Source organism: Cryptomeria japonica, chromosome 3, assembly GCF_030272615.1.
Source record: "Cryptomeria japonica chromosome 3, Sugi_1.0, whole genome shotgun sequence".
NCBI classification, from domain to species: Eukaryota; Viridiplantae; Streptophyta; class Pinopsida; order Cupressales; family Cupressaceae; genus Cryptomeria; species Cryptomeria japonica.
The window spans coordinates 800,724,872-800,796,960 of NC_081407.1; positions in this window are offsets into that span (position 1 = coordinate 800,724,872).

Consider the following 72,089-nt stretch of genomic DNA (forward strand, 5'->3'; position numbering starts at 1 on the left):
TCTGCACATGCAGAAAGGCCAACTGCCTAGAGCTCACTGTTCAATCATAAAATGGGAGTCACACTGACTACAATTGGATGTTTAAATCCAATGATAATGTACTGCTTAAAATAACATCTTCATATGCTGGATTCAGTACCGGTTAAGCTTTGATTTGCCTTCTTCAAACCTTCCTTCAATATTGAATGATGTCTGCATGTATGGCTCTGCTTATATTCTCATATACCTTATTACAATCCTTTTCCACACTCTACCATACAATCTCATAAATGAGATCTTACATATATACCAAAACCTAAGACCAAATGAGTAGGTCGGCTCACTAAGATATTACAATAAAATCAATTACAAATGAATCAATATGCAATGCATGATGTCGGCTCAATGCATTTACAATAACAATAAATCATCTTCATGATGTGTCATGCTGATCTGGAATAGATATGCTTGTCGATCCATAGCCTAGACTTATTTGCCAGTAACAACAAATATGCAAAACCGATTTATACCAACAAACAAATCACCAAAACCAAGTGTCCAAACAATGTCTTCGACATAACCAAGTAATCTCCAAGTTATTCCAAGTGTCGGTGAACAATATAACCTACCGGTGAACTAGATACCGGTGATTGTGCATAAGTCACTGAACATGCCGATGAACATAACCAAAGATCTCCAAGTGTTCTCAAGTGTTGACAAGTGTTGACATCAATGACAAAACCATATCAACATATCCAAAATATCAACAATCTCTCCATTTGGCATTGATGGCAACACAAGATGGAAAAACCATCAAAGTGTCAAAAAAGAAATGCCAAAAACCAAAAACCAATAATCTCCCAAAGAGATCATTAACCAGAAATCAAAATACATAATATCTCTCCCCCATGGAATAATCTCTCCCCAAAAGATAAAGTGTTTTTCCATATATATCTCTCCCTCTTTGACATCAAATGCCAAAGCAATAAAACCAAATACAATCATTTTAAAGAACTTATCACAAAATCAACTTATCAATTTATCCAATTACTCCCCCTGAGAAGTAGCTCTCCTCATCAAAGCCGGAAAAAAAGATTTCACTGTTAATTTTGTCGGTTGATGAAAATCATCAATTGCCTAAGTTTCTACTGGTGAGGGTATAACTCCAAGATGCTCTCTTAGATATTCAAAAGTTTCCTTAGGCAAAGGCTTAGTAAAGTTATCTGCAATCTGCTCTTTAGTATTCACATAAACTAATTTTACTTCTTTTGCTTCAACATACTCTTTCAGAAAATTGAATTTGATAGAAACATGTTTATTTTTTGAGTGAAATACCTGATTCTTTGATATATCAATTGTTGCCATATTATCGCAGTAGATTGTTATAGGTTCCTTGCATTTTACCTTTATGTCCTTCAACATTTTCTTAATCCATAATACCTATGTACAGTTAGTTGCTACTGCAACATATTCTGATTCTGCTGTTGATAAAGATGTACAACTTTGTTTCTTCCTCAACCAAGAGATTAATCTACTACTAAGAAAAATTGCTCCATCGGTGGTGCTTTTTCTGTCATCTACATCTCCTGCCCAATTTGCATCTATGTATGCACATAAATCAAAATTTTCATCTCTAGGATACCATAAACCAAGATTTGTAGTCCCTTGTAGATACCGAAAAATCCTTTTCACTACTGATTCATGATTTTCTTTAGGATTACACTGAATTATTGAAACAATACATACTGCATTCATAATATCAAGTCTTGTTTGTGTCAAATACAGTAAACCTCCTATCATAGTGTAGCGTCCTAAAATTGCGACACTTGCAATTTCGACTGCATTTCGGTCTTCACGATGGCGATGCAACATGGAACCTAAATGGAGACCCCGAAACTTGCTCACAACACCAAAAACTGCATTTTCTTGCACCCTGGCCTGATCCTCCTTGCACCCTGCTGTCTCGGGAGGTGGGACCAGAGCGCCCAGCGCCCTGGTCCCCCAGGACCATGGCGCCCAGTGCCCTGGTCCCCCAGGACCATGGCGCCCAGCGCCCTGGTCCCTGACCCTATTTTGGGCCCGGTCTCCTATGGGACTTCGGGTCTTTTTGTTTGCAAAATGGAAAATAACATTTCCTGGTCGGCCTAAGGTCGGGAAAATCAGTCTATTAACCCTAATTGGCAAGTATATAAACTACATTTTCCTCTCTCATTTGGATGGATTAGAAAAAGGTGAAAACGATACGCAAACATTCAAGCATTCAAGCATTCAAGCATTCCTTCAAGCAATTGATCATTCTAAGTCTCCATTCAAGGCTAAGTGTTGCATTCAAGACAAGGATTCAACCATTGAAGAGGAGATCACATACTACAACATACAACATACAACAAATAACATCTATACCTTCGCACATAAGGATACAAACATCCTTACAACAAGGTATTAGTACTTGTTTTACATTACAATCATTTACATTTACAGCATTTCTCATTTCTTGGTTAATTCCAAAACCGGGGTTTGACCTAAAGGCAAACCCCTAATCCCTAACCCCCCAATCGTCTTTGCTTTTCTGTGTGTAGGTTGCAGGTACGCGGCTGAAATTGAAGATCTGGAATCCTTGTGCAGAGACAAACAGATCTCCCTTCGTTTCGCGGATTTTTCGGAGGACCGTGTGCACGCCAGGCACCATCGTCCCGTCAACTTTTGCTCAAATTTGCAGGACAGCGCCGTATCGACATTTTACTGCTAATTCCAGGTCCGCAGCTTCATCCTATATCCCTATCTCAGTTTATAAGCGAATCTTTCTCACTTTCTATGTATTCCTAGCTTAATCATTCTATCTACATTCTTTACAAAAGAGGGTAGCCTTGCTGTCTTAACCCTTGAAACACATTTAGAATCCAATCTTGCATTGTGTGGGATTGGATCTTGTGGGTTTTAACCCCTCTTTTGAATGTAAAGTCTCCCCTAAGTGAAAACCGCCAACCCTAGTGACCTCCCTTCTCTCTCCTCAGAGTTGGAAGAGGGGAGAGCAACTAGGGTTCGATCGATTTTCCGCTTTACATTTTGGTGAACCCGACGTGAACATCCTTTCTGATTATTCATGGTTAGATTTGAAAATTTGATTCCTTGATTACATTTCCATGTTTGATCTTTTGCAAATTTTAGAGGTTGATTGCATAAAAACCCTAAAATTTTCTTTTTAGTAATTGAGCTTGCGAAATGTTTAATTATTAATGCTTGTTTCAGATCTACCCTTCTATTACAAATTATCAATTCATATCTGTGCTTTAATTTTTAAAATTAAGTGGTTAAGTGTCAAAACCCTAATTTTTGAAACCCTCTTGATTCAACCTTTGTCCGACAATTTCACTGATCAAAACATCTCCAAATCAGCTGTAACTTTGGATTCCGCAACAAAATCATAAAATCTTTCATCCCTGAAAATTTGGAAAAAAGTTGCGAGGACCGTGTGCACTCCGAGCGCCATTGTCCCCGACATTTTTTTCAAAATTTCAGGAGCAAGATCTTACTGTATTTTCCTGCTAAAATCCAGAATTTTGGCTGATTTTATCAAATCTAACACTTTCAAAATTACAGTCAAAGTTGGTCTTGTGATTGCTTGGTTTAGGGCTTCTAATCATTCAAAAATTGTTGAAATTGAAATTTTGTGTCAAAATTGTGTTTCCTACTGTCCTAAATCTGAAAAGTGTGTTGATGTTCATTCAAAATTTCAGTGCTCTACTCAAATTCTTGCAATTTGTGACTTTTGAAATTAAGTGCTTAATTACAACAACTTTGATTTCCGCTTTCAAAATTGAATTTTGCATGAAATTGAGTCAAATTTTAAATTTCAAAACTTGCATTGCTTTTTGTATTCCCTCTAAAATCATAAAATTCAAAATTTTAGTTTCCCTCTCTTTTTCAAAATTCAAATTTTGCATGACAATCTGGGTAGGGTTCAATTTTGAGATTGCAACTTTAATTTGGCCTATCTACAGATCATAAAATCACTCAATTTTTTCAGATTAACTCTAAAATCATCATAACTTTCATCCCTGCAAGTTTCAAAAAAAGTTGCGAGGACCGTGTGCACTCCGAGCGCCACGGTCCCTGACATTTTTTTCGAAATTTCGGGAGATTGTCGGGATTGCATTTAACAGCTTAAATCTAGAAGATTGGCTGATTTTACTGAAATTTGCTACCTCTAAATTCAAAATCTTCTCTCCCTCTCTAGTGCATGAGTTTTACAACAATAAGCCCTACTTACACTATTCCCATTAGACGAAGCCTTAGAATTAAGTCTTTCCAAGGTTTAATTACTGAGGAGATGGAACCTAATTTGAATAGCCTTTTTAACGAGGACATGGGTAATTCCTCTAATCCTCCTAATGATGAAGAAGCTCTCCATGAGGTTTCTGTAGAACAACTTTCGAAATTGGATAACCAATTTGATGATTTTCGACAATGGATGTCTCAAGAATACCCCGATAGTCAAGCTCTTCCTTTAATTGAGGGTCTAAAACATATGCTTCAAAGTGATAAGAATGGAATTGATATTTTGTGTGGTATTGCACACATTGTGGATTCGAATGTGATGCCTATAAAGAGTTGTGCTGAAAATTTAGGCTATACACAACCTCCCACTCAAGTCAATCATTCTATTCCTTTGACAACTTCTATTGCTAGCATACCTACCTTTACATCAAACATAATGGCTACTTCTATACAAGACATTCTGCCTATGATTACCAGTCATGGGGGCAATACTTCTTCAATTAACCCTCTTCCTTCATTTAATCCGACTTCTTCATTCATTCCTTCAATGAATGTTCCTATTACATCTCCACAAATGAACATGACGCAAGGGGGCAATTCATTCAACCATTCCATTCCTCCTTGTAGTGTTCCTCCTTTCCAATCCTCTCCTATGACTAACTATCATAGTGTCCCGCCACCTTACTCTTTACCTTCTTTCAATAACATAACACCTCCATCTCAATCTAACACATCTAATATGAACTCTTCGACTGAAGCGACCATTAACAATCTTGCACAAACTGTCTCTTCTTTACAGCAACAAATTGCCTCTATGAATCAATCTAAGTTTAGTGTTCCCACATTTGATGTTGTGAGCCCACTTTCTCTTGACATTGTTCGAGCTATCCCTCCTAAACATGTTGAAATCCCGCATTTGGAACTTTATAATGGTAAAGGTGATCCTCTAACACATGTTAAGACTTTTCAAACAATATGTACTGATTTTGCTTATGACCAAAGGTTGCTTGCAAAACTGTTTACTAGAACATTAAGAGATAAAGCCCTACAATGGTATTGCTCGTTGCCTTCTTATTCTATTACTTCTTTTGAACAACTTGCAAATGCTTTCATTCAACAATTTCAAAACAATATAAGTCCTAAAGTTACTTTGATTGATTTAATGCATTGTAAACAAGGTGTTAAAGAAAAAGTGATTGATTTCATTGGTAGATATAAGCATTTGTATGCTCAAATTTCTTTTCCAGTGCCTGACAATGATATTCAAAGAATCTTTATTTCTAATTTACAAAAAGATATTCGAGACAAACTTCTGTTTTCTGAGTTTACTTCTTTCCAACAGTTGTGTGCAACTCTTCACAATTATCAACTGACTGTGAGTCAAATGGAACAATCACATCCTATGGCTCTGAGTGATAAGAGTGATAGCAGTCAACAACCATTTGGAAAGTTTAAACCGAATAGAGATTCCATCAAATTCAATGAAATGAAAACATCATCAACAATAATGTGAATGCAGCATCAGGTGTGCCTCCTATTTCTAAGTTTTTCAAGAAAGAAAGAAAGTATACTCCTTTGAATGAATCATTGCATAGTATTATGAATAAGTTATTGGAACAAAATGTGCTTACTCTTCCTCCTATAAGGCAAATTGATCCTGCAAAGATTAATTCACCTTATTTTGATAACAAATCTTTTTGTCAATTTCATCGTCAACCTGGGCATGATACTGAAAAATGTTTTTCTTTAAAGGGTAAAATTCAAGATTTGATTGATAATAATACTATCTCTATTTCTGGAGTGAATGATAAAGGCAACACATCTGTAGCTCCTCCTAACCAAAATCTTCAGATTTTTACTGATCCATTACCTTCCCATACCTCTAATGCGATTGAGACTAATGATTCTTCTTTATCATCTGATGGTCTTGTGTCTATGACTCTGAATGTGATTAACTTTGTAGAGCAGCAAGAAAACCCTAAAGAACCTTCCATCACATTTGATTCTAGTGAAACTATCAGGGCACCTGATGGTCCGTTATACATAGTTGCAAAAGTTAAGGATACACCTTGCCGTGGAGTGCTTATTGATCCTTCGTGCATAGTTAATGTTATTACCAAAGAATTTCTTTTTACTTTGCAATTGAATCAAGTGATCTATGACAAAACAGATGTGATTGTGAAATTATTTGATGCATTTTCTTCTCCTGCAATTGGTTCTATTACATTACCTATTGAGGTCCATAACAAATCCCTTGATGTAAACTTTGCTATTATTCCTTCATCCGAACAATTTTGTGTGAAGCTTGGCTATCCTTGGCTATCTTCCATGAAAGCTATTGCTTCTCCTATTCATAAATGTTTGAAATTTCCCCATAATGGTGAAGTTGTTACTGTCAATCATAGTCTCTTTAAACCAGCTGAAAGAACTTCTAGCGTTCCTATTGATTATTTTTGGCCTAAACAATTCCAATCTCTTCCTTCGCGAAGTGATCATCTTTTCAAATCTTATCAAAAGTGGAAAACAGATATGATCTTATCTCTAAGTGAACCTAGAACACCCAAACTTGATATTCCGATCGTTCTTGAGAAGGAAGTTCTTCCTTTGAAAGATAAAACTAATGTCTTTCCTCAAGAAGATTCCCAACCCATCCCTATGGATGTGACTATGTCTATACCTAATAAACCTTCTAAAAGTAGACCTATACCTCCTCGTCATGATGGACTTGGTCTTCTTCCTAAACCAAAAATTCCTCCTTTATATGGAGCAGTTCCTCCTCCATCCTTTTATAGAGAGAGGAGACCTTCCTCTTCTCCTATTATCTAGCCTAAGAGACCACAACCTAAACACCCAAGTGATAAGGATGAGAACATTCCTCCTCCTCAATCTTCTCCACTTCCTACTAATACTAGACGAAATCGTTCTGCACGTGAACGTCGATGAAAGCATCGTCTTAGAGCTCAAGCAGCTGCTTCTCAAACTTTGCAATCTCCAAAAACACCTTCAACAAGAATTATTCCATTTTCTCCAAAATCTCCTAAACATAAGATGCATGATGATCTTGATCCTATGCAAGTTAAAGATCCTATTTTTATAAATCTTGATGATGCTATAGATGAAAATGTTATTCATGATGAACATGTTACTCCTCTTGCTTCTGATAGTGAATATGAACTTGTTGATATTGATAACCATTTATCTAACGAATTTTCTAAAGCACTTATCCTAGCTCCTAGACAAGAACAACGTGGCTCGGAACATGAACATAGCCCTTGTTTGGATTTTGTGATAGCTCCATCTGCTGTGTTGGATGTTCCTCCTCTAGCGTGTTCCCTGCCGTCCTGAAACATTGATCAGCAAGATCAGGGGGTGGATGATGTGCTAGACTAGTTTCATTAGCATAGCAGATTCTCTCCTCCTCTCTTTTGTTACTTCTTCTATATGTTATTCTCATTCTTCTATTTGTTGTCCTTAGTGTTGTCTACTTGAGGACGATGCAAAGCATTGAGATCTCTTTTGGTCTCTCTCATGTTGACTCAAAAGACACATGTGTTCCCTTCTTCTAGGTGACCTTCCTTGATTGGAGAATGAAGAACAATTATGCATACATACATATGATATATATACATGACTTATCATACAGCATACTGACCCCGAGGAAAGCGAAGTCACCTTGTGCTTTGTGTTTTGTGTCTATTATCCTTGGGTTTATCTCACACTTGGGGGCTAAATCTTTGTGATAACGTGCTCCTTTCCCTTCTCATTTCTTATGTGTATCACTATGTTAAAGCAATCACCCCCGTTGAGGCGTGTGCGATCGCTTTAACATAGGGGGTCATACACCCTGTCTATCCCTTCAGGATACTTGAAAATTTCTTGGCGAACTTAGCTTTGCCTTGAAAATTTTTGGTATTTCTCTTGCATGACTCATAGTGAGGGAACCTTACTACTGACAGTCATGGTTCTCCCTCGTGATCTTCCCTTTTACTTTGTCAATCGAAGTCGTAAGATCCTTAGTCCACTGGGGGCTTGGTGTATCTTGCCTCCTTGATGTGGTGAAAGTCTTTCAATGTTGTTTCCTTGTACTTTACCGGAAGTATGAGCGTACGCCTATACTCCCACTAAAGTGGGGGCTAAATGTAGCGTCCTAAAATTGCAACACTTGCAATTTCGACTTCATTTCAGTCTTCACGATGGCGACCAAACACGGAACCTAAATGGAGACCCCGAAACTTGCTCACGACACCAAAAACTGCATTTTCTTGCACCCTGGCCTGATCCTCCTTGCACCCTGCTGTCTCGGGAGGTGGGACAAGAGCGCCCAGCGCCCTGGTCCCTGGCCCTATTTTGGGCCCGGTCTCCTATGGGACTTCGGGTATTTTTGTTTGCAAAATGGAAAATAACATTTCCTGGTCGGCCTAAGGTCGGGAAAATCAGTCTATTAACCCTAATTGGCAAGTATATAAACTACATTTTCCTCTCTCATTTGGATGGATGAGAAAAAGGTGAAAACGATACGCAAACATTCAAGCATTCAAGCATTCAAGCATTCCTTCAAGCAATTGATCATTCTAAGTCTCAATTCAAGGCTAAGTGTTGCATTCAAGACAACGATTCAACCATTGAAGAGGAGATTACATACTACAACATACAACATACAACAAACAACAACATCTATACCTTCGCACATAAGGATACAAACATCCTTACAACAAGGTATTAGTACTTGTTTTACATTACAATCATTTACATTTACAGCATTTCTCATTTCTTGGTTAATTCCAAAACCGGGGTTTGACCTAAAGGCAAACCCCTAATCCCTAACCCCCTAATCGACTTTGCTTTTCTGTGTGTAGGTTGCAGGTACGCGGCTGAAATTGAAGATCTGGAATCCTTGTGCAGAGACGAACAGATCTCCCTTCGTTTCGTGGATTTTTCGGAGGACCGTGTGCACGCCGGGCGCCATCGTCCTGTCAACTTTTGCTCAAATTTGCAGGACAGCGCCATATCGACATTTTACTGCTAATTCCAGGTCCGTAGGTTCATCCTATATCCCTATCTCAGTTTATAAGCAAATCTTTCTCACTTTCTATGTATTCCTAGCTTAATCATTCTATCTACATTCTTTACAAAAGAGGGTAGCCTTGTTGTCTTAACGCTTGAAAAACATTTAGAATCCAATCTTACATTGTGTGGGATTGGATCTTGTGGGTTTCAACCCCTCTTTTGAATGTAAAGTCTCCCCTAAGTGAAAACCGCCAACCCTAGTGACCTCCCTTCTCTCTCCTCAGAGTTGGAAGAGGGGAGAGCAACTAGGGTTCAATCGATTTTCCGCTTTACACATAGACTTGTACCTAGTCAGATTAACAAGCGTTGATTCATCCTTCAAAGATAATTTATCAGTTGTAGTCATAGGTGTGCTTACCGGTTTAGAGTTTTCCATGGAAAATTTCTTTATTAATTCCTTCAAGTAATTTGATTGATTTATGAATATACCTTTATCAGTCTGTGAGATCTGCAATCCTAAAAAGAATTTTATCTCTCCAATCATAGATATTTCAAATTCTTCCTGCATCTTATTAGAAAAGTCTTTACGCAATCCATCTTCTCCTCCAAAGATTATATCATCAACAAAAACTTCAATAACCAAGATGTCATCATTAGTCACTTTGTAATATAGATTATTGTCAGCATTACCTTTAGTAAAACCAATCTTCAAAAGATATTTGTCCAATCTAGCATACCAAGCTCTAGGAGCTTGCTTCAATCCATATAAATCTTTCCTTAACCTGCAAACCATATCTTTGTCATCTGTCAAATAAAATCCATTAGGTTGTTCAATGTAAACTTCTTCTAGATCACCATTCAGAAATGCACATTTAACATCCATTTGATATACTTTATAGTTCTTGTGTGCTGTAAAAGCTAAGAATAATCTGACTACCTCAATTCTAGCTACCGGTGCAAAGGTTTCATTATAATCAATTCCTTCTTTTTGTGAATATCCCTTACACATGCCTCATTAATTGATGTTGCTTCAATTTGAGAAATAAGACATACCTCTTCATTTGCCAGTCTTCCTCTAGTCATAACTCCTTGATATTTGTTCCCAATTATCTGATTTTCAAAGTGATTCAATCTTACATATCGAGGTGTTTTCACTTGTTGTTTTTCTTCAGTCACTATGGAATTCTCAGATGATGCTGGTGTGACTGGTGTTAGGTCCCAGAGACAACTGAGAGGGGGGGTGAATCAGTTGTCCAATAAATTCAAACCAAAATTAACTTAACCAAAACTTAATGCTTAATGTTGGTAAACCAAACTTTATGTCAGTAGACAGTTTTATTAGTTTATTACAGTGTCGGTAAAGATTAATGCATGAAACAGAAAGACAATAACATCCACAACACATAACACAAATATTTGTATGTGGAAACCCTATAAGGGGAAAAACCATAGTGGGAAGCCTTACCCGCAATCAAATGATACAATTAGTTTTAAAACACTGGATTACAAAGATTTAGGGCACCAACCCAAGGAGCACCAACCCCTTCTATTTCTGGGCACCAACCCCTTCTATTTCAGGGCACCAACCCAAGGAGCACCAACCCGTGCACCAAGCTCTAACTTGGCAATGTATATTGAAATACAATTTAGATACAGTTAAGGCTTGTTGTTGCAAATGAATTCTACAACTCTTGATCAAATGTCTTACTGTCGGTTGACAATCTTTTCTCCTCCACTGAATCTCACACTACCGGTTCTGAGATTACTCTCTCTGATTCTTGGCCTCTATTATCTCTCTCTCTCTCTCTCTCTCAGAGTCTCACAACACATTGTGTCACACTTGGATGTTGTCTTTCTCTACCACACCTCACCAGTTTTCTTAATTGTTGTACTACAGTTATACCAGTACTCAATCACTGCCAGTTAAACCCTCTCAATGGTTTTCTTGCTCACTTACTCTACAACTTTCTTGGAATAAATTCTAAGGAAAAATAATCCTCTTTTTCACTTAAGCTCTCTTCTCTCTTTTTCTTCTCTTTAGCATCAGCTTGCTCTGTTTCAAGCTCATCTATTTATCACCATGGTTTCCCACCAAGAATGCATTCAAACACTAAGCTGTTAGGGTTTCCTTTACCCGACACAATCTTCATGAGATCCGATCCAGTCTATCTTGGATCAATCACCTGTACTCCAGGAAAGCATCTATACACGTTTTCCATTATCCAATGCATACTTGCTAAAGATAGCAATCTCGTACATGATTTTCTACCTTGAAATCTGTCAACTCATAAAGCGCTCAATTGTTTCCTTTTCGAGGTCTTCTTGCAATTTGATTTCATTTTCATTGATCGAGGTGCCAACTACTCCCTGATCTTCCTCTGTTGTTCTTTCTTCCTCGAGCGACATAAGTCAGTTACAATCCCGTGGTTTGTGGTTGTTTCAACAACCATATCGATGGAGGCTTCACCGACCTCTGCATGTTTGCCACCTCAGCTCCACATGTCATCACAATGGTCAATCACTTAGCTCACCGACACATAGTCGGTTCATACTTGAACATTCAACAAACTCATACCGGTACATGCCTTTAATGGTGAGACCTACTCCTTCTGCTAACTAGTAGTGTACACTACACCAGCAGCACATCTTCACCTCCAATGGATTGTGATTACTTTAACATTCTACCTCTTCATCATAAACAAGAAGCTAACCTCCAGACCGGTTTATTTCTCTACCGGTTGTCACTCAACATGCTAACACACACGCAACCTTCATCCCGGTTTATGCCTTACTAATAAGCATTCCTTTTCTCTGCTCACTCTCATGTGTATTTCCATCATATCGGTCACCCCTTCTTACTTACTGGTGACCTTGCCAAACTGATTGACATCAATGACAACTTAATGCCAAAATGCAAACACCCAAATAGCCATGTTAACAAAGCGGGTACCCCTTCCACCCCTCCTTTTGGCTCCCCTCCCTTATCACCTATGAATTATTCAAGGAAATGGGATTTCCCTATATTTGCAGATCAAATTGATGAGGTTTGTGATTGCTACAATAAGTAGGAATATCAAATTATAACTTATCAATGGATATATATTTTTGCACAAATTAAGGAGAGGCATAGATATAAATAAAGATAAATCTCTCTCTCTCCACTCTATTGTTCACACTATATCTATCTCTCTATTTTTTCCTCTTTCTATCACTATCTATCCCTCTCTCTCTCTCTCTATATATATATATATCCCTCTCCATCTCTCTATCCCTCCTTATATATTAAGCTCTCTACCTATCTCTCCTTCTCTCAACATCATCTCTCTCTATCTCTCTCTCTCTCTCTCTCTCTCTCTATATATATATATATATATATATATATCTTTTTCTCCCTCCCTCTCTATCTCTCCCTATCCCTCGCTCCCTTATTATTCATCCATCTATATATCTCTATCTCTACCTCTCTCTCTCTCTATTTATTCCTTGATATCTCTATTTCTCTCTTTCTCTTCCCATAAATCTCTCTATTCTACTTTATCTATCCCTCTTTTTATCTCTATTTTTCTATCTCTACTCTATGTTTGTTTGTGTCTCTATCTATCTCTATATCCCACTCTTCTTATCCCCCCTCTCTATATCTCCTTACATCTCTATCTCTCTTTAACTCCATCTAACCATTTATATCTCTTTATATCTAACCCCCCTCTTCCTTCATATCTCTCTATCTCTCAATTTTTATCTCTCCCTATATCTATCTATATCTCTCAATTTATTTCTCTCCCTCTTTCTCTATTTCCTTATTTTCATTTTTACCTCCATATTCTCTTTCCCCCTCCCTCTAGATACATATATCTCTCTCCCTGTCTCCCTCTCCCTCTTTATATATTGAATTATCTCCCCCTCTCTACCTATATCTCTCCCTCTTTCCCTCCTCTTCTTTCTCTCCCTCTACCTATCCTCTTCTACCCATCTCTCTCCCTTTCTCTTCCTCCATCTCTCTATCTCCCCTACATATATCCATACACCATCTCTCCTCCCTTCTCCTTTATCTATCTCTCTATCTCTAATTTTCTCTTCCTTTTCTTCCCAACTCTCTCTCTCTCTCTCTCTCTCTCTCTCTCTCTCTCTCTCTCTCTCTCTCTCTCTCTCTCTCTCTCTCTCTCTCTCTCTCTCTCTCTCCTTTTTCTTCCCATATATATCTCCCTCTCTCTATCACCCTTCTTTCTTTCCATCTCTACTTGTCTACCTTTACTTCTCTCTATTTGTCCCTCTCTTTGTATCTCTTTACCTCTACAACTCTCTCTATATCTCTTTATATCTCTATCTCTTAATCACTCTATCCCATATTCTATCTATCTCTCTCTATCCCTCCCTCTGCCCCCCCTTCTCCCTCTTCCTCTCTATCACTCTTTAATCTATCTATCACTTCTCCATTGAGACTTTTGTTGCCCAAAAACATTATTTGCTAAATGGCCTATCAATTGATCTCATGTATTACACAATTTGTATATTAAAAAATAGACTGAGATTTCCTAGGTATTTGAACTTCCATGTCTCTTGGGCATACAAATATTGACTATCACATCATTCAAGGCCTGCATATCTAACAAATATGTTTAAGTTTGATTTCATTTGTTATTTTTTGAGTTGAGCAGGCTATAAGCTCGATTGAATTAACATATGCATGTGTTTGGAATCCAAAGAATACACTGAAGAAGTCCAATACCTCATCAATATAGAGTGATTCTTCAATAGTATATAGCACACAATATTTTATTAGGGTAACATTTTTCCATTTTCTTCCCCATTCAATAATTCTCAAATAAAATGAAGTATCATTCTCTAGTAGCACTCATATAAAACTAAGTATTATGATGAGTTGTGATATCTTCAAGCTTAGATGCATTTTGTTAATTCTTTTTCTCAATCATTAGTGCTATCCATCTCAAATTAAAAAATTTGCAAGCATGACTTCCCAGATCCTCTATGTTCATGTACCTAGGTTGTTTCATTTTCTCTTGATGATCTACACTTTTAGATTTACTTGTTTGGTATTTGAGAAACATATTTACTCTAGTAATGATCTTCTCTCTCTCTCTCTCTCTCTCTCTCTCTCTCTCTCTCTCTCTCTCTCTCTCTCTCTCTCTCTCTCTCACTCTCTCTCACTCTCTTTCCATCTCTCCTTATTACAAACATAACATGAGCTTGTTGGTAATGGAGTCTAATTGTCTTCCCAATTCAAATGTTTTATTTAATTTATGTTTGAATCTGTATAGGTGGATGCATAATTTATTCCAAGCAATCACTTTTACACAAATGTATGCAAAAATAGACTATTTTTATTTTGTTTTTGTTTTTAAATCAACCTTCCATACTTCTTTGACATACCCATTGCACACCATGATGCCATTGCTAGTTAGTTTTAAATTTGAATTTTATACTAATATCATTTAGTGTTTTTATCATGTTTTCAGACATACAAATAAAAAAACATGTGGCGGTTGCTTCAACCAGGCTATTAAACCCGCACGTCAACCAGGCAAAAAGTGGCTGAATTTAATTGTGAATTGCAACGCAGACCAAGTCAAATCACCGTCATGAATTGAAACAGTTTCCACAAATACAAAAATAATAATATGTTTGAATTATCGTACACAGCTGGCATTTTATGATTATGTTGAATGAGAATTGAAGCAATTCAATTGGAAGACGGCACAATCAGTGGCTGTTCCTGCGGCTTCTCCAAAAAGATTTCTCTTTTATACTCAATAATACACTTGACTGCTCTCAATACTCCAAAATTCGGAATAGTAGTTTACTTTCACCAGCTTCAACTGTTGATTAGGATGATAAGTATAGCACATCTTTTATAAGTTTAGGTTAGAAAATTAAATATGAAGATCTTAACAAATTTATATATTTATTTTTACAATGAATTAGGTTCTATACAAGATTTTTGAGTTTTATATTAAGGGAGTAAAAGTTAATGTAGATCTTATGATATGCAGGGTATATAGTATTTTGAAGTAATATCATATTTAAAGATGTTTTTGTTGTATCAATAGGTTTTTGATTTACTAATGAAGTTGAATGGTTTTTAATAAATTCATTAGAGATCAGTCTTGATAAGTACAAGGTTGTGACATTATAAGAGATGACAATGAGACTTCATCTTGGGTGAGTTTGGTAGAATGGATAGTCTCAACCCTTGGCTCTTAGTTGAAGAGGTTTCAGCCTAAAGATTTGTGCTCTCGTATTAGATAGCTTAAAGTCTTTTGTGGATGACAATCTCTATAAAAATAAAAATAAAAGATTTATTAAGTTTAATTGAGGATAAAAAGTGGGTTTAAAAGGATACATAAATCCTATACAAAATGTGGAAAATATAAATGGATGTTTCTCATCAAAATATAAAGAAATGGTAAATATAATAAGACAATCCAAAGATTGAAATTGGCCAACAACACTCAAAATGAAAAGAATTAACAAAATATTTATACTTATAAAAAAATGGCTAAGGAACACAACATATTGCTTAGAAGAAAGAAAGCTTGCCATTCCACCAATCACATTCCATTCATGTATAAATGTGATAAAAAGTCAAACTATTTTAAAAGAGGGAAAAACTACTTTTGACCATGGAACTAATTAATCTTTGATAAATGTCATTTTACAAATACATACATTTGGGATACTAGATTTATGTAATCTCTTACACAAGTTTCACAAATCTTAAATGACTATCTATTATACCTAATTGATTGGTCTTCTATATTTTGTAACTATTAAAATAACAATTTTATTAGATATGAATAAATATAAAAGCTATGAATGTCAAATATAGCTAAGATAATTGTTTACTTGAAATTGATCATTTTTATCTGTAATGATTTGAATAACATAATGACAAAAAATCTATTACAATTTTAACTTAATTAATATGACAAAGAACACAACCCTAAACCTTACATCTATATAGAATTCATCATAGTATAAACTTAAAAAAATGTACAATTTCAAAGAATAACTTGTTAGTATGTTTTTATTAAGATAAACGGATTTTACAGGGCCCTAAAACCCAAATCCAAACAAAAAATTAAGAAAGATGAAAGAGTTGCTAACCAATCCAAAACCAACAGCAAAACAACCACAGAAATAGGGTTGAGCCCACCTAGAACAAAAACCAACAAAAAACCTAAACTAAGAACAACACAAAAAGAGAAAATTAAACCAGAGAGTGCATTAGCTCAAAGTTCTTCTGGATCATATTCTTGTTAATTTCCTCGAGCTCTTCCATGATAAATCTCGTTGAACTCCTCTCTTGATTCTTGCTCCTTGTTCTGGTAAAGGGCCCCGTAGTAACTTGTGGTCCCGCTCCTTGCGAGCGTAGTTCCAGAATTTTTTTCTTCTGTTTAACATCTAATGGTGGGACACTAGAGATAGACGGGGTTCTATGGATAGACATCATCTCATTGACCTTTTTGTGACCCTCATAATTGTTTCTCATGGCTTCCTTGCTAATCTCAACCAATTTCCTTAGGTTACCCTTAATCTCTTCTAGGTTCTTATCCAACTGCCCTATCCTAGACTCGTGATCCTTTTTCATGACATTAGCATCTTCAATAAGCTTATGGGTCATTCAAAGAAGCATATCAGTTTTGTCTGGCATGGGATTCTCAGTGAAGGTATCAATAATACCCTTAATGCCTTCCTTCAACATGTTAATTTCATTGTTGACCTAGAGAAAGCATTTTTCCTGGCTATTGGTAGAATTTGTCAAGAGCACCTCAAAATCCATGTCTTTTTTGTTATCTTCTAGGTCCACCTGGTCAACATTGTGGGGGATGTCAAGTTTAATTCTTTCCTCTTCCCTTTCCTTAGCTTCCCTTGTTTTTTTCCAATTTTAACTTTTTTGGATTCGACGAGGCCAAACCCTGTGACTTGGGGGTAGGAGTTTTAATTTTACTAGTAGCCAATCTAGGGTGTTTGTTTCTTTTTCTACTACTAGTGCTAGGTGTGATATTTTGTGGAGGGCCCTCTTCCTTAGAGGGACAATAGTTTGGGTCCTTTGGTACCTTGAGGTCCTACCAATCCATAACTATACCACCCCCATCCAACTTGCACGTTAGGGCCAGTGGACGATTTGGGGGTTTTCACTATAGGGGAGGGTTTAACCCTATGGCATTTATCATATTCCATAATGAGTACTATTAAACCCTCTTGTAGATCAGGGTTGTCACTTTTATGGCATGATTCACTAAACTATGCTCTAGTGATGAAATCAAATAAAAGGGCAACAAGATTCTTCTATCATTCCTAAAGTGGTTCAAGATCATAAAGTGGTAAGAAAAAATACTAGTAAAGTTGTTGTCTAGAGTTATGTACCTCATAATGAATTTAGCCATGTCCGCCCAAAGTGACAACAAGTATTTCCTGTTATAGCCTCCATTTGCCATTTTTCACACTCTGTCTCTTTCACTTTGCTTGTCGAAAAATCTCAAGAGGGATTTCTCTATTGCTTTTCTCTCCCTGTAGAAATTCTTTCCAACCATTTGCAAACCCATGATCTCAACAATGAAGGCCTCGTCAATTCTGAATTCAGCCCTAAAAGCCGTAAGGATGCATTTGTACTAGCCATTAAAAAAATCTTTTGTCATTTTTGGGTCTTGGCCATTAAGTTTCTTGAGATAGGGTGCAACACCACCATTTGTAATCTCCACACACAATTCCTTGTTCTTTTTTTATTTACCATAGGAACAAGGTTCCATCCTATTTTTATATCCCCCCATGAAAATGCTTCCTCTGCAAATTTCGATATGGCCACCAAACTTGAACCAGGAAGTAAAAAACCAGATAGTGAAGAAAACTCTAGAAACCTTGGCATTGAATCCTCGCCACAGATCCCACAAAAGGCCTTTACATACTTGGCAAGTTGTCATCATTAAAATGTGATAATTGGGCAAGATTATTGGCATCCTTTCTTATCAGTTCACACAAGTGAACGAGGAATTTTTCCTTTGTTGTCCACCATCTTGTGTTTGCATATGCCATGCTTAGGTTCACCACGTAGTTGGCCGACATATTACCTTCCTGATACACACAAAAAATTTTAAATTCATCGAATTTAGTTATCATGGTATGGCATTCTTGAATTAAATACTTGATAGTCTAGCTGGGATCCATTTGTCTACTCAAACATCTAATGATGCTTAGCAAATCACTCTCAAGGCAAACTTTTTTAAAACCCTATGGGACAGCCATTTGTAACCCAATGTAGGTAGCATTTGCCTTAGCAAAATGGTTTGTTTGGGTACCCAGTGGGAGTGCCACTATCAAGACAAGCCTACCATTGTGAACATCTGCAATTTCCCCACAACCAGTCGACCTAGTATTACCTTTAGCCGCCCCATCAACATTGATTTGATCCACCCCCTTGAAGGAGCAACCCAAACAACATTATGTCTTGTTTGTTTTATCTTAATAGTAGGCTTGGTCAATATATCCTACCTGATCTAACATTTGTTAATAATTTCCCAATCTTGGTCCAGGGTAGGAATAGCAGGGTCAAGCCTACGAGATGGACAACAAGAAGCAAACTTCTCCTTAATAGCATTCTGGATCCTACGAGCATCAAAAAGAACAAAAGACTCTTTGTCCCTAAAGATACTATTGTTTCTTTCCTTCCAGATGCCCCAAGCCACATGGAGTAGCATGAAGCTCCATAAAACTTTAAGTGAGGGGTTATCTGAGGGACATCTCCACTGGGACCAACAATCCAAAAGGCTCAGGGGGAAATACCACATGACTCCTTAAAAGGTAAAAAAATGGGCCCAAATATCTCTTGAAAAGGAACAATGGAGTAGCAAGTGCATAACATCTTCAACATTCTCCTTACACAAGAAGCATCTATTAGGAATAGACATACCTCTCTTGCATAACTTGTTAGTATGTTGATCCATTGACTATACATCAAATCAATTACATTTAATATAAATATTATGTTAGTGACGTAGTATAATAATAAAGATATTACTAGTGATGTCTTATTCAATAAGAAAAATGTGAACTATTCACTCAAGATTAACATAAATAATATATAATTTAAATTAGTATAGATATTTTAAGTACAATATCTAGAATACATCTATCTAAAATAAGTGTAAAAATAACTATCTTTCATAATAAATTTCATAAAAAAAAATCTTAAGACTATATCTCTTAACATCTTTTAAATAAATATATTTATGAAATTCTATTTAAAACATAAATATATTAAATCAACATATTTAATAAAAAAATTAAAATTATAACTTGAAATATTTTTATTCATAATAAAACTAAATTTATATCAGAAACTACAATAGACAACAAACAAGAAAATATGAAATCATCAATTACATTGAAAATTATTAAAAAAAAACAAAAAAAACAAAAAAATATCCAAACTAAAGATACATAGCAACAAAATCATGAAGTAACTTTGTAGTAGAAAATAATGAAAAAACCTATCTACATATAATATACTTCTAGAAGATTTTCAAGAGCATCTAGAATCATGCAATTGCCAAAGTAAGAGTTCAAAACAGAGTTGTCCATTGTTTTGAATTTATATACATACTTACTACCTCACTCAATGAAAAATATCAAACTCTACATTGACTACTGATCGCTCCATATTAATTTACTGCTGTCAGTTTATTTTAAATAGATGAATTTTTGTTATCTTAGTTCGAAAACTATATCAAATGTAGGCATTGAAGGTCTATTCAATCTCAATCTACTTAAGTGATTTGTTCAAAATGTCTGTGATAAAATTTAGCCGTTTCAAAACGTCAATGCCGTTTACAACTATCCTTCTTCCTCTTATTTCTTACACTCCCAAGTTATTCAATTTTCTTTGCACTTTTCAACTTTCTAGAATGCATGCAGATAAATACATTTAAATTTTTGGGGGAGTGCAGAAATGTTTGCCTACACGTGCTTTGCTTGCTTCCTTCTAGAGGCACCATGTGAAGTATGAATGAATGGTGATGTTCCAGAACGTTTTGGAGATGGGACAGCAGGAGTGATAAGATGGTGAAGGAGCGTGTATCTACTCACTTCATATTGTGACTCATCTATCATACCCATAGATTCAAATTTTGACAACTTTACTTCTACATAACATCAAGATTCAAGTTCGATATTTATATTTTTTCATTATCATAAAAGATTTAAAGATTGTAAAACAATAAGAATCTTATTATGATATTTTTATTAAGATTTAATTATATAGTTTTTGAGTCAAATTTATTGATATATATTTCATGGGTAATGATTCAGATGAATACATTTTTCACGACAATGAATGATCTACTTAACAGTTAGTGCATCTAGATCATACACAACTATAATTATCAATAAATATCATTCTTCCATTATCGATATACAAATATATAATCATCAACAATTAAATATAAAGATGCATTGTAGATAGTACATTAATTTACGTTAGAATTTGATTTTTAATCATTATATATATATATATATATATATATATATATATATATATATATATATATATATATATATATATATTGTATCGCATGTGATGAAACACCAATTAGAGGAGAGGAACTAGTATTTGTACAGGGTCAAATTGTTGTACAACCACATGTCCTTATAATATTCAGTTTTGTCACATATTTATACTATAGATAGAAAATAAATAGTCCAGTAAAGATCATGAAACTTTTGACTTAATCTTGTAGGCAATTTTGGCTTATATGATTCACAAAATTGCTATCAATTATTCTAGGTCCTTGTGTGAAGATGGAAATGGCATCCAAACACCACTTTCAAGAACTACAAACCCCTGTAGGGATACCATAGGTTTTCTCCCCACTTGTCTATGGTTCCCACATTGAATTAGTGGTAGAATTTGCACTAATTTGGTTTGGCAATGTAGATTTGATATCAATTAGCTACTTTGGAGCCCAAAATGACCCACTTTTCCTATTGTATTAATATCCAAGCCCTTCATATTAGGTCAAGGCTACTTCACTTAAGTGTTCTTGATCCTCATTGCCCATTGTATGGGTAGTTTCAATTTTATCTTTTAGTGTAGAGTCTCTAAACTTGGATCTACTCTTCAAGCTATTTGGACTAGAACCCATTTCGTGGAATATGGTTCTTCTTGGGGATTCACCTCACATCCTTCACAATTTCAACCATATTTAGTATGCTTTTAGGGTGGATATTCTCTTCACCATATGGAAAGATTAAAAGTTGACTATTATTGTCAATTATTATATTGATCAACATGTTTTATTTTTTTATTTTTCTAAAGTAATGATTCGTTCCAATATTTTATTGTAGATTTAGGTACAAGTTAATGAAGTTGCATTGGAGCTGACACATTTATAGGTGCTCTTTAACCACTAGGGAAATTCCATAGGTGCTCTTCAACCACCGGGGCAATGCCCCATGTGTAGTGGTGAGAGTTTCTTTGTCTTTCTCTTCTTCCAAAATTCACTTGCCTCCTCACAAGCATTAGTCTAGAAGGAGCCTTTCTACTCATGGTATCTAAAAGTCTTGCTCCCAATATTCTTCCCTAGTTGCAAGTGGTGAACATGTTGGCATTATACACTCATATGAGAACAGTTGATGTTGTCATTGATGGCAACCAACTGGTAACATGGTTCACAGGCTATACCGGCAATAGACATCACATACCAGCACCGATATTTACAACAAAGGTTATTCACACCGGCATCTAGTTACACCAGCAATATTTTTTACCGGCACTCTAAGCTGACTTGAAATAATATTGTTTTATATTATAATTATATTTGTATAGCCAACATGATGTATTGTAAAGACTCATATATGTATGATATCTTGTAGGTCATTTTTGAAATGTAATTAGGTAATGTAAGGAAGCGATATATGAAATATGATAGGTTATGATAGCGAATGAACTGTATATGCACTTTGATGTAATTATCCTATGTGCGAATAAGAGCTGAGCAAAGCGAAGAAAGGTTTATGGCAGAGGTATCTGATAGAGCTTAAATCGGTACTGAATCCAGCATTGCAGATGCTATTTTGAGCAGTACATTGTTATTGGATTTAACCATCCAATTGTGTAGTCAGTGGGACTCCATTTTGTTGTTGAGCAGTGAGCTCTAGGCTATTGGTCTTCTTGCATGTGCAGGCCCCCATTGTACAAGTAATATTTATTCATATTGGCTAGTGAGTGAATATTGTGGGTCATAAATCCCATTGAGGTTTTTCCCCTACCAGGTTTCCACGTCAAAACCTCTGTGTCATGTGTTGTGGATGTTATTTCTCTTTCTGTTTCATGCATTAACTTATACCAGTACTGCTATAATTGTTAATCTATTTTAACGACATTTAAGTTTGGTTTACCAGCACTAATTTTAAGTTGGAATAATTTGCATTTGGGATATAATTTATATATAACTGGTTTACAACTGATTCACCCCTCCCCCTCCCTCTGTTGTCCTTCTCGATTCCTAACAGAACATGGCTAATAGGGTTGGCCATAGTTTGCTTGTTGTTTCTTGCCTTATAGTACCTGTTGGAGGAACTTGTTGGTGGCCTATAGGTGGTGCTTCAAGTTGGTATGCCTCTAGATAGTTTCCTCAACTAACTCTTGCCATTTCAATAGCTCATGCTATTGAGGAAGAAAAATGAAATGAAGAAAATAATGATGGGTTGGATCCTCCAACAGATACAGACCCCTACTGATATATGGGCAAAGTTGTATGGCCAAGATCCCTCTCTTTTACCTTTTGCCCTTGCTTTCTATGTTTTCTTCTCTAAACTTTGACCTATTTGGATTCTGAGGTAAAAAATGTATAATATTATTTTATAAAAATGATAATCTACACACTTAATAATAGAAAATATTTACTTCTATAAAACCATAGGCTCAAATAAAATTAAGATAATCGCTTTTATAAATGGCTCAAAATCTATAAAAATCATATGGATTTTCATTTTTCACTTTTAAACTAGAATTTTATACTTATATCATTGATCGTTTTTAAAATGTTTTCAGACATATAAATAGAAAAAACATGTGGCGCTTGCTTCAACCAGGCTATTAAAGCCGCACGTCGTAGGCAAAAAGAGAGTGAATTTAATCGTGAATTGCACCCGCACGCAACGGAGTCCAAGTCATATCACCGTCATGAATTGAAATATTTGTCATGTGGCGCAGCTGCAGCCAAAATAATATGTTCGAATTATTGTACACACCTGTCATTTTATAATTATCTTGATTGAGAATTGAAGCAATTCAATTGGAGGACGGCACAATCAGTGGCTTCTGTCATGTAAATCCACGCTGCAAAAAGATTCCTGTTTATACTCAATACACTTGACTGCTCTCCTCTCAATACTCCAAAATTTGGAATAGTAGTATAGCACATCTTAAATTTCAAGTTTATATAAATGCCTGCAAATAACTGAAGTCAAGTTAGGTATGGAAAAGATATAAAGTTGGAATTAAATTATTTAGTTGTTGGGATTTGGAGGAGGGTTCGACATGTGCTTTAAAATTTTAGGTTAGAAAATTGAATATGAAGATCCTAACAAATTAATATATTTATTTCTACAATGAATTAGATTTTATAAAAGATTTTTGAGTTTTATTTTAAAGGAGTAAATGCTAATGTAGATCTTATGATATGTAGGGTATATAGTATTTAGAAGTACTGTCTTGTAAGTATAAAGCTATGACATCATAAGAGATGAGATTACGCTGTGACATCATGGGAGATGAGATTGAGACTTTGTCTTGGGTGAATTTGGCAAAATGGATAGTCTCAACCCTTGACTCTTAGTTTTTATTACTGAACAAAAGGTTTTGAAGGGATCTAGAACCCTTTAACAAAAAACTACAACAAAAAGTTGCCTAAAGAGAAACCCAAAAAATGGCAACCCAAAGTCAGCAAAAGACCAGCGAAAAGCCAAAAACCAACTACAATGACAACAAAAGGAAATAAACTAATGCAAATTCTTTAAGGGCCTCTGCGGCCTCAGTTTCCAATTGTTTCATGTTTAGGGCAATTTTTTTCAGCTCCTGAATATCTCGATTGGTAGATTTCTTCTTCAAATTAGCTCTGGTTCTTTTACAAGGGCCAACCATCTCATCATGTTTTTTCACCATAATTTCCACATCCATCTGAGCTCCTTCTTGATGAAGAGATTCCATCTTTCCTACCATGGTGTTTATGCTTTCAACAAAGTTCTTCACCACTTTGTGATTACAGGTAACTAAAGAAATCAGGTTCTCATTGACTTTCTGAAATTTGTTCTCCACCTGACTCAATCTGCCTTCAAACTCTTTTTTGAGTTTGTCTTCCAGGCAAGAGATTCTGCTATCATAATCTTTCTTCACATGTGTCACTAACCATGGCAACAATTTTCTACATAGTGTCCACGATTGATTTTCTTTGATCCATTGTCCATTATTTCGTAACCTGATTCTCTTGTCTACTATTAATTACACAGACTTTGATGTTGATGTCCTTGATCTCATGAAAAGCCCATTTGAACATTCTAAAATTATCTACCGCAACATCACGGTCAATGGCCAGAATATCATTCAGGTTCTCCCTATCTAAGCTAAGGAATAATGAATTGGCATTGAGTTCATTCAGGAAAGGAGGTCTATCATTGTGAGGAGGAGCCTGGACAATCTTATCTGGTAAGGAATCGCCAGAAGGTTGGGACTCAGAGTTTGAGATAGAAGCAAGGGATGCTCTACCCTTCTTATTTTTATGGTCCAACTTAAGGGAGGACTCATACCTCAACTGTGACTCCTCCATACCAGTATTCCACTCCTCTTCATCAAAGGAGAGGCTCACATACCCTTCTTCCTCTGATGCACTTGACCCATCAAGAACCCTAGAGGAAGGGGAGGGCAAAGTTCTAATATGTTCATAAATAAAATAAAAAAGAAAACCCCCTTGAAGGACAGGGAATTTTTTATTCTTTCTATGGTCCTTAATACTGGCATTGATGGAAGCCATTAGAAAAAAAGGAAATGAATTACAAACTTTGTGCCTAAAATGATTGAGTAAAACAAAATGGTGCCCATAGGCCCTAGTGTATTTGTCATCAAGAGTAATATATTTCATCAACACCACAAGAAGAGAACGCCAAATTGATTTGATATTACAAGTGTCATAGCTTCTTTTATTGACTTTGGTGAGCTTAGCCCTCTCCTTCTCATTTCTGGGAAATCTTTTGACAACAACATCAGGCATTTTTTTGTCTGTATAGAATTTTTCTCCTTCCATTAAAAGTCACGTGACCTCCGCAATTAGCTTTTCATCAATCTCCACCTTCCTGCCTTCAATTCGTATGTTCCCATCCTTCAAGCCATTGGCGAATTTCTTTGTAACATAAGCTTGAGCTCCATGTAATCTTTCTATGAATTAGGTAAGCCCACGAGGCTCCAAAATACGATATATTGTTTCTTCCTGAACTCATCACAATTTAAGGGTTTGACCCTTTTCCTTTCTCCTCCCATGAGGTCACCAATGGTCGTAGAATGTAGAGTAGGAAACTTCTAGAATGGGCCCAAAAATACACAAAAAGAATGCATACTAAGTAGAAATAACTCAAAAATGGCACACTTAATCATGAATATTTGGGTCATCATATTAGGAAATGACATTGGGATTTAATGAAAAGATATGTTTCACCTAGGTCAAATCATAAAGCATCAAGGCTTTAATATTGGCCAAAAAACTGTCCCTAGGTCCCCATATTTTTTCATCAATGCGCCTAGCACCCATGTTTGCAAAGTGGTTAGCCAACCCATCGGCTTCGCAATAGGCTTGTGATATATTCACCTTTTGAAATGACATTAAAACATTCATAGCTTTCTCAATCCAAGTTTTAATGTTCCAAGATGCCTTTTATTTACCCACACATCATTGAATAATGTTATTAGAATCTCCCTTGAGCCAAACATATTTGGCCTTAATATTTTTGGCTAACAAAACTCCATGGTAGGCCACCATAGCCTCAGTAAGTTGATTGCTCTGACATCCCCAGGGGAGTACCACCACTGCCAAAATCCTACCATATTCATCCCTTATCAATCCCCCGCACGTAGCCGGTCCAAGATTTACCTTAGCCGCCCCATCAAAGTTAAATTTTACCCAACCAGCTAGAGGGAGGGTCCAGTGAGCATTATCCATGGGGGAATTAATAAGCTTGAGATCTCTAGGACCATCCACCTTTATGTTCCAATCATTAGCAACATCAGTGTCATAAGAGGAGACATAATTTATCTTGATCTTTTGGTTAGCCCAAGCAAAACAAAAGTTCTCCAAGATGGCTCTTGGGATATTGTTGAGGATGACAATAGAAGGAGCAACCAATGTTCCTAAAAATTCTAACCCTTGACTCTTAGTTGAAGAGGTTTCAACCTAAAGGTTTGTGTTTTTGTATCGGGTAGATAGAAGTCCTTTGAGGATGATATAAAATCTTCATTAAAAATAAAAATAAAAGATCCAATTTTATTGATTGCAGATAAAAAGTGGGTTTCGAAAGGATACACAAATCTTATTCATAGTGTGAAAAATATATATGAATGTTGTTCATCAAAATATAAACAACAATCCAAAGATTGAAAATGGCCTACACAACTCCAAATAGAAAAAAAATAAAATAAAATTTATACTTAGAACAAATTGAAACCAAGAAGATTAAAAAAAAAACAATTTCCATACCCCAAAACAACTATCATTTCTAATTGATTTAAATATTTCTTCGTTGATGCCTCTTTTGCATGCTTGTATATAAAGATCAATTGACCTTAATTTTTTGACTAATAAAAATAAAAAAATTGAAGAACACAACACATTGCTTACAAGATAGAAATCCTAATCAAATCCCATTCATGTGTAAAGATGATAAAATGTCAAAATAGAAAAAAATACTATTGACCTAGGAATTAATTTTGTTTTGCAAATATATACATTTGTGATAGTAGATTTTCTTAATTGCTTGCATAATTTTCACAAATTTGAAAGGACTATCTATTATGTTTAATTGTGTTATATTCTATATGTCATAATTGTAAAAAATAACAATTTTATTAGATATGATTTAATATAAAAAATAGTCAATGTCAAAAATAGTTAAGATAATTGTTTACTTGGAATTGATCATATTATATATAATGATTTGAATAACATAATGAAATAACTCTATTATAATTTTAATCTAATCAATATGACAAAGTTCACAACCCTAAGCCTTACATTGATACAAAATTAGTGATAGCATGAAACTTTAAAAGATGCACAATTTCAAAGAATAATGTGTTAGTATGTTGATCCATTGACTCTATACATTTAATATAAAATATTATGTTAGTGATGTGGTATAATAATAAAGATAACATTAGTGATGTCTTATTCAATAAGAAAAAGTGTTGTCTTAAATCAAAACTAACATAAAATATAATCATAATTAATATAGATATCTTAAATATAATGTTAGATGGTATTTATCTTAAGCAAATCTATCTAAAAACATCAAAAAGTAACTATCTTTCATAATAAATCCAATCGAAAGGTCTTAAGACTATACCCATTAACATCTTTTGAATAAATATATTTATGATATTCTATTGAGAATACCTTCTTAGATTAATATATTAAGTCAACACGTTAATAAAAATAAAATAATAATTATAACTTAGAAATATTTTTATTTATAATAAAACTAAATTTATATCAGAAGCTGCAATAGATATTACATCTCTATAAACAAACAAAAAATTATGAAACTAAAATTAAAGATTAAACTTGAAAGAAAAAAAAAAAGACCATCCAAACTAAAGATACATAGCAAAAAAATCACATATTTTCGATTAAGTATCATAAACAACAGTTACAAATTTAGAGTTTGACTTTTAGGATACAATCGTATAACAATTACCCCCAAACTAGAACAAAAAAGGTCAAGGCTGGAAACACACAGCCCTATCCGCTTGACCACTACTTACATCTTGATGGATAAAGTATTTGCAGATATACCCAGTAATCACATCCCAGTATTACAAAAAGTATGGTGTATGAACAAATTAATAGAGATAGAGAAATTAACCCATATTTACAAAAAAAAAAAAGACAAAGTATCTAGTACAATATAGCCTCAAAAAAAACCAAAAAAAACCGTATGTGAGCCAGTATTAGGTGAGTAGTCAAAAAGTGAAGACAACATCAAGGGTAGTGTTGTCCCCCAGTGAAATGAGCCATGTAGTTCATCCCAAGTCTCCCTCACTCCAAACCGGTATAAGTCCATCAATGAACTGCTCTCTAAATGGATGAGCAGGGATCCCATCCACCTCCCTCTGAATGAAGTCCTCCCTCTGTTGCTGAGGTTCCATCTCGTACATGAACTTCATCAATGCCTGCTCGAAGTGGGTCTTACTGCTTCCCATGCGATCCCAAGTGAACCCATGAGAAAGATCTCGAGTGTAAACAAAAGTGGCACCATCTTGGAGCAATCTGTCAAATTTGCCTTCATCAAGGCGGAGAATCACTATAACCTACATGGAAACAAGATAGACAATGAGTCTCCTAAGAGACTCAGTGAGGTATCTACCCTTGCCAATAAACACATCACCATTTCTATATTTCCAAATGATCCAAAGAATTTCCAAATAAAGAACAGACCAAAAGAAATTAGTACATTTTTTGCCACCTTTAATATAACCAAGGATCACCTCATCAATAGAAAAATAGTTAGGACCAATTGTAAGACCAAACAATTTCAACACCTCTTTGGCAAAGTGACATTCAAAAAAAAAAGTGAAATACAGATTTAGGGAGATGATAGAGTTTACACAGGAGGGGATTGCCATTATTGTCCTTAAGTGGGAGTTTGTTGAGCAGAAGTTTCTAGGCGAAAAAAATTCTTTTTAGGCTCAGGAGGGCCAGACCAAAATTTGTGAAGGGCAGATTGCCACTATTTATCGTCCCAAGTGAGGTTCCAGACATTGTTAAGATGGGCAAGGATATCTCCAGAGTCAGCTAAGAAAGAATAGATAAGCTTGGACTTCATATTTGGAAGGGCAAGGCCATCTATCCAGCAGAGGGAAGAGAGCAGGGGATGAGCAAAAGAGTGGGTCGAGGCAAGGAGTGGGGCCAAGGCACTTTTGAGGATATTGTAAGTTCCGAACTACGAGGTAGGGAGGTTGAAGGCAAGTTTCAGATAATCCCAAGGGATCAAGGAGCCGTCTACCAAAATGTGTTCAAAGGTAGCAATGCCTAAGTTGTGCCACTTCAAGGCAGAACATCCTTGGAGGCAAGCCATTTGCTTCCCATTATGAAAAGTGTTCCACCAAATAGATTTGCCAAGATTGAGGACCCCTTTACTATCAAGAATGCCATTGTCTTTAACATGTTGTTTGACATGATACCAAGCCCTCCAAATGGACTTGAAGACTTCAGAGCCAGCAGGAGAAATCTCAAAGTCACCAACCAGTAAGTCCCACATAGGGAGATTCTTCCATTTTTTAGCCTTTTTAGGGAGGGATCTCAGGATATTGTGTCTAATCAGGATCTTCCACGGTTCCTCACCTTCTATGGCTTTAAAGATCCACTTGGATGCCAATGCAATGCCTTGTAACTTGAGGTCTTTGAGACCCATCCCTCCTTGGAGCTTAGATCTAACACATCACTCCCATTTAAACCGCATGTTGTTTCCTGTTCCCCTTCCCATCTAACCATAGGAATTTCCTGATTTGTTTATGAAGATAATCAAGTTGATAATTGCAAAAAAGCCAAGCTGAAGAACAATATATGTTGTAGAAAGACAAGATTTTTTGACAAACTTTAACCAACCAGCCAGGGAGAGGTAGTTCTTGTTCCACTTATTCAACTTCTTGTCAACCTTATTTCTAAACCAGTCCCACATTTCCTTCAAGTTTGGAGAGATGGAGAAAGGAATGCCCAAATATCTAGTGAGTTGATGTGGACCACCCCATTGCAGCTCAAACTTAGACATCCAAATAGGGGGAGAGTCAGTCCAGCCCAATAGGCTAGATTTGTGAAGGGCAATTTTGCTTCCAGAGGCCTTGCAAAAGATTTCAATATTTTGAAGTAGGAAGGAAAGGTTTTCTTCTTCCAAAGAAAGAAGGATGGCCCTATCATCAACAAATTGTACATTAAGGACCTCCTCCTTGTTAGGAAGTGCAATGCCTTTAACCCTTGGGGTCAAACTGCAGTCTTTAAGGATATAATACATAGCATCAGTAGCAAGAACAAATAATGCTGGGGCCAGAGGACATCCTTGTCTTATAGACCTGGAGAGAACAATATTTTCAAGCCTGAGCCCATTTACATCTACCACAACATTCGCCTCACAGAGTAGAGTTTGCACTATTCTAGAAAAGGACTCCGGGAATCCCAATCTATCCAACATTTGTACTATGAAATTCCACTCAACTCTATCATAGGCTTTTTCAAAGTCTATGAACACAAAATCACATATTAAAAAATAATGAAGTGATTTTATGATAAGAAAAAAATAAAAAAATCATTCTATTTAGAATATTAAAGTTTTTTGATAATTTATATTGCAAGGACATCTAGAATCATGCAATTGCCAAAATAAGAGTTCAAGAGTGAGTTTATATACATTCATACTACCTCAGTCAATGAAAATATCAATATCTACATTGCCATTGTTTTGAATTTATATACATACATACTACCTCAGCCAATGAAAATATCAATTTTCATATCTACATTTCCATTGTTTTGAATTTATATACATTCATACTACCTCAGTCAATGAAAATATCAATATCTACATTTATTGCTCTCAGTTTATCTTTAAATAGATGAATTTTTGTTATCAAAGTTTGAAAACTATTTCAAATGCAGCCATCGAACGTCTATTCAATCTCAATCTGTAAACAGCTTGCTTAAATGACGCGTCCAAAATGTCTGTGATTAAATTTAGCCGTTTCAAAACGTAGATGCCGTTTACAACTATCCTTCTTCTTCTTCTTTCTTACACTCCAAGTTACAATCTTTTCTTTGCACTTCTCAACTTTCTAGAATGCATGCAGATAATTATCAGCCGCGTTTACCTGTGAACTGTTCAGAAACTTGGGAAAAAATGTGTCAAAAGAATTATTTGTTTATAGGGAGGAAATAATTATTTGCACAGTATTCAGAGCTGGGTCAGATTTAGTCTGTGTATTATGAAATTAGTTCAAACCTAAAATCGTTTTTGTCAATAGGAAAAAAGATATATATATATGCTGAAAAGTCGGTTTTGTTATGATAGCCATTTGAACTGCTTTAAAATGTTTGGGGGAGTGCAAAAATGTTTGCTTACACATGCTATGTTTGCTTGCTTCTAGAACAACTATGTGAAGTATGAATGAATAGTTATGTTCCAGAACGGTTTAGAGATGGGACAGCAGGAGTGATAAGATTGTGAAGGAGCATGTATCTAGTCACTTCATATTGTGACTCATCTAAAATACCCATAGATTCAAATTTTGACTACTTCACTTCTACCTAACAACAATATTCAAGTTTTATTTATATATCATTTATATTATGATGAAAGATCTTAAGATTGGAAAACTATAAGAATCTAATTATGATATTTTTATTAGGATTTAGGTATATAGTTTTTGAGTCAAATTTATTGATATATATTATATGGTGAATGGTTCCCATGAATTCATTTCTCACCAGAATGAATAATCTACTTAGTAGTCATTGTATCTAGATCACAAACAACTATAATTATCTATAAATATAATCCTTAGATTAGTCGTATACAAATATATAACCATCAACAACTGAATATATAGATGCATTGTATCTAAGATATTAGTTTATAATAGATTTTGATTTTTAATCACTCTATATATATCAACTTGTATCTCATCTGATGAAACACCAATTTGGAGAGAGGTCCTAGTAGTTGTATAGGGTCAAATTGTTGTACACCCACATGTGTTTATAATATTTAGACTTACCACATATTTATACTATATATTATAAATAAATAGTCCACATTTTAATAAATAAAATAACTAAATTTTGTTGTAGATGGAGTCGTACTTAACACATGAGAACATACAAATGTTAAATATGAAAAATATAAATACATTGATTAAAACATGAAAATAGTTTTTTTTGTATCATTTCTATCCACTATAAGTGTATCATTTATAAAATATGACGCTCATTTAATAAAATAAGATGCTCAATTAAACAAGAATTGTTAGAGTAGGAATGTATATGCATTGGAAAAAGAATCAATAATAGTCTTCATAAGATCTTCGGATAAATTTAGAATATGGCGAAAGAAGGGAGATCTCCTCTACAAAAATGGTTACATATTAATGGTAGATGTGGAAGTCCAGAAGAAAACAAGGGGGGCTCGAAGACCTCTGGATACACTGCAAATTGCGAGATTGACCTCATGAGTGATACCGAAGAAGATCGTGCTCTTTGGGAGGAGTATGCAATCATATGCAGAGTCGTGGGAATAAAAATGATAAGAAACAACATTAAGGAGTAGATATTTAAGAATTGGGGAGAGGGTTTGGTCATTAAATTTATCCCCAAAGGTTTTTTTGTAGTTGTATTTGTTGATGGTTCAGAGAGGAATATAATTTTACACTAGGAAAATTGCTTTGTAGACAACAATCCTTTATACATCCAACCATGGTTTCCAAATTTTAACCCTATTCCATTAGTGGTATATGACAGTCCTTTATGGATTAGACTATACAATCTACCCATAAAATATTGGGGGGATAGCAGTCTTGAGAAAATCGGGCGATCCTTGGGCACCTTGTTAGAAATAGATGAAGACATCATCGAGAATGATCTTTATACATATGCCCGTTTGAGAATAGCAGTGGTTAAGGAAATTCCCTCTTATGTTATGCTATTAACTTCGGAAGGTAGGTGGAGATAGTAAAGTGAGGTTGAGAGGGAGATCGCACCCTGTAATAGATGCGGAAGCAAATTTCACTCCTTGGAAGATTGTAGAATGTTTGTTAGGAGGGAAAGAAGTAGACCGTTTGAGAAGCCAAAACAGAGATGGATGGCGAAAGAAAAACCAATTTCACAAAATTTACTTTTCCCTCCTCAAAAGGAGTATATGCCAGGGATAGAGGAAAATGGCAATCAGTCAAGCCCACATCACCGCTCAGAGCATTTGAAAGAGTACCTTGTTGAATAACCCAAGCATGTATCTTCTCCGTGCATGGTGGTCGCTTTCTCTGAGAATAAAACCATGGAGAGTGAAAAATCTATATCGGATTCAGGTAGTGAATTTGATATGATATCAGATGAAGAAGGTGACAAAGGAGATGAACTAGACAATGTGGATCCAAGATGCATTAGCCAGTCTACAAATTTCCTCTTGGGAAGAGCCAAGGGGTGTAGGGGTAGAAGAACTAATAGACAAGTCAGGGAAGAGAGAGCCATAGAAAAAGGTATAGTTCATGTTTTGGATTTTTTAAAGAAATCCAAGGGAGGAGGGACCTCCCTTGGGGGAAGATGAAGATACTATCATGGAATGTCAGGGGTCTCATGGCTCCTGACAAAAGATGCTTGGTAAAGAGATCAATCAACAAATTAGCCCTTGATGTGGTATTATTTCAAGAGACCAAGATAAGTGGAGATAAGGCTCTAGGCTTTATGAGTTTTTGTCCTAAATGGGAAGGTTTGTTTCAAGTGGCTAGAGGATCAGCAAGGGGGCTTGGAATTTTGTGGAATCCTGATACCACTCATATCTCTCCAATTGCATCAAATGATAGTTGGATGGCATGACTGTTTAATAAAATTGGAGATCCATTGGAATTTCTATTGGTGAATGCTTATGGCCAAACTAAAATAGAGGAAAAGGTGAAGGTTTGGAGAGAGATCTCAAACTAAATTGAACTTTTAAGTAAAGATAGAGTCATTATGGTAGGGGATTTTAATGCTTTATTGGATATCGATGAGAATTCAGGTGGTATTAGGAAGAGAACTAAAGTTATGGGAGACTTCTGAGAGTTTATTGATTCCATAAGGGTGGTAGATGTGATCCCTAAGAATAGATTGTACACTTGGACAAATAGGAGACTCAATTTTTCAAAATTTTCAGAAAGGCTGGATAGATTTTTTGCTCAAGAATTTTGGGTAATTTTTATATTCCACTTCTATCATCCTACAGTCTGGATTAGATCATTTCTCGATTCTGTTGAATTTGGATCATGAAAATCCCAAACAGAGGAATTACTTTAAGTTCCTTAGCATGTGGTGGAGAGACCCTAGTTTCAAAGATAAACTCAAGGCATGGTGGGTAGAAGGAAATGTATTCTTGGTCTCCTGCAGCTATCGCTTTGTAAAGATGATTCAATTTCTTAAACACAAAATAAAAGTATGGAACAAGGAGTCCTTCAAAAATATCTTCTTAGAAAAGTTGAGGTTAGAAAAGGAAATAGAAACACTCAATGAAAGGGTGATGGTAGCAGGTATGACGAACGCATAATATAAACAAGAAAAGAACCTAAAATAACAATATATGGAAGTACTAAAGAGAGAAGAAGTATATTGGGGAGATAAGTCCAGAGAATTATGGATTGTTGAGGGTTATTCAAACACCAAATTCTTCCATGCTTCAGTTAAGTCCAAGAGATCCTTGAATAAAATATCCTCTATCAGAAATGAAGGAGGTAGTTGGTTGTTGGAGACATATATTAAACAGGCTGCAATGGACCACTTCATAAAAGTTTTGGGGAAAGAGAGCAGGAAAGATGAAGACAATATTCTATTAATTTCAGAGACAATAGAAAGTATGGTATCATCAGAAGATAACTCTATGCTCATGGCCCCTTTTTCAATTGAGGAGGTTAAAGAAGCCACATTCTCACTGCACCCTCACAAAGCACCTAGCCCAAATGGGATGACAGTAGAAGTATTCCAGAACTGCAAGGATTTCATGGGCGATGATATATGGTTGGTGGTGGAAGAATTTAGAAAAAAGAGGAAATTTGTAAAGGAAATAAATCACACCATGATCATGCTAATCCCAAAAAAGAAAGAGTGTGAAAAAATGATGGATTATCACCCAATATCACTATGCAACTCTCTATACAAGATTTTATCCAAAGCTATGTCAAATAGATTGACAAGGATACTTCTAAAGCTCATATTGAAGAGAATCAGAATGGTTTCACCCTAGGCAGGGAGATCTCTAATAGCATCATCTTAGCCACAGAGGTTTTGCACTCGCTACAAAAGTACAAGATTAGTGGTATGGTAATTAAATTAGATGTTTGAAAAGCTTATGATGGAGTGAATTAGAAATTTCTTCTCCAAGTGCTCAATAGGTTTGGTTTTGATAGAATATGGGTAGAATGCATCAAATTTTGTATCTCTTGGGTATATTTTTCCATTTTGGTCAATGGATTTGTGTGTGGTTTTTTTGAGGCTACTAATGGGTTGACACAAGGGGATCCTCTATCTCCCTCTTTGTTTGTGTTGATGGCGGAGGTGTTGGGCAATTTCATCAAGAAGAAAAGTATAATGGGATTGTGGAGAGGCATCTCCATTGATCCTCATTTTGAACCAATTACTCATTCCCAATTTGCGGATGGTGTGCTATTATTTGATGAATCCACTACGAGGGAGGCAACTATCATTAAGTCCATGCTAGATGAGTATTCAATTGCTTCTGGTCAAATCATGAATAAGGAGAAGTCACAGGTATAATTCCTCAATACTAGTTGTCAAGCCCAAGCAAGGATTTCCCAAGTCTTGGAATTTTAGATAGGCACCTTTCCTCTCAAATATTTGGGAGTGCCAATCAGTGCAGGAGTTAGACAGAATTAGATCTGGGAGGATGTGATCAATAAGTTGATGATATGATGAATCAATAAGGATCTAGACCACTATTGAGAGGGGTGAATTAGTAGATGGAAAACAAACTAAACTTTCACAAAACTCAAACCCAACTCATAAATCAATCACTGAACTAATCGGTTAAACACTGAACAATAAACTACAACTGCACTGTCAAGTTTACCAATTGACTGGAATACCAATATAAAAATGTAGTAGATATAAAGCTATCAAACCATTTAACCAAAACATCAAAACACTTTACTAACAATAGTAATAGCACTTTTCAAATCACTTCCGGTCATCTTAACACATCTAAGTGGCTTTACCAATTAAACAGATTAACCATTTCAAAACATAACCACAAAAACCATTCACCACTTGACCCAATTATTTTTGACGTGGAAAACCAAATGGGAAAAACCATGGTGGGGATGAATACCTACAAGTATTCTAAACTCTTCTGAAGTTTGCCCTATTAGGAGCCAAGCCTTGTTAGAAGCTTTACAAAAATGTCCTATTAGGAACAGATCCGGTTAAGGACCACTTGGTTAAGGGATTGACTACAATACCCTGTTAAAGGAAATACCCTATTAGGAGTAACCATGATAGAGGATTTCAAATCTGAGTTAATGGATCACCAAGTTAGAGGATTTAGAAAAAACTAAGTCTGTTAAATCTTACCCGATTAAGGGATTTAACTATTGTAATTGTTAGAGAAAAATAGGCTTTTTGTTGATCTGGTAATAGCACTACTCGGCTTGATCAGATCCTATTCATGCTCCTATCTACCTTCAAAACATTTTGCAGATACTCCTTTTGGTTCAACAATCAATCACACTGACACTTAACCAAAATTGCCAACACTATTACAAAACAACTCATCGACCTTATAAGCAAAACAATAGGTCGGTAACACAACACAAAACCTAAGATCTCATAGAGATTACAAATAAATCGGTTCAAACATGACTATTAGATTACATAGAAATCATCTACACATTGTCCTAGACAACCTTGACCGCTCCTTGATCACCGCTCATTGAATCCTATAACTCATCATGTGGTTTCCACTTCATGTAATGTACTTGCTCATTCGTAAGATAAAACAGTTATCTCTACGCACCAAAAACCACTTGAAACTCATCGCGTGCATCATGCATATGTGGCATAATCATCCCCAATCATGATTCGATCATAGATCAACACAACCAATTCATCAAGCTCCATCGGTTAGGGTTTGGCATATCAACAAGTAATGGTTACCGGTTGATCTCTCTTCTACAATAGTAATACTGGTTTGCTTCATTGCTCAACTACCGGTTGCATTACTGCATCACTACTAGTTGCAATACAACACTATTATCAGTTAGAATCGACATTAATGACAACACTTATACTTGATTAATGCAATCTTCATGAAATTCCAACAATCTCCCCCTTTGGAATTGATGGCAATACAAATATCAATACCCTTTGATTATGATGATTGAGAGTAATGCACATACATAGGTATAGGAATCCCGGTTTACATTTTTCCATGTACTCTCCTTCAACTGAGTCTCCATTTCTTCAGTTGGTAACTAGATACAGTTCTTCTCTCTATCAATCATACAGGTTCTTCTCCCCCTTTGACAACAATGCCAAAGTGAAAGTAGAACATACAGTGTCATACTTCATTGTTTTGCAATAAGTTGCTCCCCCTATGGAGTAGCTCCACTCTACACCAATCCTACTTCAAGATCTTTAATAAGCTCTGGGACTAATGTCTTCCACATTGACTTAATTGACCTCATGTAGGGGCACAACTCCTAGCTGGCCTCTAAGATACTCAAAAGTAGCCTTAGGTAAAGGTTTAGTAAAGATATCTGCTAGTTGTTCCTTAGTAGATACATGCTCCAATAACACATCTTTACTCTACACTTTCTCTCTCAAGAAATGATATTTCAACTCTATATGCTTGGTTCTAGCATGCAACATCAGGTTCTTTGAAATATTTATTGCACTGGCATTATCACAGAGAATCCTTACCGGTTCTGTAATCTTCAACTTAAAACCTTCCAGAATGTGTTTCATCCATTTTTCCTAGTACAATTCATATACACTACAACATATTCAGCTTCAACAGTTGACTGTGATATACAACTTTGCTTCTTGCTGCTCCAAGATACAAGCCTTCCACCAAGAAAGAATGCACCTCCGATTGTATTCTTCTTGTCATCAACATTTCCTGCCCAGTATGCATCTGTATAGACTTTCAAATCAAATTTACTTGCATATGGATACCATAATCCATAATCAATAGTACCTTTTAGATATCTGAATATCCTCTTAGTTGCTACCATGTGTGTCTCCTTTGGGTTCTTCTAAAATCTGGCAACTAATCCAATTGCATGAGCAATATCTGATCTATTGTGAACAACATAATGCAGCTTCCCTATCATAGACCTGTACTCCTTTTCATCAACAGATGCAACATCATCCTCCTTAGATAGTTTACAACCTGTAACCATTGGTGTCCCAACTGGTTTACGGTCTTTCATTCCAAATGTCTTCAATACCTCTTTCACATATTTGGACTATGTGATAAAGATACCATTCTTCATCTGTTGAATTTGCAAACCTATAAATAATTTTATCTCTCCTACTAGAGACATCTCAAATTCACTTTTCATCTCATTTGCAAAGTCATCACTCATGTCATCATTTCCTCCAAAAATAATATCATCCACAAACACCTCACTAACCAGTATCTTATCTCCTTCAGCCTTGAGATAAATATTGTTGTCTTCATTGGTTCTCTGAAAACTACTCCATCTTGCGAGACAGTTCTATCAGTTGCTAGATTGGAAGGTGTTAGGACTCTACTTTCATTTGCAACATATAGAGGATTCAAAGTATATCAGATGGATGTGAAGTTGGCATTTCTAAATGGAGTACTGGAAGAGGAAGTCTACATTGAACAACCATATGGTTATGCTTTGACTGATGCAAAGGATATGGTGTGTAAACTACACAAGGAACTATATGGTTTAAAGTAAGCACCAAGAGGATGGTTGAAATAGTACATTCACACTTGGTGAAGATAGGTTTCTGACTACTACTCCATCTTCATTCAATTTATTTCTGAATACCCATTTAGTACCTATTACATTTTTGTTCACTGGTTTGGGTACTAGGGTCCATGTCTTGTTTTTCTCAATGTGGTCAAGCTCATCTTCCATAGCCTTGATCTAGTGATCATCTCCAAAAGCTTCCTTTGTTGTTATAGGCTTAATAGTGGAGATCATACAAGAATTCTCTCTTATTCTTCTTGTGGTTAACACTCCAGCATCTTTATCTCCAATAATCTGATCAGGATTATGATTGAGTCTTACATACCTTGGCATAACATGATCATGATCTTCAGGTTCTTCTTCATCACTATCTCCATCTTCTATAGAATCTACCTATTCTAGTTGAGCTAGTACTACAACATTCATTTCACCAACTTCTAGCTTCACCAGTTCTGGCTCCAAAATTAGAATGTAAGGTTCATATTCCTTCTTCTCCTCACTAGTTTCTCATGTATCTTCAGGACACTCATCCACTCAGACATTAGCACTTTCAATGATCTTATTTTTTTGGTTTTTGTAACATTTGTAGGATTTTGTCTTGGTGGAGTAACTAAGAAATATGCCTTCATCACTCTTAGCATCAAACTTACCAACATAGTCACCTCTCTTAATAAAACATTTACTACCAAAAATCTTAAATTAACTGACATTAGGTGATCTACCATACCAATATTCATAAGGAGTTTTATCCTTATCTCATTTAACCAATATTTGGTTCATTGTGTAGACAGTTATGTTGTCAGCTTCTCTCCATAAAGTCTTTTCTACACCTCCTTGTATTAGCATAGTTCTAGCATCTTCAACAACTGACCGATTGTTCCTCTTTGCAATACCATTCTGTTGTGGTATCCTAGGTGCATAAAGTTGCATCTTAATTCCATTGTCTTCACATTATCTAGTGAATTGCTCTGAAGTAAATTCACCACCTTTATCAGTTCTTAAGCACTTTATCTTCTTTCCACTTTCCTTTTCAGCTAAGGCCCTGAATGCCTTAAACTTGCTAAAGGATTTTGTTTTGTCTTTCAAGAATGTGACCCACATCATTCTTGAGCAATCATCAGTGAAGATCATAAAATACCAATCACCTTGAATACTCCTAGTCCTTATTGGTCCTCAAAGGTCTGTATGAACCAAATCTAGGAAATTTTCTGCTAAGAAAGATTTTCTCTTAAAATTTGAGGATGTCATCTTCCCGAACTGACATTCCTTACATAGAACATTCACTAGTTTGTCCAACTGAGGCAAACCTATTACCAATTTGGACTTACTGAATTTTACTATGTTATCAATGTTTACATGACAAAATCTCTAATACCAAAGCCAACTATCTTCTACTTTATCAATTAAACAATTGTTGACTTAGGGATTTAGGTGAAACAAGTTACCTTTTGTTTGTTTGTCGGTTACAATCAATTCACCTTTTCTTCCATAGATTTTGCACATTCCAATCTTGAATTCCAATGGATAACCTTTGTCATTGAGTTGAGCAACACTCAAAAGATTGTGTTTCAACCCAGTAGACATCATTTACACTGCTCTTTCCATTAAGAGAAATGGTTCCCTTTCCTTTTACCATGTAGGGTGAGTCATTTACAAATCTCACAACACATCCATCAAATTCCTTCAAGGTAAGAAAGTTACTCCGGTCACCAGTCATGTGGTGTGAACAACCACTGTCGATAATCCAATCATCAGAACTATCCATGCGAGATACTAATGTTTCTAATCTGATATCTCTTCTTTAATGGAAACAAAGACAATGTCCTCATTTGCATCTCCCTCATATTCCTCATTTGTGATTCCTCTATCAATTGCAATGAGGCAATCTCTTTTACTTTTTCCTTTGTTCTTCTTATACTTCTCACATTTATGCTCATTGTCTCCAATTGGACAGTTACCTACAATATGTCCAATCCGGTTACATGCAAAACACTTCAAAAGTAATTTACCTTTGCACTTATTGGTACCTCTGGGTAACCACTTGGCCAACAATGCTTCAAGCTCAATCAGACTGTCTTCATCATCAACTTCTTTGCTGGGGCTGGACTCATGACTGTGACTGATTTCTCTTCTTTTCCTTACCGATGGATTAGAAACTAAAGCTCTAAATGCAAATTCTGATTTCTGAGCACTTCCATCATAACCATTTAATTCAAATACAGTTAGTTTACCAATGATGGAGTCAAGAGTTACCGTTGTTTTATCAATAGACTTTAGTTCCTGAATGACTGCAACTTGGATAACATAGACTAGTAGAAGGGTTCTCAACACCTTGCTGACCACTATGATATCCTCCACTTTACCACTAGCACTTTTGATCTCATCGACTATCTCCTTGATCCTCTGACCATACTATTGAATATTCTCACTTTCAGCCATCCGTATGTCATCAAATTTACCTCTCAGACTCTCCTCTTTGGCAATATTCACATGCTCATCACCTCTATATATACCCTCAAGTTTCTTCCACACTTCATAAGCAGTCTCCAAACCATGGACATCAACATACTATGAATCGGACAAGGAACTGAAAATGGCCTCCAATGCTTGATTATTCTCCTGTTTCTCCTTTGATCATCAGACAGAATCCAACTAGGCAAGCTATATTTGGTAACAACATGTTCCCAATATTGACTTCCTAAGCTTTTGATATAGATCTTCATCCTATCACTCCAAATTCTGTAGTTTTCCCTATTGAACTTCAGACCTTTTTTCTTCTTCATGTTCTTCTAGATCTTTACCTCAAGTTGTTAGGCTTAAACACCTGAGGACATGAAATGCACTGATACTAATTGATGATATGATGAATCAATAAGGATCCGAACAACTACTAAGAGGGGGGGAGGTGAATCAGTAGATGGAAAACAAACTAAACTTTCACAAGACTCAAACCCAACTCATAAATCAATCACTGAACTAACTGGTTCAACACTGAACAATAAACTACAACTGCATTGTCAAGTTTACCGGTTGACTGGAATACCAATATAACAGTGTAACAGATCTGAAGGGTGCCTGCAAGAATTTGAGTCCCACTTTTGGGCAAAAAGTGGAAGTGTTTTCTCTATTTTTCAAATTTTTTGTCTATTGATGTCAAAATTTGATGCACTTAGAGATTGAATCTCAAAAAACTTTAGTAATAGAAAATGTAGTGCTCAGAGTCTACTTTTCAAATATGTAATTTATTTTAATACCCACATGCTAGAAATCCCTTTTTAGTAGGCATGTTTAAAAACCAATTTTTCAAAATGCCTGTTTCAGGACCATACCACACATGTGTACGACCACCCTTTTTTGATGCAAATAAATGAATTTTTGCAAATCCTTCTAGGAAATGATACCTAAGACACCAAATATTGATGAGAATATATATATATATATATATATATTTATTGAATATATTTTTTTTTATTAATTTTTAACTGACAATAAAGTACATTTTCAAAACATCGGGTGTACGACCACCATAATTTGATGAAAATTTCATATTTTTCAAAAAAAATTTAATATTCAAAAGAATTGTATGTAGATTGATGTCATATAGTTTATTTTTTTAAAATCCTAAAAACAAAAAAGTTATTAATGTTTTAGTGAACCTTGGTATTTTAGGTTTAGGTTCCACTTTTGATTAATAAATAATACAAAAATAGTAAAAATAATCTTATCACTATGAAATTTACATTTTTGAAATCAGGACACTGAAAACTCTAATGGGTTTTTGTTTCGTCAAAAAATTCAATCAGAAAAGCCCTCAAAAAAATAGGCCAAGGTAGAAATCTGATGTCGTTTTACCTTAGTCTTTTTTTTGAAGGTCCAAGTATAGGCTTGGTGGGACCAAGCCTATCCCGAAGCAAAAAACAAAGCTAAGGGTTGTTTCCTGCCCCTAATTTTAACAAACAGGTGCCCATTTTTTAAATTCAAAAAATGGGTGCCTGTTTTGCTTTGTACCGTTGAAAGCAAAACGGGCCCCCGTTTTCAAAAATGGGTGCCCGTTTGATTAAATAGCAAGCACCCATTTCTGAAAAGATCCGTTGGGTTAGAATCTGGCCCACAAGCACAAATCCCAATGATTGAATGATTTTTTAATCATTGCCTGACATGTATGATCTGCAAAGAGAATGTTTTGATTAATCATTCTGTTTGTTTGTCTTATTGTCAATTTGGTAAGGAGATCGATTCAAATTCAAATTTTGGTGTAGCCATGTGATCAAATCAATGCAGGAAGAGGCAAAGGAAGGTTCTGACAACTAAGGAGATTGCAACAAATAGGGAGAAGGAGGCAATGCGTCAACGAGATAGAAGATCAAGAATGAGACAAGGAGCTTCAAGTTCCATAATTGTTTTAGAAGAGGAGAACATCAATGAGACCATAAATGCTGACGAAGGAAACACAATAAAACCATTTAATTCAGGTGCATCTTCTAATCCATTATTGGATACATGTATGTCTTCACAGCCCTATATTTTTTCTCATGAAGAAATTGGTGATTTAGTAGAAGCAGTTTACTTATTAAATGAAATTCTAATTGAAAATCAAACCCCAAATGAAATTAGAACTCAAGTTGAAACTGAAATTGAAATCCAAATTGAAACCCCAAATGAAACTAGATCTCAACTTGAAACTGAAATTGAAAATCCACCTGCAACTAAAACCAATAATGTGTATGTAAACATGGAAACACCAATTGAAAATGAAACATGTTTGAATTATAATCAAATGAATGAAATTTTTGAAATTAAAAAAGATGTCAATTAATGGTACAACTAATGGTACAAATAGATTGTTTAGACATTTTTTTATAATAAGAAATTTGGGTTTCAATGTCAATTAATAGTACAACTAATTAAAATGACTAAAATGCGAAAAGTGATAAAGAAGTTAGGCTTTTATGTGAAACCCAGGAAGAAGGACGAGTCTTTAAAACAAGTTGTATTGACTATTGCTAGCGCCTTTGATACAATTGGAAAGAAAAGTCGTTCTAAAGATAAAAATGTGGCACAATGGGCAATAACAACAGTGTTAGTAAGCCAAACAACTTCTAATAAAAGAATGATGAGTAACATAATTGGATATCTTAATATTCATCACAAAACTTTGTCAAGAGCTGTAAAAATAATAGTTAATTTTGAAAGTGATCCGGCAAACAAATTGTGGACTTTTAGTGGTAGACTACCAAGATCTAATATGAAACTTACTGGTGAAGTCAAAAATTTGATTGAAAAATTCTGGCACAATAATACGAGAGTATCACCTAATGTTAGAGATGTTCTTAAATTAAGATTTGGGTCAAAAATTCGTGATCCACATCCAAAACACCTATTGGACATGACTCAAACTAAATTGTATAAAAAAATTTTGGATGATAAGGTGTTGACTATTAGCATTTGTCAAAGGTCTTTTGAAAAGTGTAAACCTTGGTATGTTCGAATTAACAAGGAAAGAGTCACATGTTGTTGCAAAACTCATGTTCAATTTCGCTACCATTATGATGTATTTTGATATATACGTGTTACCATGCATAGTAATGGAATGTTCCAAGAATGTGGTATAAATATACCACCTGAAACTATAACGGAGTTTATTTCAAGTTTGTTTTGCAACCCACTAAATGAACAAATTTTTCTTTTCAATGCATGTGTTTCTGGTGTATGTGACATATGTGGCAATCTTGCATTGTTGGATGAATGTTTGCATGAAAATATTTCAATGATTTTGGACAACAATTACTTGATGTTAAAAGATTTAAAACTATTGAGTATCCATTGAAGGATGGAAAGGTTGGAGAACGATGCGATCTAATCACTGAAAAAGTTAGTGTTCATGCATTTATGAATGAATTCAAGAGTAACATCGTACCTAAATATGTTAAACACACTCAAAATGCTAGATGGCTTGATGGTTAGTTTCGAATATGTAAGGATACATTTTCTGTTGGTAGTATACTTTCAGTTGTTGACTTTGCAGAGAACTACGTGCTTGCACCACAAGATGAGGTCCAATCACAATACTACAATTCAGTGCAAGTGTCAATTTTTGTCCATAGTCTATAGGCATGCACCAGATAGTATAGAAGAGGATCACAAAATTTTGAGAGAGTACCATTTCTATATGAGTGATAATAAATTACACTCATCTGAGTTTGTCTAGTTTTGCTTCAAGACCTTTTTTCAGAATTTGAGGGAGAGAGAAATTCAGATGACACAACATCTAATATGGTCTGATAATTGCACAGGGTAATTCAAGAATGCTAGAATGTTTTATTGGTTGAGTAGGATTCATAAGAAAACTAATATCGAACACATGTGGAGTTTTTTTGAGGCTGGACACAGGAAAGGAGAACATGACGGTGTCGGTGCATGTGTTGAGAGAGCCCTTTGTAGAGAGCAACTCAAATTCGAGGAAAAGGCTAAATTTAAAAATGCAAGTGCAATTGTGGATTGGTGTAGTGCAAATTTATCCATAGGATCAAGTCAGAACTCTACGATTAGACATTTCTTCTGGCTAGTTAAAGAGGAGAATATCCTTCCAAGATATGATTGTGATATAATCAATGGGTCAGCTAGATGGCATTCATTTAAGAGTTCTAATTCTATCACTTGGACTATATGGACTAGAGAGCTTGCATGTTTTTGTCAATTTTGTGTTGCAGGTGAATGGGAAGAATGCGGTAATATGGAATGGGTCAAAGAATGGCAACACAAATCCTTAACACCTACTAAGACACAATATGAAGATGTTAGAAGAAATGAAGACCCCGATCATGCATTTGTATCAGAAGATTATGATCGTGTTTCAGACCTCATACAACCTGGTAATTTAATTCAATTTCTTGTTTATAACTTTAAATTATATATTTTTATGTATTGTCATATAATTTATGATTATATATTTGAATTATAAATTCTAACAAGTTTTATTTCTACATGTACTTAAATTTGTTTTCTAGGACATGTGTATGTTGTTGTTGCACCTGAGGATAATGATGAGAAGGTTGAGTATTGGCTAGCTACATGTGTAGAACCTAAGAAAAAGTTGATATGTGATCAAGTAGATGATGATGGTTTTTAGTATCTAGTTGGGTCTGTTGTGGTAGTTGGTACATGGCTACGCAAATACTTTACAAGAAGGAATGGCTTACCAGCTTATGAAGACTACCAATCAGAAAAGAAGATTATACTCTATTCTCATTTGGTGGTGGCAACAAACATCAAATTAGAAAGATACAAAGGTAGACCTACTAATAAGGTATTGTGGACACTTTCAGTAGAAGAGCATGAGGCAATTAGAGATGCATTGCAGAAGAGAGAGGATGCAAATGGTACATTAGGTTGAATCAAATTTATATGCATGTAAGTTTGTGTTACTTGTGTGAACTCTTTTATATTTAATCATGATAATTGTTTTTCTTTGTCCCTTTCACATCGTATTTGTCTACATTTGATACAATTTTAGTTTCATAAACAACATTGTATTAGTTATCTTCTTCTTAATGTTATTTTGTGCACATTGTAATTATGTTACAATTGAATTCTAATTTTTTATGATATATTTATTTTATCGTAATCTCTTCATAGATTAATTGTAAGTTCAAAGATAAAATTATGTCTTAAATATGACAACTCTATATTTATCATTGTATGAAAAATCTATATTTATAGTGTGATTTTTTATTTTAGGACAATTCTATCCATGCTTTTCATACCACTACTATCCGCACTTATAAACCTTCAATACACTAGTAAAGTAGTGTGGTCAACTTAAGAGGAAATTCGATACTATGTTTGTAGCTCTTACTCTATTACACATTTTGCATTCGAGATTGTTACACACTCCTTGCCCAATGGCTTTGTTATAGCTATATAAATGAATTATATTATGGAAAAGGAGGTCACAATGTTCACCTACCATCTTTCAATGTAATTATTCCATATAGCAGGGCTTCCTTTACTTATTCCAACCCTTCAAAATGTCAAAAGAATTATGCATATCAAAAAGAAATTGACAAGAAAGAATCTATGTCTACTTCCTTTCAAAACATTAAATAATGTTCTTCAAACCTTACTAATAGTTTGGTTAGCCTTAGTTCCGTCAATCTATTGGATTCCTCTATGAGATTAATTTATAATTAATAATCCTTTTATAATTTTCATATCAAATTTATATGCATGTAAGTTTGTGTTACTTGTGTGAACTCTTTTATATCTTTAACATTGAATTTGTCTACAATTGATACAATTTTGGTTTCATAAACAACATTGTATTAGTTATCTTCTTCTTAATGTTATTTTGTGCACATTGTAATTGTGTTACAATTGAATTCTATTTTTTTATGATATATTTATTTTATCATAATATCTTCATAGATTAATTGTAAGTTCTTGATTTTATTCTTATTTTAAGAATAGGATGTTATTGTAAATTGGGATAATTATTTTATTGAATTATAAATTGTTGCACTATAAGATGATCAATCACAATGTTAAAATATAAAGTCATAAATAGATCACATAACAAGTCATAAATAAAAAGTCCTATATACAATCACATAACAATTTCTGATGACATAATAACAAGTCTTGAAAAAATAATAATAAGGAAATGACATTAAAACAAGTCCAAATAACATAATAACAAAACATCACATATATAATCACTAGAGTGCGCCAAATCACATAAAACGACCTGATATCATAATAGCAAGAAATGACATAATAAAAAGTCCTATATATAATCACATAACAACAAGTCCTATATATAGTCACATAACAACAAGTCCTATATATAATCACATAATAACAAGTCCCAGGATAACATAACAAGTGTCATCATAAAAAGTCCATAATACAATAACATGACATGATCTAAAATATATAATCTTAAAAACTCACGTGCATCTCATCTGCAGTCCTCTTCACTCCACGTAAAGGTGGCTGAGATGAATCATTATGCTGCACGTGGTCCTGAGATGCACCATCCCATGTCTGTGCAGTATCAATGTCTCCACCCTCCTGTGCAGTATCAGTGACTCGACCCTCCTGTGCAGTATCAGTGTCTGCACCCTCCTATACATTATTAAAAGATTTTACATCAGAAGAAGATTTAACATGAGAAGAAGTTACTTGCATAATTCACTTATAAAGTAATTAAATACTAAAAATCTAAAATAAATTACCATATGACCGTGCTCTACAATGCCCTCACTGGTATGTGGAGGTCCACTATCATGAACAAGAAAAGTGGTCGTAGTCAAGTCTTGCAAAAAAAAACATTGTACATCAATTTTGATAATCCCTATAAAAGCCAAGTACACAGTATAAACAAATTAGAAATTATTTTTCTAATCATCACCTCAAATGACAACGTCAATGGTTGCATCTGGCTCAATCCCATAGCCATACCAATACTAGTAGTGGTATCGACCTGAACAACATATATAAAGAATGAATCAAACTTGTATATATACAAACATTATAAAGTATATATATAGACTACAAGATTATCATAGAAAAGCATACATGTGATGCAGGCAAAGTAATTGATGGTCGAAGGCATACATGTGATGCACCATCAAACAATCCAGAAGCCTACAATTGCAAAAAATAACAAAAATGAATCAAAGTTGTACATAAATAAGTAAGCATATAAACACTTCAAATTAATGGATGAAAACCATACTAGTGGTATATGAGGCTGAGCCTCAGTGGTCCACGGGTCACGTGAAGAACTACCCACCGTAGTGCTACACGAAGCACCCTACAAAATTGAAAAAACATATCATACACATCATTACATTAAAATAATTATTCTTTATTTTAAATGTACATATCAATACAATGTATTTAGATGAAAGTGCATACCATAAATGGGGCACCAACATCTCTAGGTATTGAGGTAACATGATGTCGGTTCCTCAATGACGTGGTATGATCCATCCTCTATTCAGAAAAAATTGACTCATGTTATGGTTCATATGTGTATATATAAGGAATTTAATATTGCACTGTAAATTATATAAATAAATTTGTACCTTTGTAGGTTGATCATCATCTGCCCACAAGAGATCAACATATGAAGAGATGGCATCAGCATGTGCAGCCTCCTTAGTGTCATCATAACCACCATGGGCAGCATCAACATCATCAAAATCACCATCTCCTCCAGGGGTAGTCTCACTCTGTGGACCCATACATACGTCCCCAAAACTTGTGAAAACATGTGCTAAGCTGGGGGCAACCCTCACCTCGCGCAACTGCTGTACCAAATTGCCTGATAGGGCACTCAATGAACCTAGAGAAGAATCTAGTGCTCGATGATGGGCAGGTGCTGGAACAACTGGTGATGGAAGAGGAACCAATGGATCATCACGCACACGGTTTCTAACTCTGTCGCTCAATTTTGCTTCTGGCCTATCTTGGGGCATGCCTCTCCCAACCCCCTGAAGTGATCTAATATCAAAGTAATTGGGATTTTTTCCCAATTCAAATTCGGCCCATAATTTATTCAAAAAATACATTGGGACCTCATGATTGGAGAACGCTCCCAAAAGTGTCTAGCAATGCCCGGGTGCCTACACCATCAAATAGAGATCCGTGGCTTCTTCAAATCTATCTCTTCACCCATCTTAGGGTTCACAAAATATTGTTTCAAATCCATTTTTGTTATTTTTAATTCATTAACTTGTTTGTATGTGAGGCCATCAGCATAAAATGCATGCAATCCCTCATGCCAACTATGATAGCTATCTAGCTCGCTATCTAAAGCCTGCACAGACTGAACAATGCCTTGCATACTATCTGCAAGGTATAACAATTGCGAAGGTGGATGAGGCTTATGCCTAATAGTATGAATATCTCTAATCAAAGAATCAATATTCATCCTAATTGTCTATCTCAATTGATCGGGTGGAGGTGGAGGTGGAGGTGCAGGTGGAGGTAGTGCTAGACCTAATAGCTCATCTATCTCAAACTCATCCATTATGTGAAAATAATCTGCATATATATAAAAAACATGAAAATTTACAATTACAATTACAAACATGAAAATTTACAAACATGAAAATTTACAATTACAAACTATTTAATTTACATTTCACCTTCCAAAAAAACTTATAATTAAATACAATTTAGCAACTTAAATATGAAAAAAGGAAACTCACATAGATCTATATTATTATTAATAGGTGGGTAATAATAAGCATCATTTAAGAAATATTATCCACTTAAATAAAAATATATGAAATATTCTACAAAATAAAACATCATTTTGCCCATGCAACTCAAACAATACTTTTTAACATATAAAGATGAATTAGTATAAGTTCCATCAAAATCATAAAAATAATCATGAGAGAGTGAGAGAGAGAGAGAGAGAGAGAGAGAGAGAGAATAGATAATGAATAATGACTCTATTGATTTAGATAATGAAGGTAACTTCCATGGAATTATAATTTAGTACCCTTGCAATATTTAACCATTATCATCAATTAGGCTACCACTTTATATTTTCAATTTGATAGGATTCGATTCAACTACTCTCTTTTGGTTAAATTAACTAAATTCATTAAAGTCATAAGTTATATCTATGAACTGGTCAATACATGTACTACTTTGTTGTGTTCTTTTCTAGAATCATTGGATTGCTTAGTGATCACAACTAGTAGTACTACACTAAGTTGAAACTTGAATAAATAGTAGGTTATCTACTCTTGGAGGAGTTAAAACAAAAAAAACTGTATTTTTTTTATATTCAATTTTATATTGGTATTTTCTTGTTCAAAGTCGCAACCCACAAAATGTGATTCCAATATTGATCTATATTTGATTCTTATTTTTATTAAATCTGCCACTAGTGTGATTTATTGTCCTCTTAACTTAAATCAAGCTATGTAAATTTAAAGCCTCGTAACTTTTGATAGAGAGCATATTTTTTCATGCTTCATGTGGCATTGAAAAGGTGGTTCATAAATCTTTATAGATCACACAATTATTTTCAAGAATATTCCCTCGTATTTTATATTTTATTTTTTGTGATTTCACATTCTAGTCATTTACTTCGACATCTTGACACTTGAAAATGACCGTCTTACATGAGATGAGTTTGTTTGATATGTTTTATATGTATTGATCTTTTAAGTTTTTATTTGAGGAGGTATCATATGTTTCTCTATTCATCCTTTTGTGGTAAAATTAGAAAGGGATAACTATGATTCTTTTGTAAAATGGTATCTTGATAAGTTTTAGGTGGTGTAATCATTTTCCTTTTATGTATGGAGTCATACCTAAACTAGAAACACTAGAAATTATATAATCTTGGTGTAACATCATTGACCATGTAGGAGTGATTTGATCTAGTATCAAGATCATGAGTCTATGTGTATTGCATTGGATATTGATTTCCCCCACACACTTTGGAATAGACTTTAGGAAATCCATGGAGACCCTCATATCTCTCCATTCCTAGAGGATCCTATTGTAGATTGTTTCATTCCCTTTGTAGATGAAGATCACATACCTTTCGATGGCGATACTTAAGAGGAAATTTATTATATCATAGGTCTTGCATGTTTTGAGAATTTAGAGGCTTGTCTCATTCTTCAAGTACTCATCCTATCAAGACCTAATATCCATCTTAAATGTTTTTTATTATTTTAGATTATTATCACCAATTCCATAAACCCAATTGTTTTAGTCTACATGGCATTAATAACCTTCTAAACATGACCACTTGGGATTCATATCTTTTGAATATATTATCCTTGTTTGAGGAGTTTAGAATTACATAGGTTAAATATTATTTTGAGGATATTGATATCCTCTTTCATGATTGGGCTAAGTTAGGAAGTAGTGAGGATTAATAGTGATAGTTAGAGTATTGTCAAATTTAAGAACCCTATTTTTCACACACAAAAAAGAACATATTCATATTCATTATCATTTTAAAGTTCAATTTAAACATAAATTAAACATCTAAATTTTACAAAAGAATCCTATAATTAAATACAACATTTAGAAATATAAATTTAAACATTTAGACTTTTATGAATGATTAAAATAGAGAGAGAGATGGAGAGTAGGTAATTTGAGATACAACGAGTTAGAGAGAGAATAGATAATTTGAGAGATACAGAGTAGGTAATGATAGAGAGTAGGTAATGATAGAGAGAGTGTAAAGTGTGAAAGAAAGAGAGGGGGATAATGTGTGTGTGTGTGTGAGAGAGAGAGAGAGGCTAATGTGTGTGTGTGAGAAAGAGAGGGGATAATGAGAGATTGTGTGAGAGAGAGAGAGAGAGAGCATAATGAAAGAGATGGTAATGTGTACATATGTGTGAGAGAGAGAAGGGGGGTTTATTATTGATTTTCATCTAGGGTTTATTGTTTGTTAATTTTTTAGGGTTTGTTGTTCATTTATTTTCTATGGTTTATCGTTTGTTTTGTTCTATTTAGGGTTTAGTGTTCGTTTTTGTGTTCAAGGTTTATTGTCTATTTTTTTGTGTCTAATGTTTATTGTTCGTTTATGTTTTTGTTTTTGTTTTTTTCCTACGATTTAAATACTATTTATATTTTTTGTTTTTTTCCTACGGTTTAAATAATATTCATATTTTTTGTTTTTATCCTACGGTTTTTACTATTCATGTTTTTTGCAATATTTAAAAAGGGTTAGTGCAGGATCAAGGGGGGCCAAAAAGTGGCAATGTGAAAAAAATAGCCTTCTTCACTCGCCTAAAAACACAAAAATCCGTGTTGACTTTTTTCTTGGCTGGGTGTCAGTACACCTTGGCCAGGTAATTACCTATGCAAATCGGATATCCGATTTTTATTTGTAATTTTAATTTAAAATATATATTACATATTACATATTATATAATATATAATATATTACTATACTATATAATATATTATATAATATAATAATATATTATATTATATATTATATAATATTATATTATAATATAATAATATATGCAAATTTTTCAGACTTAAAGGCGATCAAAGGAGGAAGCAAAATCGAGGCATCAACGTGGAGGAGTTAACCTCCTCCACCTGGTTTATGATCTCTACCCCGTCCACTTGCGTTTTAAAAAAAATCTCTATGGTTTTAATGCTCTGCACTTTTAATTAAACCTAACTACACCGCCTATCTACTCACCCCATGCGACCCAACCCTGGTTTTCGATGGAGCCAAAGTCAGATGGAGGTGCCATTAATGGCCCTAAATCTGTCGCTCACTCAACCCTAGCCTTAAAAAACTCTTTTGTGAAGACCATCGCCCCGCCTACGAATGGAGTCCACCCATCAATTCCTTAAGGCTGGACTGAAGATGAAGGACCCAGTAAGGATGGTAAGTGCCCTCGCATTGCCTCGGACTCCTTCTGCATTTCACTAAATATTGAGATGTTGATTGAAATTGGCTTGGAAAAACTTAGGCTATGTGAGACTGCTATTTTCTTTGCTTGTGTTGACATTCAAAAATGTCCGCTTAGGAAATTCCTAGATGACTGGTTTAATAATCTTTGGAATCTGAAACTAGGGCTTAAAATATCGTTCTGTAGGCAAATTCAGAGAGGTCTTTACCTTTTTTTTTTTAACACGCATGAAGCCCAACTGGAAGCCCTCAAACACCAATATTGGATGGTTGGGAATACCTCCTTTTGAGCCCTAGCCTGGTCTCTAGAGGTAGTTAGTGAAGAAGTTCTCACACTTTCCTCCCCCAGATGGGTCATCCTTAAAGATGTCCCTCCCTTTCTATGGTGATTTCTTCCCCAATTAATGGAACCATTTGGCAAAACAATTAGGGTTGATGAGACTACTCATCTGGTGTCCAACCTAGATGCAAGAATGCTCATATCAATTAAGCCTGGAATTGACATCCCTTCGTGCTTAAACCTAAATATTAATGGAGATACCTTCCTCTGCCCTGTTGAGATGCTTGGAGGATTGAACGCCTATTTTCTTTGCAAAAAGGAAGGGCATATTTGTAAAAATTGTCCAATCATCAATCGCAGGAAACAAAAGAATGATTCAGCCAATACTTTGGAAAACCCTAAAACCAATAATAACCTAAACACGACTCCCCTACACTTTGCTAATGAAGAAACCTCCGCACCTGATTCCAAGCCCAATCAATTAAACCCAATGCATGTTTATCTTGCACCTCTAGTCCCTAAACCCCTCATCCCTATTTTCGACCCCTCAAAAGGTCTCAAAGAATCACCTTCTGACTGCTTTCAAGTGGTTACCTCAAGAAAGCGAAGATAGAAATTGACCCACCAAAACGCCCTAAACCGCTCTAATGTCCCAATTACCGACCAATTGGCCGTTACTAGCAATTTTCCCCCTCTTGAAATTAATGACTTACCATCTACTTTGCAAAACCCAACTAATTCTTTGGTTAAAAAAATGGTTAAAAATTTGGAAAACCCTAATCGTGGTGTTGATGATGCTAGCATCATTGATAATACCGCAAAAATGATACTCAGATTCGGAACCCCCAAACAAATGGTATCATCTTCATTTGTAGGACTTACCTCTGATGTTAGCACCACCAACCCCTTGACAGCTTCCAAGCTCAATAAATTAGAGGATAATCATGTGATAGAAGTTATCTATGCCAATAAGGGTCTAGATGACATTAGGTCTAGCACGATGCTCCTTGGCTTTTCAGGCTCCCAGTTGTCTAGGTCTGACATAGGAGGAAATGCAGATATGAAAACTGAGCCATCTAAGATTAGTGAAGATGATGAGGACCTTATGAAAGGATCCTCCATGAATAAGAAGAAAGGCAGACCCATGGGCTCCAAAAACAAGAAAAAGCTTAGAGATCAACACGATCTCCCTACCAGCCCTACTTAACCCTCCTTTCTAATGAAGTACATATCATGGAATATTAGAGGCCTTGAGTCGCCTGACAGGAAATTTGTTATCAAAAGATATCTAGATTCCCATAAAAATTTAGATTTTCTGATGCTACAAGAACTTATAGCTATTGGATTCTCTCTCGACACCACACTCGATTTCATTTGGAGAGATGAAATCAAAATTTGCACCAACCACCTGAGAGGAAAGGGAGGAGTTGGCCTTCTTATAGCCCCTAAATGGGCAAGCTACCTTAGGGATAAGGGAACTTCCCCATGTAATAGAGTGGCCTGGGCTACATTAGATATTAGAGGATGTTGCTTTGGCATATGCTCCATATATGCAGCCAATGACTATAAGGAAAGATTGTCCCTCTGGATTTGGCTGACATCCCTCCCAGATGTCCCCTAGATCATGGTCGGAGACTTTAACATGACTGAACACCATGATGAAAAGGCTAGGGGCCTTCCTTTTGAAAGGAAAAGTCCAGAAAAACCTCATTGGGACAGGTTTAAACAACAACTCCAGCTATTTGACCCCCTAGAAGGCACCAAATCTGATACCCATAACCTATGGTATACTTGGTGCAACTTTCAGTAAGGCACTATTCGAATCTATTCCAAACTAGATAGGTTTTATGTTAATAATGATTTATTTTCTTTGTCCCCCAATCAATTTGGGAATGTGGTGGTTGTCTTACCAGTAACCCTTTCTGACCATTTTCCCATCCTAGCCATCATTAACACTAGAAACTCCATCACTAATAGCTACTCTCGCAATAAGAAATTTTTTCTCAACACCTCCCTACTACAAGACAAGGAAGTCCTTAATGCCATCAAAATAGTTAGTCTCTTCAACATGCAGCCTCAGCTTCCCCAATCACATATTCTCAGATGGAAGAGGAACATTTCCTCCTGGCAGAAGCTATTCCAAACCATTGGCCAGAAGAAAGCCAAGGACTTTAGATCCCAAGAGAAAACCCTTACGCATCAACTATACTCTCTAGAACAAGAAATACAAATGAAACCCTCCTCCCCTACCTTGGCCAAACAGGTCTCCGAAGCTAGGGACATCCTCAGAAAACATCAACAAATCAAAATCAAAGGCGCCTTCATCAGAGCCCATAATCACTGGCTTAAATATAGAGATAAAGGCTCCAAAATTTTCTTTAATCTTCTTAAACAAAAAAGACTAGAGAGAAAATTGACAGAATAACGATAGAAGATAAGGATCTCCTGAATATCAATGATATCAAAGATGCCTTCGAAGTGTTTTACAAGACCCTATTTACCTCAGAGGATAATGAAGCCTTGAAAGATGCTCGAATTAAATGTAGTTCCATTATTCCAAAAATAATCTCTGAGGATGAAGCCCTCCTCCTCAAAGCTAGGATCTCCAAGCAAGAAATTGCTAATGCCATTAAGGCGCTCAAGGATAATAAGGCCCCAAGCCCCAATGGTCTTCCTGCTGAATTCTAAAAATTCAACATTGATTGGATTACTAATGATCTCTATGGTATCTATAATGAAGCACTTGACACTGGCACCCTAGGGGAGTTCATCAATATGGGTATTGTTAAACTTATCCCAAAAGATGGGGACAAAGCCCTCATAAAAAACTGGAGGCCAGTTACCCTCCTCAACATCTCCTACAAAATCTTAGCCAAAGCCTTAGCCTCCTCCCTTGAGAAGATCCTCCCCAAATTTATCTGCTCTACCCAAACTGGGTTCATTAAGGGCAAGTATATATTAGAGAATCTTGTGACCAGCTGGGAATCCATGGAATGGGCCAAAACCTCAAACTAGGACTCAGCCATGTTCCTTGTCGACTTTGAGAAAGCCTATGACAGGGTGGAATGGGGTTTCATCCTCATGATGCTCAAAGCTTTTGGCTTCCCTAGTGAATTCTGTGATTATGTCTAGATCCTCCTCAAAGATGTGTCTGCCCTGATCGAAGTTAATGGATCTCTCTCCTTTCCTATTCCCCTTTCTAGATCAATTAGGCAGGGTTACCCCCTTGCCCTTGCTCTATTTGTCATTACATCAGATGCCCTATACTATCTCCTGAGAGATGACACCCTATCCCCTAGAGTTCATGGCATCAAGATGTCAGACAACTTTGAATTAATCAACATTCATTTTGCCAATGATACCTCATTGTTCCTGGAGCTCTATAGGCATAATATTGATTCCCTCAATCAAAAGCTTGACATCTTTGGTAGAGCATCTGGCGCTCAGAAATTCAGCTCCAAATCCATTCTACTTGGGTGGAAATATGAGCCTTCAGACTGGGTTCCGTAGTTTGGATATGCATGGGGAGCACCTAACAAAATAGTTAGGTACTTAGGTATCCCCTTCTTTGTATCCCCTTCTCTGAGAGATATGTGGAGTTGGGTCAAAGAAAAAATAGATAGAAAGCTAAATAAATGGGACAATAGGGTCCTATCCCTAGCCGACAAGATTCAAGTCTGCCAGAAAATCCTCTCCTCCTATAGTATTTACTATTCCTCTATCTAGATGTTCAGCAACTATCAAGTCTTTGAAATCCAAAAGGCTATCAGACATTTCCTTTGGTTAGATGGCAAGGGCAAGAGGAAAGCTCACATGGTCAAATGGACCTGGTGCCACTTAGACAAAAAGCTTGGTGGGTTGGGCCTTAAGGATCTTAGACTGCAGGGAATAGCCCTTGTGGCCAAATGGATATTCCATGCACTGGAAGGTCAAGAACCTTGGAAGATTCTTATTAGAAACAACATATAAAATGGTGTTCCCAAGACTGCCAAAACTTGGAAAAACCTCTCGCTCAGTGATCTGATTGCAGGCAATTTCTCTGTGTCTATCCAAGGTACTTGGGTGTTTAAATCTATCTGGAAAGCCTGGGAGCATGTGCGTAGACTTATTGACAACTCTAGCATTGACTGTGATACTACCCTCCATGGTGAAAGGTCAATATGGTGGAACCTATATCATAATTCTAAACCCCTTGCCTTAACCCAAGGATGCTCTGCTAAGTACTGGCACAATAAAGGTATCAAGTATCTTATGGATATACTATAACATGATAATCTTATTAGCTGGGAAACTCTTAGCAATAAATATGATCTCCCTACCTCGCATAAGAGGACCTACAACATGATTCAAAATGCATGCACTCCCCTCCATCTTCCTAGAAACACGCAAGTAGACACTCACAGGTACCTTACTTTCCTATGTAAAGATGGCTCCACCCTCCCCAAGATCAAGGCCAAGTCTATTTATAACTTGCTCAACAATAACACCTCGGTGATCGATCATATTAATGCTCTTTGGTATGTTGACCATAACCTCCACGCATCACAGAAAACCTTTGAGAAATTATGGAGATCCCCCATCCCCCCTAAGATCAAATGCTTTAGTGGCAACTTATACTGAACAGATTACCCATTAGGAATAAGACTGCTACATACGACCTATGCTCTATTTGCAAGAAGCCTGAGACCGCGTGCCACATTTTCCTGGACTACCCTTTTGCTAGAGAAATTTGGTTAATGTTTGGAATCTCTATCACAGGAACATGTTTGTACTCTTGATATAATCACTGGTTTTATTCATGGGCTCAAGAAGGATGCCAACCTAGTTTGGCAAATTCTATCTACCTTCATACTTTGGTTTATCTGGAAACTAAGGAATGAGGAGAAGTTTCAAGGTAATGAAAGAGAACTTACTAGTTTTTCTAAAAAACTCACACATTACAAAATTTTTGTGCAGGTTTGCTTTTTGATGAACGTTGAGAGGAACAAGCTGCTATGATTCCTCAAAGATGGCAGAGCAACTATGTTTGTTTATGAGATGCAAGACGACTATGAATGGGCTAGACTCGCTGAGAACCAAGTCTCCTTTGATAAGGCTATGAAAAAACTGATTAAGGAGCTACAGGACAACGAGCCTCCACCCTTCAACAAGGTAGAAATGTGTTCCTAGATCTTGGAAGGAAAAAAGGTGGCCTGGATGGAAGGAGCACTAGGCTGGACCACTTGGCTGGAAGATCAGGATGAGGTCTTGCAGTAGTGCCCTTTGATAAAATCATAATTATATAGATTGTACATATATAGTTGATATTTGTTTATGTTGTTTGCTTAGTCTAGTTTCACATTTTGGTAGTTGAGGCTCTGCCTCCTGCCATCTTTTTTGTATAAACTCTCCAATTTTTGGTCTTTTGATTTCTAATATTAAAAAAATATAATAATATATTATATAACACGTATTATATAATATATTATAATATAATAATATATTATATAATACATATTATATTATATATATTATATTATATTATATTATATTATATTATATTATATATATTAGATAATATATAATATAATATAATATATAATATAATATAATATAATATTATATATTATATAGTACGTATTATATAATACAATATTATATTATATTATATATTATATATTATATAATTATATTTTATAATATAATACAATATGTATTATATAACATAATAATATATTATATAACCCGTTAATGGGTCCCGGAGGGTTAATCCCCTTCTAGAAAAAGAAGAAGAGGTCAAATGGGAACCGCCAACTAAGGAGTCGATAAAAATAAACTTTGATGGGGCCTCTAGGGGAAATCCGGGAATCTCAGGAGTGGGAGTAGTTGCAAGAAATGATAAAGGGGCCATCCTTTTCAACAGTGCTCAACGACTGCAGAATGGGACAAATAATGAAGCTGAAGCACAGGCTGCACTAATGGCCATAGAATTGGCCATAAACATGAAAGTATCAAAGTTGCACCTGGAAGGTGACTCTCAAGTGATCATCAATGCAATTGCAAAGGGTAACACCCCGTCATGGAAACTCTCTCATTGGGTGGAGACAATTCGCAAAAAACTCAACTCCTTTGAGGACTTTTGAGTCTCCCATGTCAGGCGAGGAGCCAATGCAGTCGCGGACCTCCTATCCAATATTGGTTGTGACATGACATGCCAATTGGCCAAGTGGTGGAAGGGAGATGGCAGAGAGTGGAGGTGGAGTTAATGTAGTCCAAGAAGCATAAAAACCAGTAAGCACACAATACAGCTCCTAAGGATGAGTACTCACTATCAAAGGTATCCCAATTAATGAGGCAGTTCAAAAGCATAGAGTATTCATTTGAGACAAAGGCAGAGGATAGTAAATCAGTCGTGAAATATATTTCCAATTATAGTATTGATTTTTCATTTATGTTTTGTTGCAAACGACGATGGAGGAATTGCTATTTTGATTTCCGAGCAATGTATTTTCAAAGAACCGGTTTAATGAGGGTTTTTTGTGTCTTTGCAGTTTATTTTTTTGGAGATTAATAGGTTTTGAGTAGGTTTAATGGAGGCTAAATTCACTCTCAGGACAGAGAAGAAACTGGTCCCTTTTCTGGGAACGGTGTCAGACAAATGGATGCAAGGACTTTTCAAATAAAAGGAATAAAAGTTGTGGAGTGCATCTCAGCTAATGTTGGGGGAGGAATTGGTGCACATCCATTTTAGATACAGGATGAACATGGAGGTCTACTCCTTGATAATGGCTTTGGCTTGCGAATTTGAACCCGAGGTGGAGAAAGTCAAATTTACAATGAAAAAGTTAACTTATGGGGATTACTTGATCAACCTTGATTCCATCTTGGAATGGGTGATCCCTCATACTGGAATTCGCATCTGGGAAGGAGAGGTAGAGGAGGAGATCCTACCCTTTGTCCGAGGGCTGGAGAATCGATTGAAGGAGCAATGCAGGGAGCGAGCTCGTATTGGCTAGGAAGCCATGAAGCTTTGTGTCAAATTGATATGAATAGATGAGGTTTTAAAGGCCCTCAAGGTGGTGGCACACATGGAGGTGGGAAGAGAACTGTGTGACTATTTCGAGGAAGGGAGAGCGGTCCAGTTCCTAGCAATCCTTGAAGGAGACCTAGATTTTGGGAACTTGGACTACATATCGAAGATGAAGACTGAAGCAACCAAAGGGAAAGCTCTAGCACAGATCATAGATGAGGAGGAGAAGAAGCCAAAGCAGAGTGATTCTGACTGAGTGGCCACGATGCTAGAAATCTATTTTTTTGCTTTCTGCTTTACTAGTTTTTTTTGTTTTTTTTAAAAAAAACAAACAATATTTATGGATGACTGTAACATTCAGTGCAAGAATGCACAGTACTTCTTTTATTTCTATTTTTGTTTTAGCTGGAACACTCCATAGTAGGTTTGGACTGCAATTTTGGGCTGATGTTGAAATCTGATAAGCCTTGAAAGAATGTAGCTATTTTTTAAAAAATCAATATATCAAAAATTACCAATCAAAAAAAAAAAAATATTATATAATATATTATTATATTATATATTATATTATATTACATATATTATAATATATAATTATATTTTATAATATAATACAATACATATTATATAATATAATAATATATTATTATATTATATATGTTATTTTAAAATAATTTAAGTATAAAAATCGGATATCCAATTTTTTGGCAAAAAATTGCTAAAAAATAGATTGAAAGGTAAGAATTTTATCGTTTTCAATCATTTTCATTCATTTGCTAAAAAATAGATTGAAAGGTAAGAATTTTATCGTTTTCAATCATTTTCATTCATTTTTTGTATTTTTTGTTAATGTTGATTTGATTTTTCATTGAAAATATGGTTTTTTTAATGAAAACTAGGTTTTCTTAAATCACATACCTAATTGTTTAGATTTATTAACTAAATTTTATTGTTTACATTCAATTAGATTGAAAATGGGGGATAACAATGAAAACACTAACCAACCACAACTGCAACAACCAAACCCTCATTTGCCAAACCCCCCCTCAATTCAGGATTTGATTGCACAAAATTTGAATGAATTGAGGGGGATTGCAAAAGTATATCGTAGGATCCCTCGTCTAAACCCAATGTTTGTTCCTCTCACGTCGATCATAAAGAGTATGGGAACCATGACTGAGGAGCACAATGTTGCCCCTTTGTGGTGAGATTCTATGAGGGAAAAATATGCAGATGGCTTGTCGTATAAGGATATCAAGGATCTTGAGATATCCAAAGCCGAAATCACCTCATTGTTTGTCAATCCTGTCACTGGTCAACACGTAGATCCCAAAAAAACAAAAATTTCTATTAAATGATGTATAAATGATTTGATTGTGTAAAACTTTTGGGATCATTGGTGGATGGTTTTCAACAAACCACCCAACAACAATCTTGATATCCCCTTCTATTTCATAAAAAAATTGTATGCTGAGTTTGTTTTACGCAAACATGTGAACTACTTTGACATCCAACCTTTCCAGGGTGTAGGTTTAGGTATGCCCCAAAATAGACCTGGAACAATCAAAGTAGTCTAGGGCCCATATGTCCCCCCTCTTCCTGTTGATCCCCCACCTGCAGTGCAGCATCCTGATATCATTTCTGAGGTGGCTTCATGGACCATATTGGCTATTCACTCTTTGAGTAGCCTTTGGGTTTCTCAGGCTGTGTTAGTAGCTTAGCCTACTCTTGATGGTAGCAGTGCATCCGGTGGCATTGATACATCATCCTCGGATCCACACATATGTGTGCCCCATAGTTGTGTCATGTGTGGGCATGTATGCTTGGGTCCAGTTGGACAACCCGTTGATCCTCCTGTGGACAGTGTAGATTATGAGATGCATAAGATGCATGATGCACCAGATATTATTACACAGATTGGAGGATACCCTGGGGAGTCCTCACATGCTAGAGGCAAGGAGGCAACTCCATCATACATTGATGATATAGAGGTAAGATTTTGTATTTTCACAGTTCATGTTATATTTTAATAAACTATTTATAATCTAGATAATATTAAGGGGCGTGTGCACAAAGATGGTGGTTAGAAAAATGGACACCACCCAAAAAAACCTTGGAAAAACAGGCAGCGCGTATGCGGTTTTAAAATTTCAAATTCTCACGTACGTGCTTAGGTTTGTTCTTCCTGAGCCTAGAAAAGGTAGCGCGTATGCGCTACGACTAGGAAAATTAACACATAAGTGCTGCTTATAGGAAAATGAGCACGTACATGCTAATAATCCTAGTAAAACCGCATACACAGTGCTTGATAAAAAAAGTTTTTAAAAAAACTGGGTCCTCTTTTACCCGAAAAGCACGTTTTTTAGTTTGTTTTTTTCCCATTTTCTAACCTAAACCACGAACGAGGTACTAAATTTGTCCTCCAGGCTATGGATCAAGGTTAGTTTTTGTTTATTTTTCTCTTTCTTTCTGGTTTATGCAATTTGTTTTACATTTTGAATTTAATTTCATTAATTTTGATTAGGTTTTTTCATTTTTTGTTTCAAAAACTAGATTCTTCTAATCCAGAACAAGAACAACCAAATGCACCTCCTAAAAACCCACAAGAACAACCAAATGCACCTCCTAAAAACACACAAGAACAACCCCCAATTCCTCCTTTTGACCGCACAGCCGAAACACAGGAAGAATTAATTAATCAGTTAGGGCAAAATACATCCAAAATCAATAGACTGATTGTAAAATTGAAAACTTCTAAGCTTGACCATCATCAATCCCTCACCACTAGCCTAGAAACATTAGCTAGTGGTGCCATAGCTGTTTCCACAGAAATTACCAAATGGGGAAGCTTTAGGGATAGGTGTCATCAATTCTATGCCAATGGGCTATCATATGATGGAGTTAAAAACAAGAATATTTCTAAACAACAAATATGTGCCCTTTTTGTTGACCCCAAAACTGGTCAATCATTACCTCCTAATGCAAAGAGGTTTCCCATACATTGGTGTACCAATGTGTAGATGAAGAATCTTTTTTGGCAGAGGTGGTGGATGGTCTTTGACGATACACCTTGTAATAATTATGAGGTGCCATTATATTTTTTGAGAAAAATATATTGTGAGTTTGTGCTCAATGTGCACCCAAATTATTTTGACATGAGAGAGTTTCATGGTAGAGGTGGTGGCTCTGCCCAAGATAGACTTGGAGCCTGTAGGCGATTAGCCACGGAGATTCGCCACCCCCTAGCACCCAAACCCAAGGTGCATCAGGCTGTCCCATTAGAGCTGAAAGAGTCGATGGAGCTACAAACTCTTCAGGCAGCCACAGCATTGGCTGGTGCCATCATCCAACATGGGACATCATTAGCACACCCTATTGTATTGGATGATGAGCCGTTAGAGGGCGACAGAGAGCCCATCGAGCATATGTGTGTCAGTTGCTCAGGGATATGCTCAGGGATAGATGATGCAGCCGGTATAGATGGATACTCATATCATATATGCATGATTTGTGGTTGTAGATGTCAAGCTCACATGGTTGAGGATGTCACGCTGAGAGATGAGTTGATGGACATGGTGTTTGCCCATGAGCCATAGACACGGGTGTGTTGATTTGAATTCATAACATTTTATTTATCAGTCACTTTAATTTTGTAATTACATAAATGAATTTTCATTTATACATTGATTTAAATTGAGACAAATAATATGCATTTCAGGATGCAGCAGCGGTATCCCATACACCTCCCCCGGTTACCACAGCTGCAACTTCGACGCCTGAGGTATAAATTTTGTAACATGTTAAAATAGAATAGTACACTTTGAATTCAAAAAAATACAAGATATACTAACTATCTTCAATGCTTGGTCTAATTTCTGGTTTGTAGGTGTTGATAGGGGATGAAATGTCCCAGATTGATGACATCACACTGTTGGCAATCGATTTTGGCCTACAAGGCTATACGGTATCATATTTTGTACAACTCTTTTTATGTATTGTTTTGATGGAATATGCAAGTCATTTTATTTTAGATTTTTAAAATTATGTTTAATTTATTATCTGTACTAATATCTCATGTTAATTTTCTATTTTTAGGGCACCCCCTCTGCGTCTAGGGCTCGTCCGAAGAAAAAGAATATCTCGAAGATGCCAAAATGTGTGAAGAAGATAATTGAACACATTTTTAGTTGTACAATTGTTTGAAAATGTTGAAATCAATTATTAGTTGGGGTTTGTAGATTGATTAGTGTTTTTTGTCTATTTTAGATGTACAGTGGCCATTGAGCTTTGTGGATATGTTGAATGCACCTGATTCACCCGTGAATCAAGAGAGGGTGGAGGTATGTATCTCTACTTTATTTTCTTTATTTCATGATTATATGCATGCATACATGTGAACTTTTGATATATTATAATCTTATATTTTTTTCATATAGGAAATATGCATACCTATTTTGTCAATGGCAAACCTTCCTCCTTGCACTAGAGAAGCATATCAAGATCTGGTACACTTTTGTTTGATATGTAAAATTAATTATTTTCAACCTTCAATACTTATCATTATATTAATTGTATTTAATCTTTGCACATTTTTTGTATAGGTAATAGCGACCATTTCTACATCGATGGTGAGCCATCCTCAGTCCATTGGAGAAGCATCTAAGGCAAATGTATGTCATTGTTCTCTATATTATAGCTTTTAAGTGTTTTTGATATATTTATGTTAGTACAATGTATTAATTGTACATTTAATCTACAATAGACTCATTCGCGGTACGGCCATAACGTAGATCCATTTAAGTATGTCTTCAAGAAAACTCCTAAGAGTGACAAGGAGAGGAGAGTGAAGACATTAGCTCCTGGATCAGCTGATGAGGTAATCTACATTTCAATTGCAAAGGAATTAAATTTAAATGCATAGTTATGATGTTAATTGTGAACTATTTTCAACAAAAGAATTCTAACTTGGCTTTTGAATTGTGGTTTTGCAGCCATCTACAGAGTCGCGTACTGCATCGAAGAGGCTTAATTTTGATGATCCACCAGAAGTTTAGGATCATATAGTGTTAGTTTTGATCATAGAATGACCAATACATGTAGTACATTTTTATTGTATATCGATTTGGACATGGCATACGCCACATTTTTGTAATACTTGTATTGAATTGGTAGACATGCCTTTTATATATATATAAATATCGATATTCGATCCAATAAATGTGTAATGAGTTCATTATTTTGTATTCGTTGTATTTTATGGTTGTCATTTTATAAATTTAAATGAATATTTGCATATGTAATCAACAATATGAATATAAACAACAAAAATATATGATATAAAGCATTGCAATCATGGAATATGATTTGATAAAATTTCTAAGATGTTGAATTAACCCTACAAAAATCTTTGTATTCAGTTCATTATTGTGTATTCGTTGTATTTGGTGGTTGCTCTTTTATAAATTTAAATGAATATTTGCATATGTAATTAACAATATGAATATAAACAACAAAAATCGACAATATGAATTTAAACAACAATGTGTTTGGTGCGAGAGCACCCTCACGCTCACAATGGTCAAATTTTGTTCCTCGTGTGCACAAACTGACATCATGAGCACGTTCGGGTGGGCAGGTTTACACTAGACATGCCCCTATCATGCATCCCAAAGCACCAGAACGTCTAGAGTCATACCCTACTAGTGAGATCTCTCAAGTGCCCTGAGTCCAAAAAATTGGCAAAATTTGACGGACTGTTTCTTCCAATCCACAATACATAAGGTTGATCTGTTTGATCTTGTGGGGTTGCATGAGGCTCCTCTACGATGGCCTATCTCAATTTTCGATGACTCAAAGCCATTTTCAATTAGTAGCATTTTTTTGCCTACTCAAAAAACCGTCAGTTGCTTGCAAGGAAAATTTGCAAGATTGGCTAGAATTGATTTTGTTCCTCATGTGCATAAATTGATGTCACGAGCATGTTCAAGTGGGCAGTTTTACACTAGGCATGCCCCTATCGTGCATCCCAAAGCACTAGAACATCGAGAGTCATACCCTATCGGTGAGATCTCTCAAGTGCCCTAAGTCCAAAAAATTGTCAAAATTTGATGGACTGTTTCTTCCAATCCATGACACATACGGTCGATCTGTTTGATCTTGTGGGGTTTTGTGAGGCTCCTCTACAATGGCCTATCTCAATTTTTGACGACTCAAAGCCATTTTCAATTAGTAGAATTTTTTTGCATGCTCAAAAAACCGTCAGTTGCTTGCAAGGAAAAGTTGCAAGATTGGCTAGAATTGATTTTATTCCTCATGTGCACAAACCGATGTCGTGAGCATGTTTGGGTGGGCAAGTTTATGCTAGGCATGCCCCTGTCATGCATCCCAAAGCACCAGAACATCAAGAGTCATACCCTACTGGTGAGATCTCTCAAGTGCCTTGAGTCCAAAAAAATGTCAAAATTTGACAGACTATTTCTTCCAATCCACGACACATACAGTCAATCTATTTGATCCCATGGGGTCGCGTGAGGCTCCTTTACAATGGCCTATCTTAGTTTTTGATGACTCAAAGCCATTTTCAATTAGTAGCATTTTTTCGCCTGCCTCAAAAAACCATCAGTTGCTTGCAAGGAAAAGTTGCAAGATTGGCTAGAATTGATTTTGTTCCTCATGTGCATAAACCGACATCGCGATCACATCTGGTTGGTCATGTTTACACTAAGCATGTCCTTGTCATGCATCCCAAAGAACCAGAACGTCGAGAGTCATACCCTACCGGTGAGATCTCTCAAGTGCCCTGAGTCCAAAAAATTATCAAAATTTGACGGATTGTTTCTTCCAATCCACGACACATACGGTCAATCTGTTTGATCTCATGGGGTCATGTGAGGCTCCTCTACAATTTTCTATCTTAATTTTTGATGACTCAAAGCCATTTTCAATTAGTAGCATTTTTTCACCTGCTCAAAAAACCGTCAGTTGCTTGCAAGGAAAAGTTGCAAGATTGGCTAGAATTGATTTTGTTCCTCGTGTGCACAAACCAATGTCGCAAGTGCATCTGGGTGGGCATGTTTATGCTAGGAATGCCCCTATCATGCATCCCAAAGCACTAGAACATCAAGAGTCATACCCTACCAGTGAGATCTCTCAAGTGCCTTGAGTCCAAAAAATTGTCAAAATTTGACGGACTGCTTCTTCCAATCTACAACACATACGGTCAATTTGTTTGATCCTGTGGGGTTACATGACACTCCTCTACAATGGCCTATCTTGGTTTTCGATGACTCGAAGCCATTTTCAATTAGTAGCATTTTTTTGCCTGCTCAAAAAACTATCAGTTGCTTGCAAGGAAAAGTTGCAAGATTGGCTAGAATTGATTATGTTCCTCGTGTGCACAAACTGACGTCACGAGCGCATCCATGTGGGCATGTTTATGCTAGGAATGCCCTTGTCATGCATCCCAAAGCACCAGAACATCAAGAGTCATACCCTACCGATGCAATGTAGAAGTTGCTTGATAACTTTTTTGACAATTGTTTTGACAACAATGACAATTTTTGCTCAAATTGTATCTAGTCCCAATCTATCACCCCTATGACCCGATAATGACTCAAATAATTATCCATGATTATACAAGAATCAAGAATTCTCATGATTGACCAGGGACACATCACATATACTCAAAACATAGTCACAAAATGTTGACACACAAAATAGTCACAAAACATTGTCACATATTATTGAAAAATTTGCCTCTAAATATGGTCAAATCAGCTCTTGGCTATTTGATTATACAAAAAATTGTCTTACAAATAATCTCATGGGCTTTTATACAAAATTTGGCATTACAATATATGTGATTCAGCTCATCACCATTTTAATATACAAATCATCTCATGGGCTTTTATACAAAATTTGGCATTACAATATGTGTGATTCAACTCATTGCCATTTTAATATACAAAATTTGGCATGTACATATGTACAAATCAGCTCATTGCCACTTAAATATACTAAATTATGCCCCTAAACATGTAAAAATCAGCTCATGGGCATTTATATATACAAAAAATGAATATATAACAATTCATCGACGATTTATACAAAATTCTCAAAATCATTCTACTTTGAACCATAGAATCAATCAAATGAGCCTTCAGGATCAGCTCTAACCCGTATTGTGTCAAGTATTGCCTCATGGTCAGATTCACGAACTTTCCATAAAATCTTGTTATGAGGTCTACCACGATACTTCATCAAATGAATATTCGTTGTAACAACAAGGTTAGAGAAATGAAGAATATGTCTGTGTGTTTCAAATTCCTCGAACAACCAAACATCAGAATTCTTGATAGGGTATCTCCGAAATCATGTTCCTGTCACGACAACAGACCCTATTGGGTACTCAATACCCTCTCCGTCAATGATTGTGGTTGTCAATTTTCTTTTAGGCTCAACACAACGACACAAATAGTAATCTATTCCTTCTTCATTGTTCTCTTCTGCAACAACTACATACACATGACTTGAATTTTATAAAGTGTTAATTAATACCAAAAATAAAGTATGATGTACAAAAAAATGAACCAAAAAGAATACTAGCAAAAAAACTAACTCAAAAAATCACCTGAATCCATTAGGTCGGATACATGGTCAAAATCCACTGATGTCTCCATTTGGCTCAATTGTAGTGCTTTGGGAATTTGATATGAATCAATGGGAACCAACGGTCTACAAGACCATTTGTCAATCCACTCTTCTGATTCACATTCTTCCCACAAACAATACATGCATGAAGAGCAAAAATATACCATCTGTCTCGTATAAATTACCAGTGAACTTGAATTTGAACTCATAAATGAGTGCATGTCACTCGATCCTACAACTGTACAAGAATCTAGATAGTTTTCAATGTTAGATTCAGTAATCAACCAAAAATATCTACAAACCAATGACGTACCTGGGTTACCTGGACCCATCGTAGACTTAGACCATCGCACAATTGTTTCTACATCTACCAACTCAGCACCACCTTTGTAATTCAATTCTTCCCTGGCTAGGGCTCTTTTCACACATGCTCCTGCACCATCGTGCTCTCCCTTACCATGTCCAGCCTCAGTGAAATTCCAAAAATGTTGTACATCACTTGTCACATGCATCCTTGTCAACCAATAAAACATCCCTGCATTCTTGAATTGTGTGGTGCAATTATCTGACCATATTAAGTGTCGGTTGTATTGTATGTTCCTTTCCCTTAAACTAGCATAGAAAACTTTAAAGCATCCTTGTACAAACTCTGATGAATGAATACAATCATCACTTATGTAGAAGTGATACTCTCTTACAACCTTTCTATCCTCCTTTGTGCTATCATCTGCATGCATGAATGCTATGTGTACAAAAAAAGAAACTTGTGTAGAGTGATAATACATGGATTGCACTTCATTTTGAGGTTGTAGTGTATAATTTTCAGTGAAATCAATGATAGAGGCAATGGTACCAAGAGGAAATGTGTCCTTACACAACTTAAATTGCTCATCTAACCATCAAGCTCTATGTGTATGCATTATGTACTCATAAACTAGTTTCTCTTGAAACATTTTCATAAATTGAGCTACACATATATCATTTTTCACTAGCTCACATCTCTTCAATTCTTTTCCATCTTTAACTCCATATGTGACTATCTTGTATTTTCCAAAAGAAACTAGTTTCGTATCAATTTCATGTGTGCTCTCCAAATGTATGCATCTTGGTAAACGTTGCAAACCACCACATATAGCACAAGAACCTTCCAAACAAGGCATCTTATAATAAATGAAACCATCATGTCTTTTACATAACACACTTGAAATAAATTCTTTTGCCGACTTAGGAGGTGCTTGTATATTACATTCCTACAAAACATCGTTAGTGTACAAAGTAGAACAAATATGATGAAAAATATCATAATGCATGGAAAATTCAATATGCATCCTACAACAACATGTGGTGCGTACATGATTAATCTTAATATAAAAAGGTTTTGCCATTTCAAAAAATATTTGAGAAATTTTTATTTGAGGAAACTTTTGAAGGAATCTTTCATAAAATTTAGTTTGAGTCATATCCAAATAGTGTTTCGCATGTGGCTCATGATTTTTAGACCCAATTCACCTTCTAACAACATCTCTTTGGTTGGGCGATACTCTTGTGTTGTCATGCCAAAAATTTTCAATTAATGTTTTTAGTGCATCTACAACAACCTTGTCTTTGCATGGTAGTCTACCCGAGAATGCCCAAAGAGAATTATTGTTAGGTTCCTCTATTTGTTCTCGCCTCTTTAATGCTTTACTTAATGTTGTTCTTGTAGCATAGGAAGTAGGGAATCATCACAAGTACAAGATAAACGTAATAGCTCAATCACCAATGCATTCATTGCAATGATCTAATCCTAAGCACACTCAATAGAGACATAAAAATAAAGCATTCAAAAGCAAAGATCATGCAAACCAGATGATGATTTGGATGCTTCTTCCATGCGGCTCCATTGTTCTTCTTTCCTCTTCAAATGGATTTGTGGATCTCACCTACAAGTGCACGCATACAATTGAAAGCAAGATGGATATTGGTTATTGGTCAAGAGTACTAGAAGCATAAATTCGATAGTTTGATTAGGGATCCGGGGATTGATTGAAGAAAATCATCCAATTTATAGAAGAATTGGATAAATGACAAGATTAGCATGATGCAATTCAAATGGAAATTGCAAATCAATATGACAAATTATGACAAATTATGCACTTTCTATGCACAATTTGATTGATTGATAATTGATGACAAATTATGACAACTTCTATGTCAAAATTGATTGATTGTCAATTATGACAAATTTATGACAAATTGAAATGTCACTCCCATAGAATTAGGAGATGAAATAGGAGGGAAAAGGAATTAGAAATTAAGAAATTAGAAAATTGAAATTGATGACAATTAGGAATTAGAAATTGATGGAAAAATAGGAAATTAGGAACTAGAAGAAATTAGGTAAATTAATTAATAATTTGTCATTTATTAATTAATTTACAAGAGGAGGAATAATTAGCCAATTAAATAAAGATTTAATTGTAATGAGAAGACTTAGGATTAATAAATAATTTAGTAATCCTAG